Below are 72089 nucleotides of genomic sequence, written 5' to 3'. Positions count from 1 at the left end.
CGATTCAGGCTCCTGGGAGCCTCTTGTTTATTATGGAATATAATTTTCTTTCATTTTTTATGAAAATCCCTGGCTGTGTTCAGATATCTCAGGCCATTTTCAAGTTATAGATGGTCAATGTGCCACACCAAAAAAAAAGTTTTTAAATTTTTGATAATTGACTTTTTTTATTGGATTTCATATAAAAATTCCGCCTGGACTTTTTAATTTTGGATATATCTCTTAGTCTTATTAACTATAAGGGCTGCCCCCCTCCCCCCAAAGAAATCAACTTTTTAACTTTGTTCAGATTTTAATTTTTCTTTCATTTTCAATCAGATTTCAGATATCTCTTACATTGTTCAAATAAGGGCCAAAGGGGACCACGCCTCCAAAAAAAACAATCATTTACACATTTTTAAATTTCAAATTTAAAAGAAAATTTAATATTATTTTCCTCTTGAAAATTCATATATGGAGATATCACTTAAATTTCTATGAATTTTAAGGGGTCAAGAGACCATGCCCCATCAGATTTTTGCAAATATGTAAAACAATAGCTGTGTTAAGCTCAAGTCTGGCAGGGAGTAAAATATTTCTGCATGATGGGATGGACCTTTGCCGAATAAGTAGTGCACAAATGGTCTCCAAGGGAATTCCAATAACTTGACAGTGAACAGTTTCGCCATAGCGTATGAAAACAATGTCTTACAGGAATTCGAGTGATGTAAGCATTTCAAAAGAAGTACTTTTCATGCTTTTCGTTATTAAGAAAGATCTAAAAGTATTGGAACAAGTATATTTATGAGATTATTTGGAAGTGCAGTGTCTAAAGTTGAAAAATAAAAACTTTGAAAAATTGTTTACGACACACACGACGATGGACACCAAGTGATAGCAATAGTTATTAAGGTCTTTTAGGACATGTTAGCTAACTATGTCCACTTCTCAGTAAGGGGTCTAAGATTTTTTTTTTCAACTTTCTATACATGTTTTATTTCTAACATCTATTTGCATTCTGTGGTGAGACAGTTAACTTGGGTATAAGTGAATAGTTGTACAAAAGGATTCATACCATAAAAATGATGGCTATGGGTGAAGCTAGGGTTATGACTTGAACCATTTGAAAAAAGAAAACAAAAATGGGCATGCAGAGAGCATTTTCCTGGTGTTCCCAATGTCTTGCATAGAAATTAATAGATCTATATCAGACGTTTTGTATCCCGCTAGAACTCTAATAAATAGGCTTCTGGAACAGGGTTATGTTGCTACAAGATTGACGTCATCACTACAGAAGTTTTATGGTCGTGATCATGAACTTGTGGAACGTTATGGTGTATCCATCAGCACCATGAAAACTGATTTATTCAACGTGTCATAGTTTTCCTTTTCTCGTTTGTCTACCCCGGACTTTTTATGAGGAATTTGGTGCGTGTTTCTAGAAAAGCAGAGGACGCTTACACTACTGGCACACCTGGTCCATGCTTCTAGTTTTTTTGTGGAGTTCGAGTTACTAATTTGCCTTTGTTACTTTGTATGCATTGTTTTAGTTACTTCATGTTTTCTGTTGTGTATATCTGTTTTTTTCATGTCTTGTCTTTTTCCCTGGATTATATTATTTTGATTACCGCTATAACCTTGGTTCTCTTAATTATTCTGTGCATAAGACCATTAAACCGAAAGAGTATGTTCCATTATTTATGGCCACAGAAAAGACTCTTATCCAATGAAAATTTGAAGCACCAGACATGCATATATATTATCCTCAATTTGAAAACAAAACATTGAAAACTAAGTGTAAAAAAAACTTGATATGCCAACCTTTATTGCTGTATCCACTTGATATGAACTCTTTCGTTTTCAGTGCATTATTTTCTCAAATTCTGATAATAAATTTAGTTAAAACCATCTAAAAAAGTGAGACGAGACGACCCTATGTCTGGCTTTCTTAAGTAACCTTTATGTTCATTTTGTAAGATACTATTAAACCGGATCAGTTCAGCAAATTCATTTTTCCTTGAACTCTGGCAATACTTTTTTTCTATTGATGCTTGATAAAAAATAATGAAACCCCGTTTTAAACCACATTGCTAATGACAGACATCATGAGCTCTTGAAATGTTAAAATCTGGTGTGTTTTAACATATTGTGTTATCTATTACTATACTGTTTTACTTGTTTCATGCCTTACAGGTAGTAAAGTATGGACCATTATGGCATCTGCTATTGTATAATCCTAGTAAAAAAAATTATCCCCTTGATTTCTTGAAAACACAATCAAACAACTTAATCTCATATAGCCCAATTATTGCACCTAGCAAGGAACTGTATGCTTTCAGGCGCAGTAGATGACGTAGCATAAAGAATAATATACAGGACTTGAAAACGTAAACATGTCCCAGCTTTCGCTGAAATAGACGATGTAGAGGATGGTGTTGCTGATGGCCCTGCTACCTAAAGCCCAAACAATATAGATGACTTTGACAATCTAATGTCGTAAGTCTAAATGCCGCATGTACCTCTGGATTATCAAATGGCATATTTCTCAATATTAGTGAATGAATGGTATAAATTGTGTGACATTTTGGAAAACTACTTAACCTCAATATATTTTTTTATTATTTTAGGCTGTACTAGGTGGACTGATTATCCAAACCTCTAAAGGAGTTGATGATGAAAAAGATGAGAATGGATCAGAATGTAGTAATATGGAGGATCATGCGGATAATAAAATGAATGAAGACGAACTTGACAAACTTTTGTTTTTTTATTCTAGAGAAAAAAAAATAAAAAAATCAACAAAAAATCTTTTTTTTTAATTCAAATCTCACAAAAAAATGGTGTTTTTCAAAGTCTTTAAAAGTAAAAAAAAAAGTGTCAGGAGAGTGCTAGAATGCATGATTTGGCTTCATTTACCCCAGAGCTTCTGACTTAAGAGGCCCCCAGACCCCTGGCCGTCCAAATTTTTCGGTCCACTTGAAATTTTTAGGTCCAGTCATTTTTTTTAACTGGACCAATGTCCACTGCCTTACTATTTTTAATTTCTTTAACTGCACCTAACAATTTTATTCTATGGACATACGCCTTCATAAAATTTCATAAAAATTTCCCATAAAATTATAAAAAAAGAGGGGTTTAGGAGGAGTTGTGCTTACTTAATTTGGATTATATCCCTTTGGAGTCCTCCGACAGCAATTATATTCTTTCATGTACATCTACATATAATATGCAACGAATCCTATAAAATTTCATCAAAATGCCTTAAGCGTTTAGAAGGAGTTGTGCTTTAAAGACATGTGGAGCAGAATAAAAAATGTATCTAACCTACACTGTTGCTCAACCTGGTATAGACAAGTGAATCTGAAAATTGGAAGTCACCATACCCGATGAATATATGAATATGCTGATATGCAAATATGCATATGGCAAAAGCATAGCTTGTGATGAAGTTAAATATAATTAAATGAAATAGCAAAAATATTAATATAATCAAATTAATTAACCGGATATAAATAATGCCTCTAGAGAAATAAAGTACTTCTTAGGGGACAGCTTGATACGTACGTAGAGGTCAAACCCAAAACAGTTGGAGCAAGCATGGACACATTTGACCAGAACCAGTCGCTTTTTGGCCCTTACTGCAACATGGTTCTAGTTAAACCTGCAAAATCAATCCAAAAGTCCCTACATGGAAAAGACATGCTTTTAGTCCCCCTTTTTGGCCTCTAATTTCTGAAAGGTTCATGTTTTATCACCACAATAAGTCCAAGTCTTGACTATAATGATAGAAAATATAATGGAACAATATCATAGAAATTCCTATGCTTCCACTCGAACTATTCAGATTAATTCTTTGAAAGGGTAATCAAGGGAACCAATGTAATAGCGGTAATCAAAATAATGTAATCCAGGGACAAAGACCAGACATGGAAAACAGACATACACAACAAAGAACATCAAGTAACTAAAATCATACATACAAAGTAACAACTTGGACTCCGTTAAAAACTCGGAGCAAGAAACAGATGCACCGGTAGGGTAAGCGTCCTCTGCTTTTCTAGAAACACCCGCCGAGTTGCTCATAAAAAGTCAAGTCAAGTAGACAAACGAGGAAAGGAAAACTATGACCCGTTGAATACATCAGTTTTCATGGTGCTGATGGATACACCATAACGATCCACGAGTTCATGATGACGATCATAAAACATCTGTAGTGATGACTTAAAATAAGAAATTAATTTAGCTGGAAATATTATTAATGCCATCATGTTAATTCTGAAATAACTTGTATCTGAATCTATTTCGAAAGAATGACTAGTGGGATTAATCAAGTAATGAAATTGCTCGTTCTTGTTTTTTCTGACCTAGTTAATATATTTTGTTAAGTACACGAAACCTAATTTTGTATCACAAAACACCCCCTTTTTAGTTAGCAGCTGCCCTCAGTTGTTTAAAAACACAAGAATCCATAAAATCATCAACGTACATGTAATAAATCTATAATAACAACATAAATGACAGATTAATGTATATATACATATATAAGATAAATGTTAAGAACAATTATTATTTTTTTAGTGTGAAGAAGTACAAGTTAACAAGATATATACATAGAATAAACAATATTTGTAATAATGTCACATAGGCAAACACAAATATATAAATAATAACATAAATTGGATGTCGTCAATGAAATTACAACAATTGAACGAGTGTCGATGCAACTGCGTACAATACCACCTACTTGGAGCGTGTTCAGGAATGAACAGACTCCTTGTAGAAGACCACAAGTAAAATCAGCGATGACAAGTATGCGCAAGAACGATATTCGTTGCTTGTGCATGTACAATCAATTACAAGTATATTTTGTATTATGAATATGAGTATAGGAAAAGTATATCGTCTAAGAATTATGTGTAGTCAAAGGCTAGCCATCCATGATACGGTAAGGAAAGAACGTGTAGAAAGTAATTATCGTCCTGGGATAAAAATCAAATCTTTAAGTTTTGTTTGTTTTGGAAATTGTATATCATCTTCTTTAAAATATAATTCACGCTGATGTGATTTCAAACAAGATGGGTAATTGCAACTCGGAAACACTGTCAGTCTGTAATTTAATAAATCAACTTCGTCCCGATATATTTTTTTAAAATTTTATGTACGGAATATACTCATCAACAAAGAAGTAGGGCGGCATTTGCATATGTCGACCGAAATCTGGCGCTATGGAAGCATACCCATTTGTTAGTATGAAATGAATGAAAGATAAGTATTCCTTTCCATCTTTGTAGGATAAATATATTTCTTTAAATCACCCAAAACAAACTGTAAGTCCTCACTGGAAGTGCTTGAGAAACTACAAAATATGACAATGTATACACTGTTATTATTAAATTTAAAATCAAACGGAAAAAAACTAATTTTAAAGCTAATTTATGTCAGAATGTAAACAAAATGTAAAGATGGATAGATTGAGTACATTGGCGGACTTATCTTTAAGGACATAGAGTCACCATTATTTCCCGTTACAAAAAATATTATCACTGGAAATATCGGTCGAGTTTTTCTTTGGCTCGTTCCATTGAATCGGATATCTTATACCATTGTGAGTTGATACTATATAGGCGAAAAATGGATGGGATAGTATGGTTCTGATCTTTATAGAATTAAAATATGAAATGTGTTTTTATTGATGGAACACGTATCGAACGACTGGATGTTCTGTCAATAACTGTAAAATTTGCCCATTCTAGACTAAGTCTTGGGGGAAAAGATAAATTGTCGACTGAATCAGGTAGATTAAAATAATAAGAAGTAGTACAAACCGGAAATGTTAGGAATGACACTAAAGCACATTGTTTTCCATCTATAATTTCGAAACAAATCATGGTCTGGGAGGCAGTCATTTTGATATTATATTCACTTAAAATGCAGATTCCTAATAATATCAAAAAGGAACCTGCGAACAGTATGTGATCCCATTTAATATTATAGCGGATTGTTTGAGCCCATTGATTTATTCATGGTGCATCGGTGGTAGGGAAAGTGAAGATAAAAGAATCCTCTGCGCGTAACGGTTTATGAAATGTTAATGCCGCAGCAAATGAGGTAAACCGTAGCGAGTGTGTTTAGAAAGCCCAAGACAAAAGCTACAAGTGACAACAAATCATTAAGAGTCGGCCAACTTTTGTTATTATCAATTTGTAAGATATTGGGTTTAATTTCCTCTTGAATGAATCTAAAATCACAATTCTGTTTGATTGAGCCATGGTTATCGAAATAGATATCTAGGACACAATCATTAGTGGTATTATTAATTCGATGGAAAGTAGGTTTAGAAAGACAGTGTCTAGGGATGGTATCGGTGCATTTACCAATAGTATAACTCGAGAGGTTGGCATACAATTGTTTATCTTCTGTGATTACTAAATAGTCCGGAAGATGTTTAATAATAATTGACTGTGTAGTGGTATTATGGACTGGGACATGAAAGGACGTCTATCCGATGACGTCTAAAGGCAATCCTCTACAATAGTAAATACAGTTTTCATCATTTTTAGATTTCGATAACTGGTAAATCACATTTTTATCTAATACATTTCACTTAGTGAAGAGTTTTTTTTTTTTAAATTAGTCTTAAATTGTAATTGCATGTTATGTGGAAATATGTGTATATATTTAAAAAAAACATATATATAAATCATATATCTGTTTTATCGGTTTGCGCCAAGTATGCACCTAATACAAGAACATACTATATAATGACCAGACGGTGTGTCTAAACACCCTCAAATTAGTTTGTCCCACTTCAATATGATTCTATAATCTCATATGTTCTAGATATATATGACTTTCTATTACATTGTTCTAATGATTATTTTTGTCTTTCTGTTGCAGATTGTCTAATCATTTAATGCTCTGCCTTGTCCATAGAAAATTTTATTGTAGGTAACAACTCAAATGTGAACATGATAGACGACTCTTATGATCTAACTAACAACATAACTTGATGATAGTGGTAAATAAATACATTTTCTTTCGCTAAAACTGGAAACCAATATTTTTTGTTCGCATATATCGTGTCATTTGATAATTATGCATTTGAGAGCTATATGTACATTCAATTACTTCACTATTTCCTTTTACAATTACACTTACAGAAAGGTAAATAATAATGGTTCAAGGAGAATATGCATTGTCATTATTTTGAAATATGAAAGGGATAATGACATTCTTTATAGTAGTAGCTGTATCCAGGAGAGACAGGACAGTTAAAGCAACACATTTTTTAAGATGGTAAGTACTTTAATTAAGTTGTAAGATAAGAATTTCAGTTTGATATAAACATTCTGGATACTAAGGTGGATACAAAGTATACAATATTCAGTTTCGATGTTCATGATAACTAATATTCAAGACGTATTTTTCAGACACTTTTAAGTCAGCCTCATATCTTGACCTACTCGTAGAAATCGATCGTAAAGGAAAACTATTGACCAAACCTTACGACAAACGTGATGACTTTTCATTGAGAATTGTCAACTTTCCTTTCATCTGTGGCAACATCCCTTTGGCTCCTCCTTATCGAGTGTTCATATCACAACTCATACGTTATACCAGAACTTGCCTAAACCACGCAGACTTTTTGTATCGCGCTAGAACTCTAACAAATAGGCTTCTGGAAGAGGAGTATGTTGCTACAAGATTGAAGTCATCACTACAGAAGTTTTATTGTCGTCATCATGAACTCGTGGATTGCTATGATGTATCCATCAGCACCATGACAACTGTTTTATTCAATGGGTTATAGTTTACCTTTCCTCGTTTGTCTACCCCGAACTTGACTTTTTTATGAGCAACTCGGCGAGTGTTTCTAGAAAAGCAGAGGACGCTTACCCTACCTGGTTCATGCTCCCAGTTTTTAGTGGAGACCGAGTTGCTCATTTACTTTTGTTACTTTGTATGTATGACTTTAGTTACTGTATGTTCTTTGTTGTGTGTGTCTGTTTTCCGTGTCTGGTCTTTGTCCGTGGATTACATTTTTTTGATTACCGCTATAACCTTGGTTCCCTGAATGCGTACAGAGTTGAGTGTGTTCTATACACACGTAATTTATTTAAACTTCAAAGTTTTGTGTCATATTTAAAAGAACATTGTAGTTAATTGGTTATGGTGTATAGAATAAAGCATATTTTAATGAAGCACGGGATATTTTGTCCATTTCAATAACCTGATGCAAATTCTAATATGCCGCTTACAGTCCGTTTACTTGTTATGTCACTTTTTAAACGTCCAATGGTAAGACAATCGCCCCACATCATATCTTGAGATTTGAAATGTAGTATTGAATATAAAAGTGTGTCTTGAGTATTATTCATAATACATGCAAATTTCAACAATAAGACTGGAATTTAATTATGGTATTTTATCTGTTCCTGCATGTACAAAAAACACAAACTTATAATTTGAAGTACGACAAAAATAACGCGCAACTAGCTAGCTCTCCCTAAAATCAAATGAATCTTCAATGACGTGTTCAAAATAAAAACTATTATATATTTTGTTATTTGATTTGACAACGCTTTTTGTTACACTATTTTCTCTACAGAGTTTACTGTAGCCACTTTCCTATACGACATGTACACGTTTGTAAGTCTAAATTCCCAGCTGCATATTTTACCATGTTTGTCCTAAAATAATTCAAAATAAAATTATTGTTTTCAAACCGCGATATTTCTGGATGCTAAGGGTCTGCATACGAGTATCTAAATAAAAAAAAATACGCTTAATTTTAACACACTAATTTCCGTTTGAATACTAATACTTTATTGTAAAATAAAATTACGAATTTACATATCCATGCAGATTAAATTTCCTAAACATATAACGCGTTAAGTAATGTATTCAGGCGCGGATCAAAACACAACTGCTGGTAAAATATTCAATATAACATTCTCGTATACATGCATTTATAGATGTGCCAAGTAATTTGATTACATGATGAAAATAATAATGCAGCACCGAAAATAAATAATAGATCCAATGATCCAGCATTGAGGTATATACCCTTAGTTATACATGCGATAATGCTGTCCAACAGATATTATACGCCATCTCATAACTTCAAACGTGTCATAGTTTTCCTTTCCTCTTTCGTCTACCACGAAGTTGACTTTCTTATGAGCAACCCACCGAGTGTTTCTAGAAAAAAGCAGAGGACGTTTACCTTACCGGTGTTCCTGGTCCATGCTCCCAGTTTTTAGTGGAGTCCGAATTGCTCATTTGCGTTTGTAAATTTATTTGTATGAGTTAAGCTATTTTATGTTCTTTGTTGTGTATGTCTGTTTTCAAAATCTGGTCTTTGTTCCTGGATAACATTCCTTTGATTACCGCTGTAACATTGGTTCCCTTGATTACTCTTTTAAATTGAAAAGGCACTTGTTTGTACTTTAGTGTGCTATGTCAGTAATAATACAATACCCACCTATTTATTCATGATGTCACAAGTTTTGAATCAGGTTGTGTATAATGATCAAGAAACTACTGGATATATAGTGCATGCCATTTAATATAGAGCATTTCTTCAGTTTACAAGAATCCCCCGCTCGATTCCCTCGTCTTTTGCCCATTGACTTCTGCCGACGATATGTCATAGGTGCAGTTAGCATTGTCACCTTATGAAAAACAAAACAAATCCCCAAAGCCGATAAATCGTCCCTTTGCATAGTAAGGGTTAAATTATGCTTCATGAGCTGGTATATAGAAGATGTTTCAGGTGAAATTATTTTTTTTTAAATGATGGGAGCAGCATTTCTGACATATACGTTATTTTGGCGAGATCCTTAATATAATAACTTATGCTTGACAAACTAATATGTTTATTCAATTAAGCATTTGTCATGTGTCGCGGAACTGCATTATGGTTGCTTGATTAGTACCGGATTATTCTCACTAGTAACTTTGTGGTTGCTGCTGGCGGTGCAGGACATACACATCATTCTGGATACCCCTTTTTATGGGAGTTCTTATTGCTAGTGCTTCAGTTTTTTTTTTTGTTTTGTATTACGTCTTGTTTCCATTATTGTCAGTTGTTAGATGTAATCTTTTTTATTCGGTTGCTACATTGTGAATGTAGATCTTCTCTGTTTTATGTGTTCACGTTCAGGCTATATTTTTGGATTTTTACGTATCGCACTGCTGACGCTTCGACATTCCTTTCGTCGATATTTTTTTATGCTAATATTTTTCAATGATGCGTTATATTATCCGGAGGGCTATACCTTAAATATTCAAATCAATTTACTACATAAATATCCATATCCACACATAAATGCTAAGTTTAAAACGAATGCAGTACAAAATAAAAAAAAAGTATTGCACATGATAATTTTAATATCGCTTTAGTTCAATTTACGATTTAAATACCAGTCCACATACAATTTAAACACTCTTAATGGTAAAGTGACGCATGGTGTAAAAAAAAAAAAAACAAACAATAAAAAAAAAAAAAAAAAAAAAAAAACATACAAAAACAAACGATGTTTTTTTTCAGTCTACATATGCTATACTTTTACACAACGTAATCATTTCTGCATTCAGATATGCACGTTTTACAAAACATTATACATTTGGCTAACTCTATAATCAGTCATACGAAACCAAAGCAAGAACGATAACTTTTGTAGAATGCCAACTTCATGTACAAGGATGACATTCCTGGGTTATTACTGCTGATGGATTTTGAGACGGCCTTTGATACTGTTGAACGGTCCTTTATGGAAGAGACTTTGGACTTCTATGGTTTTGGTCCGACCTTCATTAAGTGGATCAACACATGCTATTTAGACATTTCTAGTACATTTCTGAATAATGGACACCTGTCAGCATTGTTTACTTTAAAAAGCGTGTGCGCCAGGGTGACCAGCTGTCACCTTACTTGTTTATTATTTAGAGTTGCTGAGTGCAGCGATTAAAATGACCAAAATGTGTCCCGTGTCATGGTAGAGGACTCTGAGTTCTTACTAAGTCAAAATGCGGAAGACTCTTCTTTAATTCTGGATGACAGTGAAATGTCATTAGAAAATTCCTTATATCTCTTTGACAAATTCTCAGAGTGTGCTGGTTTGGGAGTTAATATTGACAAGAGAGAAGCAATATGGATTGGTTCAAGAAAGGGATGTGGAGAAGAAATTCTTCCTCACAAAGATTTAAAATGGAATCACGCGGGAAGGTTGAAATTACTGGGCATATGGTTTGAATTAGCAAAGGTTGACAAAACCATTTGCAATTTTTATGATAAAATTCAGAGCATCAAGTATCTACCTAACACATGGACCTATAGAAAATTGACATATATCGGAAAGATAACTGTTATTAAGACCTTAGCTCTTCTTATATTAGTTCAGGTGTTAACAGTGCTTAAAAATCCCCCAGTACCAACCTAAGGGAGATTCAAAATATTTTCTTTAATTTTCTTATGAATGAAAACTGAGACAAGATGAAGTGATCTGTCATTATTAATGATTTTTAGGAAGGGAGTCTTAAAATTCCAGATATTGTAACATTTTGTTACAGCCTTCAGTTAAGTTGGCTTTGTAAACAATTAAATCCTAAAAAATTCCTCCCCTTGGAAAATTATCTTGATAGATTATAAACACAGATGGGGTGGTGATAAGATATTGTATGTCAGCTCTGAGGGTCTGTATCTTGTGGCACAAAAAAAAAAAAAAACAAATTCTTTTTGGAGAGATGTAATTATCAATTTTTTTTCTATTTTGAAAGGCACAAAAGATCAAAATGATATGGATGTTGATTCCATTCTAAAAAAAATCCTTTGGCTTAACCTATTTTTGTAAATGGGGGAAAAACTGTACATTAAACTTAAGTTCTCAGAGAATGGTATATTTTTCATAAATGATATGATATCTAATCTGAATAGTTTTATAGTTTTTATTCTTATGGTGAATTTAAAAGGGAATACAATATAAATGTTAACTTTTGAGAATATTATGGAATTATCGGTGCCATACCAGACAGATGGGTAACATCAATTGGTAATTTAATAAATTACCAAACATTGCAGATAAAGTGATAGATTTCATCAAGACAAATTTCCAAAATATGTAGATATATTTATAAGATATATTAAGAGAGATAAAATTGATTCCCAAAAAAAAATTGGAAAATGAATTGCATTCTGAATTAGACGATTGTCATAATTTTATTCTATGGCCTTTTTAGCCACAAAAAACTCCTTTTTACACCATTTCCAGTTCAAATCACTTCATGGCATTCTTCCATTTATATCATATCAAGGCAAATAGGTATTTTTACTATATTCTGTTTTGTAACCCACTTTCCATCAATGCATCACCCACCTTGCACTTACATAGGCCTATTTTAAATTAATACTACACGTGTAGTATACATCCCATAAATTAGTTTAGATAAACTACACGTGTAGTATACATCCCACAAATTAGTTTAGATAATCATAATTTTCGTCGAGGCGTTTCTAATCTGGCGTTTGTGGCCCTAGTGGCGACAAGCAAAATAAAAATTAGCCTCCCAAGAAGATATAAATATTCAGAATACATACAAATATACTCTAGTAGAAAATGAAAAATGCAAAGTTCAAGGAGTTCGTCATGGCTAAAATAGTTAAACATCTATCAAACCTTTATTTTGAACTCTTTTGAATTGCAGTGTAGATGCTGTTTCGAGTATGAAATTCAAAGCACAGGGAATGTTATCAAAGACCATTTGTATTTTGTTTGTTTTATTCGTTTGTTTAATGTTTGATTTTTCACTTGATACAAACTTTTTAAAATAATTTTTTTCTCGGAGTCTTCAATCATGAAAAACTAAACACAGCCATTTACAGTCACATACTGTTGCTAGCACTAATATGCCTCGAACTTTCGAGAATATCGCCATCGGTTCCTCTCGTTCATAAACTGATAGAGGTAGTGATAATTCATATATAAGTTTACATATTTTATAAATCTTAATTTCCAACAAAACCTTCTGTCTAATTAAATATCACTATAACAATAAAGTTTAAAACATAGCACTTCTCTTATATCCGTTGCACCATTTCGTTTATCATAATGCTAAGACAACGTAGCTTCGAAGATATAATTTGACTTTATTTATATTAACCACAAAAATCCTCAACAATCCTTCGAAATGCAGTGTTAACTAATCAAACGAACGATATAAGTGACGCTGAGGATTTCAACTCTGAAAAAAGAACAAGTACCCTCCATTTCTTCTACATGTATGTATAGCAGAAAAAAATAAACTCAATCATTCTAACCCTAATTTTAGTGGGGGTTTGGGATGATAGAGGTGTCCATCCTTCTGTTACGCAAAAGAGTTCTAATATCTTAATTTTACTCCTCCTACACCACTAAATGGAAATTAAGTAAACTTTCATATAATATTTCAGCTGTAAAATCACTGCATAACCCCTATAAAAGAAGAACCACAACATTTGGTTTTCTAGCCAATGCAGACACAACGAATTTGCTCTTCGGACAATACCAGTCTGCGTCCAGACATGGTTAAGTTTAAACAAGATTATCACTGGTAATATACACTCTTTCAATCTAGACATAAGAGAAAAAAGTCCAAGATAGCCAGGAAACATATCCTAACATATGTCATGTCTATAGCATGAGTGTACAGGGGAAATGTGTTACAATTTCTAGCCGCTGTCATGAACATATCTCGACAAAAATTTCAACTTTCAAAAAAGTTAGTTAAAAATATAAACAAAGTCCTTGGTAATTAGGACATTTTTGTCGAACTTTTCAGAAAACGGATCCCATCATATGGCATATCTACAGGAAGATATCGGATTAATCAAACTAATTTCTCGTGCAGGAAATAACGGACGACTCCCAGTCGAATCATGTTTTTGCTTGTACATATACATGTACATGTATTGTCATAAAGTATATCATATTTACCGTATAAGATATTTCTTATGTGCTCAGTGTATCATGTAAAACACAATATTCATACAATTTACTTCATTTGTCCGTTGAACAGGCAAATTAGATTCCACAAAAGTTTTATTTGAAGGTCAAACGTCACACATTTTATTTTTACTGAATGATAATTTGAATTAAATAATACGGTATTTTGCAGACCTATCATATGTTGATGGATATCATACAACTCTAGAACATTATCATAATTGCATATCTTGCTTACTTTATTTTTTTCCAAAACGCCAAAACGTCTTGCAGCTTTCAACGGTTTCTAATTTGCACAAGTCTTATAGTCGTCTTCATTAACTCATGGAACCCATCTGCACCAAGATAAATGATTTGTTCAACGTGTAATATATTTCCTTTCCTATTACGTCTACCCCGGACTTGTTTTTATACGCACTCTAACCTTTATGTGCAGCATTGTTCGGGCAACAGAAGAAAAAAAACAGATATATCGGTCAACTTTTTCAGTTGCTCAGTTACTTTTGTTACTTTGTATGTGTTATTTTAGTTACTTTATATTTTTTGTTGTGTTTGTCTGTCCTCCATGTCTGGTCTTTGTCCCTGGATTACATTAGTTTGATTTCCGCGAAAATCTTGGTTCCCTTGATTACTCTTCAACTTGACTGAGGAAAAATGTATAAGGTTAACTAAATCGATGCTCTCACACCTGCATTTTTTTTGTAGATGAAATATTTGCTAGTAGCTCAACGTTTTACAACTACATTGTAAATGGATATATTTAAGGACGTATAAAAAACAAAATTGAAAACAACATGTCTAGACATTTGCCATGGTGTTTTCTTCTTTTTCCTTTTGTTTAGCTTTGATGTAGGGAGGTGCTTCGATATGTTTAATATCATTGTCAGACTAATTACAGACTCGTGATATTGATTTAAACACGGTGTGTTTACATTAATGCATTTTCCTTGGTTCCCTTGATTACTCCCCCATAACATGTTAAAGCAAATGCTAAATCCTATCTATTGTTCAGATATAGATTTTATCAATATAGGCTTCAACCATCCTACGAAACAGTTGTCATCTTCCTATTTGTCTTTTGTCTTAATTGTTATTTTTTTTCTAATTATTCTATATTTCACCTGCACCTGCGTATGGAGTGTTCATATCACAACTCATACGTTATGCCAGAGCTTGCCTAAACTACGCAGACTTTTTGTATCGCGCTAGAACTTAAATAAGTAATCTTCGGGAACAGTGTTATGTTGCTACAAGATTGACGTCATCACTACAGACGTTTTATGGTCGTCATCACGAACTCGCGCATCGTGATGGTGTATCCATCTGCACCATGAAAACTGATTTTTTCAACGGATGATAGTTTTCATTTCCTCGTTTATCTAACCTGGACTTGACTTTGTATGAGCACCTCGGCGGGTGTTTTTAGAAAAGCAGAGGACGCTTACCCTACCGGTGCACTTGGTCCATGCTCCCAGTTTTTAGTGGAGTCCGAGTGGCTCATTTACTTTTGTTACTTTGTATGTATGATTTTAGTTACTACAATCTTGGTTCCCTTTATTACTCTTCTATGTGAGACAAAATAAATGATATATAGAGGGATTTACTGGGATAATGCGAAAAACATCTTTTATATAACATTATTCGAGTTTAATAAAGAGGCCATGATGTTTTACAATAAACTACATAAACACTGTCATATTTAACTGTAAATTCTCTCTGGGAATTCAGGAGTGTACTGAAATGTCTTTTGAAAAGGAGAGGTCACGAATAAGCCGAAATTGTCCAGGAACACTAAATTGGGTAACGGGGTTTAATAATTCTCTGTTTCAAAGATTATTTAGCTATTTTCCATAAACAATGTCTGAGTTAGTTATGGCTGAGTGATGTTTGTTTGCTATTCTTGATCACCCACAATTCCCAATTCCTAATCTTGCTTTCAATACAGCATATTCTTGCAAATCAATACTTGGGAAGGGGTTGTCAATCTTTGTCCTTGTTCTCTAATCCAGGAACTCTGCTGCCTTTTGATGCATGACGTAGTCCTCTATACAGCCTGCATGCATGGACGTAATTGCAGTTTCTTTGTTTGTTTGTTTGTTTTTTTTTACACAACTTCCATATGTGTTGTAGACAAAGCATTGCCATGTCTTGAGGTACCAAGGAAGGGCTGATTTTTCTTGGATATGGATGGGTTACCCTGTTTTGAAGGGTCTTTGGAAGACTTTGTATACAGAGCCTTCTTGTATATTTCATCTACCACTTTTTGTCATGGTTGTTGATTTGCCTTCCGCAAGACTCTGAAGGACTTATTATAATAATGAAAAACATCATTTCCCCGTAACCCAACTATTTTCCGAATGATACATGAGTTAATTTGAGGCTTCCATTGGAAATGTTTTTAAAATATATTGCCATAAAAAATAAATGTAAAAAGCCTCAGTTCAATCCTAGAAAGACAGTGATTCTTTTGGCTTGAATGAATTGCTTGAAAATTAACCTTGTGTCATTGTTACTGCCTAAGGGTCATTCTCAAGTGAAGATCAATAAAATCACCAAACCACATTCTATCTCTAATTGTAGGGAAAGAGAGGAGTACTGGATTCGCAGACTAGGTACTGCAATACCTTACAAATGCAATGACAACATCAAAAATATAGGAAACCTTTCAAGCCAATATAACAATAGCATGAATATGATGAATTTGTTAGACAAAAATCCAAGACGGGAAAGGAGTCATGGCCATCGCCACTATACGTCACCTAAGTTACATGATGTCTCCGTAGATGGTCTCCTTCCTTTCATACAAAAACCTCTTGGACTTTATCACATTAGAACCAAACTTTATTCTATACCTCTAACTCTACTACACTCAATTTACAAAACAAGTCTTGACACTCCTATTTCTGACCCCACCTCATCATTATAAAGACTTGTTGCCATCATTTTGGATATTGGTTTCCACAGACTCTTTAAACCATTTTGTGTGAAAAGTCAGGATGAAGAAAAACGATCATTTCTTTCACTACCGTTTGTCAACAAAGGTATAGATGCAATTATTTTGGCTAACATCCTCAATCACAAAAAAAAAAAACGTTACCAACAAAATTCCTCCATATTTCAAAGACAAATCCATACCAATTATTTCATATTCCTTTACTTTACCCATTGCATCCAAAATTTTCAATTATAAAAGGCTATTGCAGAACCTCGAGATTGAGGACTTCAAGGCTAAACCACCTGACTGTTCTTGCAAAAGCTCTCCATTCAAATATGGTCCTTCTGGTCACGTCGTTACGAGAGATTTAACTATTATCGAAAACGAATCTCTACGTAATACCCTTTCTAAAGGTCCAAAGTACCGTGAACCACGCTCCATAAATTGGAATTATAACTTTAAAGTTCTTATGGATGCCGGCGAGGTCTATGCAAGAAAATGGATAAAACGAGAACAAGAAGACATTGATTCTCTGTCAGAGTGGTAAAAGGCCATGAGGACTTCAATTTTGGAAACGAATGAAAGTTTTAAGTAGGTCAATGAGTGTCATTGGCGACATCAGTTTTCAAAGACCCCGATGTAGGAAAAACATTGTCTACTATACATGACAAATATGTTGTCGTACCAGCAGGCAAAGCCCAAAACAACATTGTTTTTGTCTGCAAAAAGTTTTATATCCAATGTTTATTATCAGAGGTTGACGTCGAAAATAATAGCAGTGATAAGACCTATACTGCTACCACTCTCTCCAAAGAAGAGATTTTGGAAAACCATAAATCTGCGCTATCTTCTTTTGGTCTCTCTACCACGGACGATGATTGTGATTTACCCTCTATGTACTGGATTCCTAAACTCCACAAGAATCCATACAAACAACGGTTCATAGCTGGATCTGCAAAATGTACCACCAAACCTCTTTCAAAAATTTTAACTTCTATACTCACAACTGTCAAAGATGGTCTGCATTCCTACCACAACACTTGTTACTCCCGTAATGGTATTAATTCAATGTGGATCCTGAAAAATTCGAAAGCACTTTTGGAGACAATCAGTTCAAGACTATTATCTGAATATAATAGCATTAAAACCTATAATTTTTCAACACTGTATATTTCTATTCCTCATACTCAGTTAAAATCCCGACTTAAAAACATTATACATCGTTGTTTTTCCAAAAAAGATGGTACACCTAGATACAAACATATAGTTCTTGGTAGAAGTTCCTCATACTTTGTAAGAAATAAGTCCAAATCATCTTCCAAATATACAGAGGAAGATGTTTACAAAATGCTGGAATTTTTAATCGACAACATATTTGTCCAGTGTGCTGGACCTGTTTTTCAACGAACCGTCGGCATTCCAATGGGAACAAATTGTATGAATATGTAGGTACATTAGAATGTAAAGTCATAGTTTTCTTTTCCTCGTTTGTCTACCCCGGACTTGACTTTTTATGTGCAACTCGGCGGGTGTTTCTAGAAAAGCAAAGGACGCTTACCCTATCGGTGCCCCTCGTCCATGCTCCCAGTTTTTAGTGGAGTCCGAGTGGCTCATTTACTTTTGTTACTTTGTATGTATGATTTTAGTGACTTTATGTTCTTTGTTGTGTATGTCTGTTTTCCATGTCTGGTATTTGTCCCTGGATTACATTCGTTTGATTACCGCTATAACCTTGTTCCCTTGCTTACTCTTAAAGAAAACATATTTCGTCTCATAACATAACATTTTGTAGGTTAAACCTGGTCTAGAACTGCTAGTAGTCCTTTGTTTATACATTTGTGTAACGTATAATCAGTTTCTTCTATTTCTGTTCTAACAAAGTACACCTTTAACTGTATTTATGTTGTGTTTTATTCTGTAACTTGTTTTTCCATAGTAGCTAGATTTAAATTGGAGAAGATTGTGGTTACTGTAAATTACCTTAACCCGGTCGCATTTATTGCGCCTGTCACAAGTCAGGAATTTCAGGCATCTCTATAAATTGTCTCTATTCACTTTCAGTTTACTTCAATGTTGCTGGAGTATATAAGGGCAGTTATTTCCTTATATCTGCGTATAATGTATGTTTTCGTGGACCAAGTTATAGCCTGTTCTGTGATATGAATAGTTTTTTCTGCGTTCATTGAAGAACAAAAGGGGCCCTTAGCGGACATTTTTCATACAGGTGAATGTTCATCATTTCCATTCTCGTTATATCAACATGTTGTTTGTAATCAAAACTTTCTGGAGTTTTATCCCTTGAAATATCATCAGCTTCTCGACAATTTGGCACTAGTTCAACTCGTGGATGAGGAAAAGTCTGTAAACAAAGTATTTTTGTTTATTGTTTATACATTCAATATTTTAGATAATATGGATGAGAGAAACGTCCAATATGTCGACATTTGTTGTATAATGGGTTGTTGCAATTTGCAATGCAGCTTTTTCAAATCAGCAATTATTCTGTAGATTCCAACATTAAAAAACGCCACTGCAAATTCTAAATTATATGTTTCCGTGAGTCTTTTCTCCTTTATGTCTAGTTTTTATTCTTGGATTATATCCAATTGGATTATCGTTTGAACCATGGTTTTGGGCGACCAAAATTTTAGCGAAAATCAAAACGAAATGAATGTTATTCAGGGAATGAGACCAAAAGTGAAAACAGTGAAAACAGACACACACAAAAAAGAACATACATTAACCGGAATAATGCGTACGAGGTAACAAAAGTGTATGCGGAACTTGGACTCCACAAAAAAGTGGAAGCATATGACCCAGGTGCACCGGTAGGGTAAGCGTCCTCTGCTTTTGTAGACAAATGTCCATTACATTTGCTATACTATTACAGAACTTAATCAGAATACCGTCGGATGAGAGCGTAAAAATTACACAGAGACACGTTTCATTTTTTTGGCACGCCTTTATTTATTACCATGATCAAATGTTTGCGTTTTCATATATATCGCTTATCATATTCTACGTTTTATTGTTTTTGTTTTCTTATCTTATTCTAATACACTCCCTATGTAAGCGTTTATGGTTGTATTACCAACTTGGTTTTGTATACTTATGGCAAGCAAAACATCAATATCCGGTTTGTACCTTCATTTTCAGGAGCTGAAAAACAGCATAATGGCAGCTCCATTTGCGTATACTTGTATATGTGCGATTGAGAATCAAACCAGTCTCGGAAAATATTCGCTAGTTTCAATGATTAAATTGATCATAGCTTTTCCAAGATAGTGTTAGTCATAATAATTTGAATATGGCGCCCAGATGTTTATGAAAATAAATTAATCAATATTACCCATAATTCCCGGGTAATACAAATTGCGAAACGAAAATGAAACAAAACAAAACGAAAATAAGTGATAAAAGAAAGAATCAAATTCGTTAAAAAATGAAATCATAATAAAACAAAATTAAAACGGTACCAAGCGAAACAGAATGAAGCGAAATTAAATTGAATAAACGAGTTTTTTTTTCAGACTTTTGTAAATCATAAGAAACCACTGCCGGACAATTCGAACCATAGACATATCAGACCATGACAATTAGTATAATGCTTCAGGACATATATCATTACAAAATTTACCGTATTTGAAGGTTACAGGTATAATATATCAAATCAGAGCTGACAATAATTATCAAAATTGTTTTTAATTACTGTTTCATCGGGACCGTTAAAAGGTTTCGCCTTCATCATATTATGTTTATTATGAAAATCTTCGACCATTCACACATCATTTACTTTAAATCATGATGTGTTGTTAAATTGTACCACTCGGTAACTCGTGTCGGGAGCTTCATTTTTGTTTTTTTGGATTATTTTCCAGATTATTATCACTTGCAATATGACGGTAGCCACCGATGGTTTAGAACAAACTTATTTGAATTGCTGCAAATCGGACGCTTCTTTACTTTTTTGGAATCATACACTATCTACGACGCCCAATTATGGTTCATTAATGAATATATGGACTTGATATCGGATACTAGATAACACCCACTTTCAATATGAAAAAATCCACTGGTATGCTTACACTTGCGAAGCACTTGAGCCGACTCCCGATTTTATTGCAGGAGTTCATTTGTTACTTCCTTATTTTGTGTAAGGCAGTTCTGTTATACAATAAGGTAAATCCTGAAGCCTTTGTCTCATTTTTTTTAGATAAAGCTGTTTTGAAGCAGTCTTTACAGCAATTTCCAGTGTTTTATTATAAAAAAGCACATAGGTGAAAAAGGGGTAAAAATAATAGCACCATTTGCATTTCATATTCTAACATTTTTTGTTCCAAAAGTTCGTACAAAAATGAATGATTTGAAAATCAGGAACCTGATATTTCAGAGAGAATCTAATACGGTAGGGGACTGAAACCTTCCGGATACCATTCTTCATTTATATTACACCGGTTTACCATTAATTCGAGTATGTATATATGCTTAACTACATTTAAACAGTATATCCACCAAATTTCATCTTTTAATTATAATTTTTAGACAATTTGACCCGATCAACTTAGTGTGCGAGATAGTGCGCCTAAATGTAAGTGTATAGTGCACACTTAAGAAGAAGTAGACTTTTTTTAAGTTGTCTATGTCTTGTGCTTGTTGGAAAGCGTCATTCGTATGGAATTTACTACTATCACTCTTATTAAAATTGGGCACAGGGTATGGATTCTGAAGCCGATCTAATAATTGGTCTGCTACCCCAAATTGGGGATAATTCTGCCTTGTGTTCAGCTCTGTACAGCATGTGAGGCTGAAATTAAAGAAAATCATGGATACTTCCCAAAACCTAAGAAAAACTTGAAGTCGGGTATAAGAAGATTTGTTTTGACTTTCTTAATTTTCTGCACAGCAATACTTATTTGCACAGAAAGAGTTGAGTTATCCATCTTATTTGTTATAAGCAAAACAAGTGGCAATTTGTACTTAATTTTAACACATTTGGTTGCTAAGATCTTATAAATTATTATAGGCAAATAAGTCTTCCAAATATACATCGACATTTTAATGGGAACAAATTGCGTTCCTTCACCTGCTGACCTATTTCTTCACTCTTATGAGGCTGACTTTATAGCTAATCTAATCCGAAAGAAGGAATATCGTATAGCTAGATCCTTTAATCTCAGTTTCCGCTATATAGATGACGTATTATCTTTAAACAATCCTAATTTTGGGGATTTGATACATCGCATCTACCCCAAAGAATTTGAGATGAAGGATAATACAGATACTATGAAGTCAGCCTCATATCTTGACCTACACGTAGAAATCGATGGTAAAGGAAAACTATTGACTATACGACAAACGTGATGATTTTGCAAGTCACAATTGTCAAGTTTACTTTCATCTGTGGCAACATCCCCTTAGCACCTGCGTATGGAGTGTTCATATCACAACTCATTCGTTATACCAGACCTTGCCAAGACTACGCAGACTTTTGTTTGTATCGCACTAGAATTCTAACAAATAGGCTTCTGGAACATGGTTATGTTGTACAAGATTGAAGTCATCACTACAAATGTTTATGCTCTTCAATATGAACTCGTGGATCATTACGGTGTATCCATCTGCGCCATGGAAACTGATTTGTTCAACGTGTCATAGCTTTCCTTTCCTCTTTCGTCTACCCCGGATTTGACTTTTTTATGACCAGCTCGCGGGTGTCTTTAGAAAAGCACAGGACACTTACCCTACCGATGCACCTGGTCCATGCTCTCAGTTTTTACTTTCTATGTCTGATTTTAGTTACTATATGTTCTTTGTTGTGTATGTCTGTGTCTGAAAAAACGCAATATGTCCATGTGAAATAAAACGAAATCATTGAGAGATGAAAAAGACTGCCAGTTTAAATTCATTTTCAATATGTTCAAATTCTTAAATAAAGCTTCGTCAATGACGATTTGATTTCGTCTGCCGAGTTCAGTAGAAAGTAGTGGTAAAAATAAGAAATTTCATCATTAATGCTGTAAGACTCTGTTGAACCAAAAACTATAGTACCTGAAGCTCAATAAGGTGTTTCAAAGAAAACACCAAATCAAAAAACAAATCAAAAACAAAACAAAACAAAAACAACAAACAGAACAAAACAAACAAAAGAACAAAACAAACAAAACAAAAACAAACAAACAAACAAACAAACTAACAAACAGAACAAAACAAAAACAAAACAAAAATAAAAACAAAGAAAACACATACAGTTCTAAAACGTTTATGTAGGGTTATCATTAGAATTCAAAACTATTTTTTTAGTTAATACTTGATGATGGAAAAATATAACAATCATTTAAATACTCTGATGATATAAATAATTACAGAGTCTACAGTAACTTTGTTGTGTCACTCAGAGTATTTTATTTAAACATTATTTGGTTTGTTTGGTAAAGGAAATCAATAGATTAAAAAGACAATTAACATCCGATAAAGCGAAAATTGATCAAACGATATACCAAAATAACTTAGCCTTTATTATGTGGAAAACGATATAATCTCTGAATGTTCCTGTCACAGAGTGTATCCGTTGTTTGATTATAAAATATCCCTATAACGTTACTTCAAATAGCATCTGTAGACCTGAACACTGAAGTTTTATCTGATTGTTCCACCCTTTATTATTTGAAATATGATAGTTCGTCTTTGTTGTTGTCACTGTGTGTTTCTTTCATCCGTTTGTCCAACGTCTGATTATATCATGTCTCTTTAACTTTATTATGATATGTTAAATATCTGATTTAGAATAGTACCTCACTGACTTCATATTGAGTTAAACATAAATGTATCTAATGAACTTTTATTGCTATTTTTTTTCTATATAGATGAATTTGAAACAAATACTTACTCTTGTATGCATCTCTGTAGAGTCAATGCAAATATTGATTTAACAGCAAGTAAAACAGATGTTACATAATGACGTATATTTTTGGCTTGGTGCTAATTTTGGCGTGTTTTGGCGGTTCTGTCTCTGAGCTGAAGCATTTTCGCACCACTAAGCATCCGCCATATTAAGTATCCACAAAATTTATATTATATTTTTTTTCGGCTTAATATCATTTTAATATTACATCCGCCAAATATTTTTTTTCAGAAATAAAAGGGAAATGACAATTCAACAAATAACCCAAGCTTCCAAATTTCAATTGTCGCTCACATAAACGTTAGTAAACATTATGGCACGCAGAATTAACCAAAACCCCGTTATCTATGTGACAATACTGTTATCTATGGGTTCACGATCCTTTACCTATGGGTTAACAGACCGTAACTCACAATATCACATGTGATCGATAATTAAACTCCGCTATCTATGGGTAAGCAACCGGTAACCCATAGATAACGTTAGGGAACCCATAGATAACGGGAAACTAATTATCATTACCGTTTATTATTCATGATTAATTCTAGTCAATGCATTAAAAACACCGTTATGTTTCCATTCATTAATGAAATCTTTCGTTATCTATGGGTTAGCATGGGCTAACTATAAAATACCACAGCCAATTCTTAGATAACGCAATTAATTAATTGATAACAGTTCGACCAATCAAATGACGTGTTACGTACATTTGGGTAAGACTAGAAGTGCTATTAGTTTTATGTTCGCTGTACGTGTCCGTTGGCGAGGGTGAATATAATTTGTTAACACAAATAACGATCTTTATATATAACTATTTTTTGAATGATTAAACCATTAAATTTACTGTTGGGAAAGAAGTTAAAAGAATAGCCAGCTTAAATGTATAAAGAACGACCTCGTGCTTTCCATGGCAAGAAGCTAAGAGCCAGCACCTTTCTCCATGTCTCTATTGTTAATATTTCCTAACTGAATTTATTTTTTAGAGACAAAAATGTCATTTTCCCAAGCCAATTACTAAATTGCCTTAATTTCCATTGCCCCTCGGCTAGCTCCATTATATAAAATGTTCATCATTTCAGACGTGATGCATTCATTTTGATCAAGCCAGTAGTTTACAAGTTGTTCAGAAGGGTTGTTCGACTTTTTTAACAATTCTTGTTCTTTAGTATAAATTTAGAGGGTGTACCCCCCCCTCGAGTCTAGCGTACGGCATAAATTGTGGAATGAGTCCAGCTTACAATTCACAACTCTACATCTGAGAAAGGTTTTTGCATTTGGTACTCACATGCAAAAGTATAGTAATATGTGAGCGCTAATAAACTGGCAGAATAATGAAAAGTTTGTTGTACCCTTATTTGGGTAATTATAAGAATAATAAATGGACTTGTTGGTTGCCCCCAAAATTCATTTAGACATGATAATTACTGAGACAAACCGGCTCATATCTGTTACATTTAACCTAATGTAGTTTGCTATTAATCAATTGTGTGGAAAAGACAGAGAAAACATATGAACTTCTTAAATCATGATGTCACGTTCTTTACTTGAAAGCAAGGCTGTCTATATAATTTCGTACTGGTCCCTATAATAATATGAGGACTGGCAGATATATCTAAGAAAGTAAACAAATTATTTCAAATATTATAAACAAAATATGGCTTCTTGTCCACTTCCTATTTATGACCTAATATTTTATAATTTCACAATTTTAGTGTAATGTTTTATTACCTTTGCGATTGCTGGTACTCAAGATAATGCAGTTTTGTTTTAAAATAAAAACTAACTTTTAATAGCAGTGATAAGACTTATACTGCTACCACACTCTCCAAAACCACAGAAGAGATTGTGGAAAACCATAAATTTGTGCTGTCTCCTTTTGCTCTCTCTACCAAGGACGATGATGGTGATTTACCGTCTATGTACTGGATTCATAAACTCCACAAGAATCCACACAAACAACGTTACATGGCTGGATCTGCATAATGTACCACCAAACCTCTTTCAAAACATTTAACTTCTATACTCACAACTGTCAAAGAGGGTCTGCAGTCCTACCACAACTCTTGTTACTCCCGATCTTGTGGTGACAATCAGTTCCAGACTATTATCTAAATATAATTAAAACCTATGATTTTTCAACACAGTATACTTCTATCCCACATACTCATTTAAAATTCCGATTTCAAAACATTATACATCGATGTTTTTTTTCCAAAACAAATTGTACGCCTATATACAAATATATAGTTCTTGGTAGAGGTTCTTCACACTTTATAATAAATAATTTTAAATCCTCTTCCAAATATACAGAGGAAAATATTTACAAAATGAAGGAATTTTTAATCGACAACATATTTGTCCAGTATGATGGACGTGTTTTTCAACAAACGATCGGCATTCCAATAGCAACTATTTGTGCTTCTTGATAAGCTGACATATTCCTTCATGCTTATGAGGCTGACATTATAGCTGATTTGATCCTAAAGGAATAAAATCGTTAGGCTAGATCCTTCAATCTCAGTTTCCGCTATATAGATGACGTTTTATCTTTAAACAATCCTAATTACATCGCAACTAAACCCAAAGAACTTAAGATAAAGGATAATACAGACACTGTGAAGTCGGCTTCAAATCTTGACCTACACTTAGAATTCGATGGTAAAGGAAAACTATTGACCAAACTTTACGACAAACGTGATGACTTTTCATTCAGAATTGTGAACTTTCTTTTCATCTGTGGCAACATGCCTTCAGTGCTTGCGTATGGAGGGTTCATATCACAACTCATCCGTTTTGCCAGAGCTTGCGGAAACTACGCAGACTTTTTGTATCGCGCTAGACCTCTAACAGATAGGCTTCTGGAACAGGATTATATTGCTACAAGATTAAAATCATCACTACAGAAGTGTTATAGTCGTCATCATGAACTCGTGGATCGTTATGGTGTATCCATCTGCGCTATAAAAACTGATTTATTTAACGGGTCATTGTTTTCCTTTCCTCGTTTGTCTACCCCGGACTTGACTTTTTATGAGCAACTCGGCGGCTGTTTCTAAAAAGCAGGGGACGCTTACGCTTACCAGTGCACCTGGTCCATGCTCACAGTTTTTAGTGGAATCCGAGTTGCTCATTTGCGTTTGTTACTTTGTATGTATGATTACAGTTACTTTATGTTCTTTGTTGTGTGTCTGTTTTCCATGTCTGGTCTTTGTCCATGAATTGCATTCTGTTGATTACCGCTACAACCTTTGTTCCCTTGATCATTTTTTCAAATGTATTTGTACAGTGGATTTGCTTCATATGTACATTTCTTTGCCTACTAATCCTTGTTGGTGGCCAACACCCACCAATGCTCCAACAGTTAGTTCGATTATAAAGAATCACTAGTTCAGCACCTCCTTAGCCCAATATATGACTACCCTTGTCTTTACATGTCTGTTTTTTTTCTGTGAACAGTATTTGACTGACCTATGTTATTTCTAAATCCACTTTTGCCCTCCTATTAACTATTACCGACAAATGCACATGAAAACAAAATTTATTTACCATCAGTAAAATACACGTTCAAACTCTTTTAAAACTGTAATATTTGATACATATACATCTTGTACATTTTATATGATTATTCATGAACTTAATGACATAGTTCCATTACACATATCTTCGTCATGTGGATTGTCATTCAGTACATACACTGGAACATACATGTATTTCCAAAATTCATGATGACCCTTACATACTACAGATATATACAACATGTTCAATATTTATGGGTATGATTACTTGCATCACACCATACAGTTATAAAATGTATAGACTGCGCCTTGTTTTTGCCTTTTCCTGTTTTTGTTTTTTTTTTACAAATGATTATCAATTTTCATCAAAAGTACAAGATAAATATCAAGCTATGACATAAGAACTTTTTTTTTTTTGGAAAACCTGTATTGTCATGCAAAAATAATGCTTCACAAAGGGGTGTATTTGCTGAACTCAAAATAAAAGTGAAAGAAGAAGAAGTCTATTTTTAGTTCGACCTGTTCTGGGTTCTGTTTTTATAGAATCGACCAAGAAACTATTGCTGACATTTCCTTAATGGAAAAACATGGTCAAAAGTTAGGTTGAAACTTCTTGTATATTTTTGTTAAACAATCATGCACATTTGAGGTTTACTATAGAAGCCTATGGGGCACATAATACAAGAGTGAGACCTGATAACCACAATTTCATTGGAAACTGAGCTTCAATTATCTTAAAATCTCTCTCTTAAAAAAAAAAAAAAAAAAAAAAAAAAAAAAAAAAAAAAAAATATATAATATTTTATACTAAATGGAACAACTTTAAAGATGACCAATGAATTGCAATTATTTGTATTAAAAGTTTTCTCAAAACAACTAAAGAAGAAATAAATTAAGTGACTCGAATTGCTGAATTATAAATTGTTTAGATTTTTTAAACTTTTCAATACTTGGAATAGAGACTTAAACATGGTAGAATAGCACTTGCTACACATAACATATAAAAACTGAGATATTTTGTTTTTGCATTGTCACTTTCAATCTACATTAACTGCACAAGAACTGCTGTACTACAGTCATTTGATTAATAACTGACCAATAAAGCATTTTTCTTGTCATAAACGACCATTTCTTTTGGCTCTTCCACTCAAAATCTAATGCGGCTTATACAAAAATGGTAGTATGACGTATAAAATGTGAATTTTTGTTAATACTCTCTGAAGTTTGTAGAAACTTTGATGTTTTCTGTGTATGTTATTTACAGGTATTGCAAACTATCTACCTGTGTCTGTGAGATAATATTTCTTCTTTTGTAACTACCGAGTACATTTATACATGCCCCGTCATTCAGCACCACAACTGGAAACACATTGGGAATATGGGTAATGTAAAGCCGATAGTTTTTAAGTGTCAATAACTCCCAAAAGGTCCTTATTCCAAACACAAATTTGTCCTTAGTCTGTGGATTTACAGTTCCCGCCCACAAACGTTTCATGGAGGCCCAAACATTCACATTTATGTCCGGCGATGAAAGAGGGCACTTCATTACATTGTCAACCATTTCCTTCTCTTCCACCTAAGAAATAGTTGACTTGTTCATTGTTGTATACAACAAAAGCTAGGCAAAACTTATAAACTGCTCAATATCATTGTATAAAGCTGATAATAGATTATGTCATGCTAAATAATTAGGATAATGTGAGAATCCTCCTTTTTCGTATAGTCCTTTTGATTAACAATATAAATAATAATACCATTATACATTGTATGCAAATCATAATGTGGGAATTTGAAAGACAGCAAACGAACTACAATAAACACTAAAAAATGGTGGATACATCACAAAGCGGAGACTCCATCTAAAACACATGAACTGGAAATTCATCAAAAAATATATATATATTGTGATCAGAATGATGATATGACAGCAATTTATTGTAAAAGTCTATTATTGTAATGATCAATCAAGTAACTTGAAGTACAACTATTACAACATACTTACATGATATAATCTATAACCATCAGGGAATTTGTTTCCTACAGATGGTAGAAAATTCATGTCCAATATCTGGGGTAGCTTACAGAGTCCATGATTCATCTGCATACACAGCTGTCGGTTCTGCCTCTGTAGGATATTCCACCCAAAAGTGTGTACTTAAAAATGCACATAAGTATTTGGAATTGTAAGAAAAAGTAACTACATGTAGCATTCTCAATGTGAAATGAAATTTTCTGTACAAGGGAATTAAATATTAACCACAATGTACCATTCTTCCCTAATAATCAAAATGCAGTTGTACAAGCACACATACAGGTATATTTATATCACCGTAATAATCAAACTGCAGATGTACAAACACACATACCGGTATATTTATATCAAACTGCGGTTGTACAAGCACACAAGTGTTTAAAGCAAAAAATGTCATGTAAACTACTTTGTTTTCAAATTTGGCCCCTTATTCTAATGTACACCAATGTATATTTATTATTTACTTTACATACAATATTTATGTAATGCTGTCATAACTAGTGGTGTAAGGAAGCTAACAAAACAACAACATTCCATCAGTTTGTTTACTTGTCATTATGTACATGCACCAATTCATATTAATTCGCATATACTATACGTGTATCTTTTATCTAAATTGGAACAACTAGTCTAAATGATAAAAAAACTTGGGACTTGTTCTATTGTACATGTACATGTAACTGACATGCATGAATCACCTCTTTTCTGATTTTTATTAAGACTAAAACTTGTACCTATTATAAATGTAAATACATGTAGCATTGAAGTATACTGACCAAGTTAACGCCTGATCTTGCTTAAAGAACATGTAGATACACTGACACCGACCATGAATTTTATCTTGTCTCTAAGGACTCTGGCAGTCATTTCACTATTTTTAGCCATCCAAAGGTTGATTATATCTCTAAAGAATTCGGACTTCCCATCTTTCCTTTTTTTTTTGCTGACCAATAACTAAACCTGTCTGTTGATACATATAAAAAGGTGATATAGAAAAGGATTTTTTTTAAATTATTCATAGCATACAATGCATGTAATTGGTGTGAATTTTAAAGTGTAATTGTTTGTAAGAATCGGGCAAGGTGGAAAAAATTATAGACATACATGTCAAAACTCCACCAATCTGACAATTAAATACACTCAAATATGCTTTCTCTATTTAAAAAGACCATTATGTGATCTCTGCATCATTGGATTTGCTCAGAAATTTTTCAATAGAATCTAAGAAAAAAATAGGTTTTTGACAGAATTAAAATGTATTTACTCTTGCAATACTCATTTTCAGAGCATTTCAATAAACTTTAAACTCAATGGTGCAGCATGATATGGAAAATCTTGTCTGTTTTTCTTGATTCTGATGGTGCAAATATTCAAATTACACTATCAAATGATAGGATTTTTCATAACATGTTTCACTTACTACCTGATTCTTACAGGGACTGACAGTTTAAAAGTCATAGCTTGCTATAAATGTAAATAAGAAACAAGTTTCAGCAGTTTTTTTCACAAAAAAAATCTTAAGTATAAAATGGTCTTTAGATATGGAGTCACAATACTTTTATCAACGATGACGTCATAACTTTAAATCATTGAAAATGATTGCAGTCAAGTAAACCAGGGTTTGATGACAACATCTAATCAACAAAATAAAATGTGAATTACCCTAACTGAAAACTAGGTTGTCATTAGAATACACCTTATGCATGTAGGGAAATACATGTACATAACATTTTCTTTTTCCACTTTGACCACAATCTTATTATCAAACCAGGCAAACTCGACAGTAGCTTTCTTTTTGTTCGGCTAGTGCATAGTGTTGAGTATTTTTATTTAGTGCAGTTTTCTGGCTTTTTCAAAGAAAATGAGAGAATGTGTACTGATGATATCTACTTTGTTCCACTACAATCATTGATCCCACTGTGAACACATAATCATATTATATTAGCCACAGTGTTTTAAAGTTAATTACAAAAAAAAAAAATGATGTGTCATTAAATTATATTTGAATGGTTGTTTACAAATGTATTCTTATTTATGTATACAGACACAAATTAGAGGTAATTGAAGGAGGAACCAGTGTTTTGAGCAGGGGTTTCACATTAGAGGTAATTCAAGGAGAAACCTGTGTTTAGAGGAAGAGGTGCACATTAGAGGTAATTGAAGGAGAAACCAGTGTTTGGAGCAAGAGGTAAACATTAGAGGTAATTGAAGGAGAAACCACTGTTTGGTGCAGGAGGTGCACATTAGAGATAATTGAAGGAGAAAATCAGTGTTTGGATCAGGAGGTGCACATTAAAGGTAATTGTAGAAGAAACCAGTGTTTGGAGCAAGAGGTGCATATTAGAGGTAATTGAAGGAGAAACCAGTGTTTGGAGCAGGAGGTGCATATTAGAGGTAATTGAAGGAGAAACCAGAGTTTGGAGCAGGAGGTGCACATTTAATCAAAACACATCTTCAATAATCATATATATAGCATTTAGCATGTATCAGCAGAGAAGTTGACACTGACCTCCAAACGAATTCATGTCATAATTAACGTACATGTATGAAATGAAGGATTTTATAATAAAGAAAATTGTAATAAGAAGAAAGGAAAAAAAATCCGCAAGCCATCCTGGCGCAAATTGTAAATAATACTTTAAGTGACTCCCAGAGAGGGAAGCGTGCTTTAAAAGCGGGATATAGTAACACTATACCGTGACTGAGGGAACCTAGATTCCATCTTTAATTAAAACTGAGTATATATACCTATAGAAAGATGTAAATTTGATCGTGAGCTTAAAAGTTCAAGTAATGTCAAATGATTATATGTTTGTAATTCTTTAATGGCTAAAATTTATTTTCACTTGCATCACAGACTAAGTGGTGGATCCAGGGTGTGCAGAGTGTTTGCAACCCCATTTTAATGGAAAATTATTTTCATTTGAAAAATTGGCAAGAAATGGCAAAAAAATGCCTCATCACCCCACATTTTCTGATGAATCCTGGCTGGCATCGCTCCGTATGAAAAGCGGACCATTATGGCAAGCCAAAGTGGACAACAATGAGTATTTGCAAATATTTAAAAATGATTTTTTTAAAATTACAAATTCATTTTCGAATATTACAAATTCATTTTCGAATATTACAAATTCATTTTCGAATATTACAAATTAAATTTCTAATATCCCAAAACACTTTTTGATATTAAAAATTCCCTTTTTAATATAAAAAAATCAATTGAATTTCTAATATTTAAAAACGATTTTTTAATACTAGAAATTGATTTTCTAATATTAGAAAATGGGTTTGTTGTATTCAATTACGATTAAAAAATTATATACATAAAAAAATGATTGAATTTCTAATATAAAAACGTAATCAAATGCACCAACGCCACAGCGGCAATTAAAAGAACGCAACCCTCGGTCAAAGACCAGATATGGAAAGCAGATATACACAAGAAAGAAACCAAAGCAACTAAAATCATACATACAAAGTAACAGAAGCAAATGAGCAACTCGGACTCCACTAAAAACTGGGAGCATGGACAAGGTGCACCGGTAGGGTAAGCGTCCCCTGCTTTTGTAGAAATAACCCTGTTCCAGAAGCCTATTTGTTAGAGTTCTAACACAATACAAACAATCTGCGTAGTTTCAGAAAGCTCTGGCATAACGGATGAGTTGTGATATGAACACTAAATACGTAAGCGCCGAAGGAATGTTGCCACAGATGAATGGAAAATAGACAATTCTGAATGAAAAGTCATTACGTTTGTCGTAAAGTTTGGTCAATAGTTTTCCTTTACCATCGATTTCTAAGTGTAGGTCAAGATATGAGTCTGACTTCACAGCGTCTGTAGTATCCTTTATCTCAAAGTCTTTTGGGTAGATGCGATGTATCAAATCCCCGAAATTAGGATTGTTTATAGATAATACGTCATAAACGGGAACTGAGATTGAAGGATCTAGAACTTAATGGTGCTTCGTTTATTGTACATTTATTTAGGCTTTAAGTTATATTTAGGCCGTTTAAGTGCGTTTTTAGGATAATGTTTTTTGTGGTTTTGAGATATTAAATGAACACGTGTTAAATCACATGATACAGAAATGGTAGATTTCATTTTGATTTGACAAGAAGCATCCATGAACTCCCCTGCAAGAACTCACGAAACTGTAAACAAAAGATGTATATGCTTAGCAAGTAAGTTTCCAGATTCATAATCTACGAATGTATTATTTTTTTTATTTGTTGAATGGTCCTTGGATGTGTTTTCGACGGGTAAGTGCAATCAGACACGTAAATAAGATGCGCCATGTGATGTGGAACCCCGTATTACCGAAAACCTGTCTATTTCCCGAAAACCAAGTGTATATATTTGACAACCTCAATAACATACGTTTTTGTGATATTGTTGATTCCTACGTTATTTAAATATACATGTAAATAAGTTTTTGGATACAAAATTGTTGTTTATGCATATTACAACACTTTCCAAGTACCCAGGAAAGTATACATGTAATAATCAACATCAGGACACATATTTTAAATCTCTACAAAGTTTTTTTTTCTCCACTGGCTACAATATGATTCAATAGCTCATAAATCCATAGAAATATCTATTTCGTAAACATTGTTTATCATGATTGTTTGGATTCTTGTTGGGACCTTAGTCTTTGTATCCTTATACCCTGCAACATACTTATTGTGCTTGTTCCAAGTCAGGAACCTGTAGTCCAGTGGTTGTTTTTTATGTTCATTGTTATTTCTTTTTTTTATAGATAAGATCGATTTTCTTCTTTTTTAAATAGTTTCACTTTATTTATTTCGGGGCATTTAAAACTTGTTTAATGGCATGAGTTTTACCTAACATTGTATCATTGACGACCGTGTGGTGATTTGTTGCATGTCTTCTGGAGGAGGACTGTCTCATTGGCAATCATACCACATCTCCTGTTTTTATATTTATTTAAGTATATTCAAGGATTCGAGATTCTAGTGACAATCAAAAGAATGTAATCCAAGGACAAATATCAGACATGGAAAACAGACAAACATAACAAAGAATATAAATAACCAAAATAATACATACAAAGTTACAAAAGTAAATGAGCAACTCACTCCTTAAAAAAACTGGAAGCATGGACCAGGTGCACCGGTCATCAGCCTCTGATTTTGTAGAAGACCTGCCGAGTTTCTCATAAAAAATCAACTCCGGGATAGACAAAATAGGCTGTTACTGTTCACTGAATTACCAAATTTGCCAAGTAAGTACTCATCTGCTACATTAAGTTGTGAGTTTATCATTAGTATACTGACATGTTATCATTGACTATAATTTGGTGGAATATTTATTATAAAAGAATTGTGTATAAAGGGATGAAATATTCATCTGATCTATTATTACGTCTCATTAAAGGTGATAATACTGATAAACTAAGCAAAATTATTTTTCTGTATATAGAAAAGTTTCCATGATTAATATCACGAAATTCTTCTCTTTTACAGATTTGAGGTCAATATGAAATATAAAGAATACATAATTTTTTATCAGTTATATAAAGCATTATTAGAAATAAAGGTGTTACTCAGTGCAATCGGGAGTAATTGGAAGTAAAACACAATGACCTCCTTAGTAGTTAAATGGATTCTTTATTAGAGGTCTCAGATATTAAGGAAAATCTAAAGTTGAGATGAGACCTTCACATGAGGGTGTAGGGGTCTGGTTGTACATAATACATGATGATAATAAATAATACAGGCGCACAGCAGCTCATTTAATACTGACTGGTTACATCATAATACCTTCATTCCAAAAATAAGATGCACATAATCATAATAAATTTGCAGAAAGTCTAGGTAATACCCATCTTGTTCAAAATGGCTTCTGTACTGCTTGACGTGTAATAGTGCAGTGACAAGAAATTGGAGGGAAAAGTACAGGTGATAAAGGAATTTCAATATACGGCAATTCAGGTAAATCTACCTGGTAAAGGTGGCCACTAGTTTCTTTTGGTATATTGCTAACATAGATTTGTGTCTACTTTTTATTATATTTGTTTTTAGTAAGTTTGTTTCACCCAAAATCATACTTTGTCTTCACTTTACCTTACTTTCTAACAATATCCTTTAATGTCTTCACATCAAAGGATCTCAGACTGCATATTGTAATTTTCAGTATAAAGAATTGCTGAAGTCAAACTGTAACCAAGGAAGGATGAGGAATTTTACAATGACAAGTAAAGGGAAAGGCAGAGACAAATCACGGAAGTTATTTGCATAATGTGGCATTAGAGGGCAGCGGTACATGTTATTACTGTAAGTGGTATGGAACATTGAAAGACTGGTAAAATTATTCAGAATCACCTAACAATAGAAAAGTTGTTTCAAGGTCAAATAACTTCCATAAAACTAATTAAGTTTTTGATGTTTGAAAGATGTTTCATTAGCTATGAACTGTAATGTGAATGACAGTTGATGATAACATCATAAACACGCTATATGGAATAAATGTAAATATATCTAAGTTGAAGAAAATACATAAAGTTATATTGGATAAGATGTCAACAGTTATAAATACTTGACTGTCAAAAGCAATGATAGAAAAGGCTTGTTCTTACAGTTTGATAAATAATTCTTTTTTGTCAACTTTGATCAAAGTTTTCTTGGTTGAACCATGATTTGGTTATAATATCTTTCTGTCTTTACACCATGAGTTTTTTGGTTCTGTTACGTAAATATCAGAACAACAGAAAATAATTATTTGATATAAGAAAATTTGATCTGAAGTCACAAGTATATGTCAAGGGAGGTAATACTGATAACATTAATGATATCATATTTCATTTGTATCTTTTATACTGGAGTATGTATTCTAAATATTATTTCATTTCTTTTTCAGACTTTATAATACATATTATGTGTAATAAAAACTTAGATTAGAACTGTGGTTCGTACAAGTTATGAATCCTGGGAGTAAACCTTAGTTTTTAGCACAAACTGTGGTTTAAAAGTCAAGGTATGTATTTGGAGGATAGGCTTTAGTTTTTAGTGATTGTAGTAAGAATTAGTTCCAAGGTTAAATGTTAAATTAAAAATGTAGTTAGTTAATTTAATGACATCATGATTTTCAAACAGATTTGAAATGACAGCAATATAGATTTTGGATGTAAACAACGTGTTAAGTAAGCTGTAAGGAATGCTTGTAAATACCTGTATACAAAATGTTGAAGACAAAATATCATAAAGCAGTGATATCATATAAATAACAAGACAGTGAAACCTTTGATGAATAGATTTGCTTTACATAAGGGTTATAAAAAGGTCTAAAATACTGTCACAAGAGATTACAGTTCATTAAGTAGTGATTTTCTCCATTGTTATTTTTGCAGTATTTTGTCAACTTTATCGGAAGTGTTTTGTAATCATGTAAACAATTGACCTTCTATGAGAACAGCATTCTGTTCATACTGTTAGCATGTTATTAAAACCACGGCAGTTGTAAATTATTGTAAATATGTTTGTGCCAATTAATATTATTGTTATTATGGATTTTGTTTATCTCCCATTCTAAGCCTACACTGTGAGTTTTCCGCTACCAATTAAAAAAGGTCACCATTTGTTAAATACAGACTTGATCCTTGGGAATTTGTACGGCGACTGACCGCGAGGGTCATCTGTTGCTTTAACCGAATAACCCTAGGATCATGTACCAATTTACCAATCAGATGAATGCATGTACATGATCACGCATGTATCATGCATGCACATCAGAGATAAATCGATCTTACACTCATGACCCATAGAAATCCAATACAGTTATTTATAGATTGACCAATCTATTATGACATGTAATTTTACGGACAAAAAATTCTTTTATTTTCCTATAAATGTTCTTTCCGTGAGAGACCATATTTATATTGCTGGTTGTTCCAATTTTAAACATGAACATCATTCATGTAGTCAGTTCGTACATACATGTAGTCAGTTCATATATATATATATATATATATATATATATATATATAATGAAGCATGAACGATGCTGTCCTAAACAACTGTGCAACATTTCAAAAGAATTCATTAAGATACTCACTCAATTTTTCACCCAGATACAAGCGACAAAAAGGGGGGATATCATAACGTTACAACTGGCATTGAAAAATCAGAATTCCGATATAAAGGTAATTCAGGTCTGTCTATAAGTAGATTGGTGCATAGGATAACAATAACATGTTTCCCAGAGCACAGCAAGCATTATAATTTGGAAATGTTTACATGGTGCATTCCTAGTTTGCAGGAAAGCATCAGTTACAGTATGGGATAAAGGTTAACTCAGTTACGGGTTAAAGGCAAATTAAGGCAGATCATTGACGACTGTCACATTCATACTCATAGTATTATTGTGAGTAAATGAACACTAGTCACTTTTTTTTCACAATTCTTGAAGGAGTGAGACATTGTTTGTTTGTTGGGGTTTAACGTCCGAGCAGCAATATTTCAGCTTTATTCAGACGATGAACATGAAATTGATGATAAAATGAACATGAACTGATGATGATGAAATGAAAAAAGGATGGGACACAAGGACAATGGGGTCGACAAATTTTGATTGCCACTGAAAATAGGGAGAGGTGGGTAGGGTCGGGCAGTTAAGCCTCCTGTGGTGGAGCCCTATGGTTTCTACCCGGGGAGAATACCACAGTAGGGTTCTTTAACGTGCGAGGAACGTGGCATTTTTCCCAACACGGTGCACCACTATGGTTTGCGGTCAGGTTATCCGTATTATAGCCTGACAACCCCAGCATGTAACACGCCAGGGGTACCCCATTACACCACCTGGGGCACACATCCCAGTTGCTCTGTGAACAGGGGCTAGGGTTCTGAGCACTATTTAGTCGACTTTTACGACGAGCTTAGCGCTGCTGCAGGCCTATTCTTTTAACACCCGGACCTGCACGGGGAAGGAGTGAGACAGGGGGTGCTTTTTGTCAGTCTTGTTGTATTTGTCTTTATTAACGATTTATTGTATGATACTGAATGTTCTAATTCTTATACCGGTGTCATATGATATTTTGACCCCCGCGAAATATTGACCCCGGGGTTAATATATCATATGATATCTTAACTGCGGGATCAATATATCGTATGAATTATTGATCCCCAGGATAATTTTGACCCCCCTGTAGGGGGTAAATTTATCACAGACCAGCAGTTAGTATAGCACAACAGGAGGTTAAAATATGACAGGGGGGTTAATTTATTGCAACAGGGGGGAGAGGTAAAGTATCGCAGGAGGGGGTAAATTTTACGCAGGAGGGGGTTTAAATGTCATAAAAAGTAAGGGTAATTTATCGAAGCAAGGAGGTTAAATATCGCAGCATGGGGCTGAATTGTCAGAACAGGGGGGTTAATTTATCGCAGTAGCGGATTAAAATGTCATTACAAAGGGGAGGGGATGATCATTTATCGCAGGAGAGGTTAAAATACAACAATAGAGGGTTAAAATATCATAACAGGGGGTTAATTTAACGCAGCAGGGGGTTTAATTCATCGTAGCATGGGGGTTTAAATAACGCAGTGGGGGCGCTAAAATATCATAGCAGGGGATTAATTTATCGCAGCAGGGGGTTAATTTATCGCGACAGGGAGGTTAAAATATATGACTGTTTTGTTTTGTTTTTTTTTTTAAAGACCTGCATTTTCTGATGATATAACTGACTCAATATTATGATACACCAATATTACAATGCATTTTCTGTTTTTCTTAGATGTTACAGATTATTTCAAATGCAAATACATAGCTTTGCTAAGTGCAGCATGATAGAACTGCAACATGTTGCACTTAGGACTAGTGTGGGCACAAAATTTGTTTTTAACAAGCTTCAACATGTAGGAACTGATTCAAAAAAAGATTAAGACAACATATTTGAAGTTTTTACACACTGTTCCTAAATAGATGGTAGAGGGCAAGATATTTGTGGTAGGTCCTTGCCCCACCAATTTTGGAAATAAAGGGCTAAAAAGGGAGAAAATTGGTGTTATCATTAGAATTGATAGGAAAGTTTATTGTTGATTGATTTTTGATTCAGATGTCAGTCAGTTACTTTTGAAATTCTGTTAATTTTTTTTTACAGGATAGGCTTATCATTAACCGATTTGGAATCAAAGGGGTACAAAATAGGGCCACACACCCCCCAAAAAATTAACTTTTTTAGATTACCTCGCCAAAGGCCAAGTAAGCTATTGCCATCACTTGGGGTCCGTTGTCGTCGTTCATCGTCGACGTTAACAATTATACAAAACTATTCTCCTCTGAAAACTACTTGTCTAATTAAAACCAAACCTGGTATGAATGTTCCTTGGGGATATCTTGCATAGAACTAATGAGTGGATTTATTATTTTTTGAAAAAAAAAAACATGACAGCCGTTACAAAAATAAAACATAAGAGTCAGACAGTAGTTTTTAGCATGTATCTCCAAAACCATTAGGTTTAGCTAAATTCTGACTTAGGTAAGAGTGTTCAGCATGATGAGATCTATCTATGGTCAATTTTTTGTTGTAATCCTTTAGGCCTTGTTAGATTTATTGCCTTTGTGCAACGAATTTTGCATTTTTAAATGTTATTTCTTTCAAAAATCTTTTCCTTTGACACTACTTGACAATTGAAACCAAACCTTGTATGAATGTTCCTTGGGGATATCTTGCATAGAACTAATGAGTGGATTTTTTATTTGTTGAAAAAAAAAACATGACAGCCGTTACAAAAATAAAACATAAGAGTCAGACAGTAGTTTTTAGCATGTATCTCCAAAACCATTAGGTTTAGCTAAATTCTGACTTAGGTAAGAGTGTTCAGCATGATGAGATCTATCTATGGTCAAATTTTTGTTGTAATCCTTTAGGCCTTGTTAGATTTATTGCCCTTGTGCAACGAATTTTGCATTTTTAAATGTTACTTCTTTCAAAAATCTTTTCCTTTGACACTACTTGACAATTGAAACCAAACCTTGTATGAATGTTCCTTGGGGTATCTTGCATAGAACTGATGTTGGGATTTTTGATTCGTCGAGAAACATGGCGCCGTTACTAAAAATAGAATATAGGAGGCAGACAGTAGTTCTTCGTATATATCTCCAAAACCGTCAGGTTTAGTCAAATTCTTTCAAAAGCTGAAATGAACCTTATTATTAGGACTACAAGTCTTCAAGGATAAAGTTGTAAGACGATTCCTTGTAAGAGTTATTGCCCTTAAAAGGAGAAAATGACTTTTTAAAACTGTTTTCGGTCAATATCGTGAAAACTGTGAGAGATTAAAAAGAAATTCTATTGTTGAAATGATCCTGATGATAAGTCCTACCAAGGACTTCTTGAGTCAAAATGGTTGGACAATTTCCTGTTAAATTTATTGCCTTTGAAAGTCAAAACTCAACAAGGTGAGCGATTAAGGCTCCTGGGAGCCTCATGTATATTTTGAAATATATTTTTCTTTCATTCTTTATGAAAATCCCTGGCTGTGTTCAGATATCTCAGGCCATTTTCAAGTTATAGAGGGTCAATGTGCCACACCGAAAAAAAAGTTTTTAAATTTTTAATAATTGACTTTTTTATTGGATTCCAGATGAAAAGTTCCGCCTGGGTTTTTTTAATTTTGGATATATCTCTTAGTTTTTTGAACTATAAGGGCTGCCCCTCCGCAAAGAAATCAACTGTTTTACTTTGTTCAAATTTTGATTGTTCTTTCATTTTCAATCAGATTTCAGATATCTCTTACATTGTTCAAATAAGGGCCAAAGGGGACCACGCCTCCAACAAAAAACAATCATTTACACATTTTTAAATTTCAAATTTAAAAGAAAATTTAATATTATTTTCCTCTTGAAAATTCAGATATGGAGATATCACTTAAATTTCTATGAATTTTAAGGGGTCAAGGGACCATGCCCCATAAGATTTTTGCAAATATGTAAAACAATAGCTGGGTTAAGCTCAAGTCTGGCAGGGAGTAAAATATTTCTGCATGATGGGATGGACTTTTGCCGAATAAGTAGTGCACAAATGGTCCCCAAGATAATTCCAATAACTTGACAGTAAACAGTTTCGCCATAGCGTATGAAAACAATGTCTTACAGGAATGCGAGTGCTGTAAGCATTTCAAAAGAAGTACTTTTCATGCATTTCGTTAATAAACAAGATCTAAAAGTATTGGAACAAATACATTTATGAGATTATTTGGAAGTGCAGTGTCTAAAGTTGAAAAATAAAAACTTTGAAAAATTGTTTACGACACACACGACGATGGACACCAAGTGATAGCAATAGCTATTAAGGTCTTTTAGGACAGGTTAGCTAAATATGTCCACTTCTCAGTAACAGGTCTAAGATTTTTTTTTCAACTTTCTTTACATGTTTTATTTCTAACATCTATTTGCATTCTGTGGTGAGACAGTTAACTTGGGTATAAGTGAATAGTTGTACAAAAAGATTTATACCATAAAATGATGGCTATGGGTGAAGCTAGGGTCATGACTTGAACCATTTGAAAAAATAAAACAAAAATGGGCATGCAGAGAGCATTTTCCTGGTGTTTCAAATGTCTTGCACAAAAATTAATAGATCTATATCAGACTTTTTGTATCGCGCTGGAACTCTAACAAATAGGCTTTTGGAACAGGGTTATGTTGCTACAAGATTGACGTCATCACTACAGAAGTTTTATGGTCGTCATCATGAACTTGTGGAACGTTATGGTGTATCCATCAGCACCATGAAAACTGATTTATTCAACGTGTCATAGTTTTCCTTTCCTAGTTTGTCTACCCCGGACTTTTTATGAGGAACTTGGTGGGTGTTTCTAGAAAAGCAGAGGACGCTTACACTACTGGCACACCTGGTCCATGCTTCTAGTTCGAGTTACTCATTTGCCTTTGTTACTTTGTATGCATGATTTTAGTTACTTCATGTTTTCTGTTGTGTATGTCTGTTTTTCATGTCTTGTCGTTGCCCCTGGATTACATTATTTTGATTACCGCTATAACCTTGGTTCCCTTAATTATTCTGTGCATAAGACCTTTAAACCGAAAGAGTATGTTCCATTATTTATGGCCACAGAAAAGAGTCTTATCCAATAAAGATTTGAAGCACCAGGCATGTATATATATCATTGTCCGTTTGAAAACAAAACAATATAAAACTAAGTGTAAACAAAATTGACATGCCAAACTTTATTTCTGTATCCACCTGATATGAACTCTTTCGTTTTCAGTGCATTATTTTCTCAAAATCTGATAATAAATTTAGTTAAAACCATCTAAAAAAGTGAGACGAGACGACCCTATGTCTGGCTTTCTTAAGTAACCATTATGTTCATTTTGTAAGATACCATTAAACCGGATCAGTTTAGCAAATTCATTTTTCCTTGAACTCTGGCAATACTTCTTTTTCTTTTGATGCTTAATAAAAATAATGAAACCCCGTTTTAAACCAAATTGCTAACTATGACAGACATCATGAGCTCTTGAAATGTTAAAATCTGGTGTGTCTCATTATATTGTGTTATTTATTACTACACTGTTTTACTTGTTTCATGCCTAACAGGTAGTAAACTATGGACCATTATGGCATTTGCTATTGTATAATCCTAGTAAAAAGTTTGATCCCCTTGATTTCTTGAAAACACAATCAAACAACTTAATCTCATATAGCCCAATTATTGCACCTAGCAAGGAACTGTATGCTTTCAGGTGCAGTAGGTGACGTAGCATAAAGAATAATATATAGGACTTGAAAACGTACACATGTCCCAGCTTTCGCTGAAATAGACGATGAAGAGGATGGTGTTGCTGATGACCCTGCTACCTAAAGCCCAAACAATATAAATGACTTTGCCACCTCCAATACCACAGACAGTGCAGAGGCAGACCCTGTAAAGGAGGTTGTATTTATTTTAAGAAAGCAAATGAACTTAAACTTGCCATGTATCTTAATATTCAATAGCTACAAATCAGTACATTTTGTGAATATTCAGAAAAAAAAATGAATGGACAAAGGAAATATGTGAAAACAACAAATTTATATCTTATGATCTATAGGTCTTCTATCAATATTGATACTAAAAGTTTAGAAATATCAGCCAATATTATCTTAAAAACCTCTAAGTATCTCTTCTAATCTCCCAAGTCTAAATGCCACATGTACCTCTGGATTATCAAATGACATATTTCTCAATATTAGTGAATGAATGGTATAAATTGTGTATGAACAAGTATGAACTTTATCATTGTATTAAAATGCATTTGATAGAAATTTTACCCAGAACATAATTTAAATCTATCCTTTCTTGATGAACTTTGCATTTTTCATTTTCTACTAGAGTATATTTGTATGTATTCTGAATAATTTGGAAAACTACTTAACCTCAATATATTTTTTATTATTTTAGGCTGTAGTAGGTGGACTGATTATCCAACCCTCTAAAGGAGTTGATGATGAAAAAGATGAGAATGAATCAGAATGTAGTGATGTGGAGGATGATGCGGATACTAAAATGAATGAAGACGAACTTGACAAACTTTTGTTTTTTATTCTAGAGAATAAAGAAAATAAAAAAATCAACAAAAAATCTTTTTCTTAATTCTCACAAAAAAATGGTGTTTTTCAAAGTCTTTAAAAGTGAAACAAAAAAAGTGTCAGGAGAGTGCTAGAATGCATGATTTGGCTTCATTTACCCCAGAGCTTCTGACTTAAGAGGCCCCCAGACCCCTGGCCGTCCACATTTGTCGGTCCACTTGAAAGTTTTCGGTCCAGTCATTTTTTTTTAACTGGACCAATGTCCACTGCCTTACTATTTCTAATTTCTTTAACTGCACCTAACAATTTTATTCCATGGACATACGCCTTCCTGAACCTAGACCTTAATTTGAATTATCTCCCTTTAGATTCAAATTTCGTCATGCACTTGGTTTCAGAGGTGTTGTGTTTACAAGGTTTTAAAATGCCAGACCCTTAGTTTGGACTATCTCCTTTTGGCGTCCTCTGACTTATTATATTCCTTCATGCACATCTACACATGATGCCGCACCTTCCCATAAAATTTCATAAAAATTTCCCATAAAATCCCAAGAGGGGTTTAGGAGGAGCTGTGCTTACTTAATTTGGATAATATCCCTTTGGAGTCCTCCGACGGCAATTCTACTCCTTCATGTACATCTACATATAATATGCAACGAATCCTATAAAATTTCATCAAAAGCTTAAGCGTTTAGAAGGACTTGTGCTTTAAAGACATGTGGAGCTGAAAAAAAAATGTATCTAACTTATTAAACTTTTGCTCAACCTGGTATAGACAAGTGAATCTGCAAATTGGAAGTCAACATACCTGATGAATATATGAGTATGCTGATATGCAAATATGCATATGGCAAAAGCATAGCTTGTGATGAAGTTAAATTTAATTAAATGAAATAGCAAAAATATTAATCTAATCAAATTAATTACTCGGATATAAATAATGCCTCTAGAGAAATAAAGTACTTCTCAGGGAACAGCTTGATACGTACGTAGAGGTCAAACCCTGAACAGTTGGAGCAAGCATGGACACATTTGACCAGAACCAGTCGCTTTTTGGCCCTTACTGCAACATGGTTCTAGTTAAACCTGCAAAATCAATCCACAAGTCCCTACATGAAAAATGCATGCTTTTAGTCCCCCTTTTTAGCCTCTAATTTCTGGAACGTTCATGTTTTATCACCACAATCAGTCCAAGTCTTGACTATAATGGTAGAAAATATAATGGAACAATATCATAGAAATTCCTATGCTTCCACTCGAATTATTCAGAATAATTCTTTGAAAGAGTAATCAATTGCTTGTTTGTTGGGGTTTAACGTCCGAGCAGCAAGTTCACTGTTATTATTAAATTTAAAATCAAACGAAAAAACTAATTTTAAAGCTAATTTATGTCAGAATGTAAACAGAATGAAAAGACGGATAGATTGAGTACATTGGCGGACTTATCTTTAAGGACATAGTGTCACCATCATTTCCTTTAACATTAATATTATCACTGGAAATATCGGTCGAGTTTTTCTTTGGCTTGTTCCATTGAATCGTATACCTTATACTATTTGTGAGTTGCTACTATATAGGCGAAAAATGGATGGGATAGTATGGTTCCGACCTTTATAGAATTAAAACATGAAATGTTTTTTTATTGATGGAACACGTATCAAACGACTGGATGTTCTGTCAATAACTATAACATTTGGCCATTCTATACTAAGTCTCGGGCGAAATGATCCTATTAACTGAAAATTGTCGATTGAATCAGGTAGATTAAAATGATAAGAAGTAGTACAAAGCGGGCATTATAGGAATGACACTAAAACACACTGTTTTCCATCTATAATTTCGAAGCAAATCATGGTCTCGGAGGCAGTCATTTTGATATTATATGCACTTAAAATGCCGATTCCTAATAGTATTAAAAAGGAACTTGCGAACAGTACGTGATCCCATTCAATGCTATCACGAATTATTTGAGCCCATTGATTTATTCGTGGTGCCTCGGTGGTAGGGGAAGTGAAGATAAAAAAATCCTCTGCGCGTAACGGTTTATAAAATGTTAATGCCGCAGCGATAATACGGAATGTGTAAATGAGGTAAACGTAGCAAGTGTGTTTAGAGAGCCCAAGACAAAAGCTACAAATGACAACAAATCATTAAGAGTCGAACAACTTTTGTTAATATCAATTTCACCTGCTAAGACGGAATCTGTTAGGTTGGAATACACAGTATTCTTGTTTTTCACTGTTGCGATTATTTTCTTGAGGATCAAATCGTCTCTCTTATCATTAGCTATTAAATCGACAAATTTATGTTTATAAACTTGGAAGTCAGGGACGTCTACAGAAATAGGGTCATCAAAGGTAGTGTTTACAAGAATGTCTTTCAACTGAGAGGAAAAAAAATAACTCCTGTAAAACTGCTAGATTTACTGGATGGGCCTTCTTAATGGTTGTGTCGTTATGGCATGCAGAAACAAAACAGGGAAAATGTGCAACTTCAGTGTACACTTCGCAAATACATGGCAATGTTATAACACAACATTCGCATCCAGGAATAGTATCGTTCACGCCAATGCAAAGGAAAGTAATATTTGGTATGTGGTAAATCACAAGTTCATTGCCTGACAATTGTAAGATATTGGGTTTAATGTCCTCTTTAATAAACCTAAAATCACAATTCAGTTTGATTGGGTCACGGTTATCGAAATCGAAATCCAGGACACAATCATTTGTGGTATTATTAATCCGTTGGAAAGTAGGTTTAGAAAGACAGTGTCTAAGGATGGTATCGGTGCATTTATCAATAGCATAACTCAAGAGATTGGCATATATCTTCTGTGATTACTAAATAGTCCGGAAGATCTTTAGGAATAGTTGACTGTGTAGTGGTATTATGGACTGGGACATGAAATGACGAAATGTGGAAAACATTGAATTTCATCTTAATAGTTTTAACAGGGTATTGTTACGATAGGTGAAGTGTTATTGCATTTCTGAAAGCTACCAATTTACCATATTTGTAGTAGTAAACCGGGTCCGTTAAGAGTGTGTAGCCTGTAAAATTGGCTGATCTTTTGATAAATCCTTAATTGCCATACCCATCACTGATATAGCTCTCTACAACCCGAGCTAGTTCTGCATGTTCCGTAAGTACTCGAATATAATTGGAGAAGAAGGATGAAAGCTGTGCTGTGACATTACCAAGCTCTTTACGAAGTATAAATATCTGGAGGCTATTCATTGGTAAACCTTGAAATAAACGGGTAACACGCGTGTCGAGTAAGGAATAAAGTCACCTCCATACCGAGCAATTGCTTTATACATTTCACTTGTTCTGTTAATAATTGATGTGATTGGCTAGTATATTGACAAATAAAGCGAGCTGTAAATCTAAAGCCCCAAACTTAATGAAGTAAAACTACTCATAAAAGACGAAAACCGACCTAATTTTTGGAAAAAAACAAAAAACAAAACAAAACAAAACAAAATGCATGAAAATAAAGATAAACAAATTATGTCTTTATAACACGAATTACACCCACTTTTAAATCTATTCATTTTCTCTTGTAAATATCTGTAGTTTTTATATGAGCATTCCAAATGGTGAAATTGGTTGTCAACCAAATATTAAACCCCAGAATTGTAATTTTAGGTAGAAATTAAGACCATGTACTAACTTTCTCCTCAAACTGGCAAACGAACGGACATGATTAAACTAATATGATCCCATGTCATATTTATCATTTATAAGGCATATACACATCCAAATTATATGTCCTGCTGTTATGATTCACTACATGAGGAGAGTTGCATTTACCTGTTTTCAGTTTAATTCCAAGATTTAGTGTCCTTCTTACAATTTTATGAACTACTATTTTATTTTATTATTGTTCAACAACCGCAAGAAGACTTACTTCTTTATTCGGGTTTGAAGGCCAATTCTTTTATGTTTTTATCAATTCAGACGATGGCCGCGATGCAAAAATATTGCCCTATTATTTGGTATTTTGTTTGTTTTTATTTTGTAGTTTTCCTTTTTAAACGTGCCTATTTTTTATCATCCCCATTTATCTGTGAATTACATACATCGTCATGGTGTATCCATCAGCACCATGAAAACTGATTTATTAAACGGGTCTTAGTTTTCCTTTCCTCGTTTGTCTACCCCGGACTTGACTTTTTATGAGCCGCTCGGCGGATGCTTCTAGAAAAGCAGAGGACGCTTACCCTACCGGTGCACCTGGTCCATGCTCCCAGTTTTTAGTGGAGTCCGAGATGCTCATTTACTTTTGATACTTTGTACGTATGATTTTAGTTACTTTATGTTCTTTGTTGTGTATGTCTGTTTTCCATGTCTGGTCTTTGTCCCTGGATTACATTCTTTTGATTACCGCTATAACCTTGGATCCCTTGATTACTCTTTTAAAGATAATACTTCATCTTTGTAGCGGAAACTGAGATTAAAGGATCTAGCCAAACGATATTCTTTCTTTCAGATCAAATCAGCTATAAAGTCAGCCTCATAAAAGTAAAGGAATAGGTCAGCAAGTAAAGGAGCACAATTTGTTCCCATTGGAATGCCGACCGTTTGTTGAAAAGCATGTCAACCACATTGTCGATTAACACTTCCAACACATGGAAACATCTTCCTCTTTATATTTGGAAGATGATTTTGAATTATTTCTTACAAAGTATGACGAATCTCTACCAAGAACTATATATTTGTATCTACGTGTACCATTTTTTTCGAAAAAAAACAACAGTGTATAATGTTTTAAGTCGAGATTTTAACTGAGTATTGGAAATAGAAGTATACAGTGTTGAAAAATCATAGGTTTTAATGCTATTTTATTCAGATAATAGTCTTAAACTGATTGTCTCCAAAAGATCTTTTGAATTTTTCAGGATCCACATTGAATTAATACCACTACGGGAGTAACAAGTGTTGTGGTAGGACTGTAGACCCTCTTAGACAGTTGTGAGTATAGAAGTTAAAAGTTTTGAAAGAGCTTTGGTGGTACATTTTGCAGATCCAGCTATGAAACGTTGTGTGTATGGATTCTTGTGAAGTTTAGGAATCAAGTAAATAGACGGTAAATCACAATCATCGTCCTTGGTAGAGACACCAAAAGAGGATAGCACATATTTATGGTTTTCCACAATCTCTTCTTTGGAGAGAGTGGTAGCAGTATAGGTCTTATCACTGCTATTATTTTCTACGTCTACCTCTGATAATAAACATTGGCTATAAAACGTTTTTTATAACGTATCTCTTTATCATTACTTCTGAGTCTATCTGATGGTGGATGTGTTCTAAACTGTCGTTTAGCGTCTGCTTATACATTATCTCTCTAGCGTGTCTTAAGCTTGTTTCTGTATTATTTAATCTAACAGTCTGAAATATATCTAATGCACACAACATATACCGCGATTGTAACGTGGGTGGCACAAATTTCATCATTTCATTTAAAACGTACTCAACATATTTATGTCTATTTGGTATAAAATATGTTATTAGTAATGTTCTGGTTATATTATTTCAAATGAGTGTCACAAACTATAACTTGTTTACATATATATTAACTATCAATAATGTAATTAACAACTACAGTATGTAATGTAATTCTTCTTAAAACGAATTACGTGACACAACAAAGTTCAACTTTAAGAATACTGCCTTCAATATGGTAAGTTTTTACATTGTTTTTGAAAGGTTTTAGACTGCACTGCACCTTGGCTTTGAGTCATGGTTTAAAAACAACCAATATCTTGCGATATGTTTAAATTTCTTACCTTGTATGTAATAATTAGTTATCAAGAGATGATTAGTGGTTATTTCCAATGAAAAACACTTTTTATTGAAAAGAATAGTAATTTATTTATCAAATATAATCTATAAGTATATTTATTATCATGAACGTTTTACACAACTATTGTGATATAAAGTCTAGCTATAAATCGAAAAAAACATGTATAAACAAAATCATGTTCACAGTATTGCAATTTAGTCTGTATTATTAACATTTCAAACCACACGTTATTTAGATTAACTGTTGAATAATCAATAGATGAACAATGGAATTCCATGCAAACAGAAAATAAAACGCAGACGTAAAGTAGCACTTTGTAAGCTTTGTCTGAGGAAACAATTATTAACTTTTTACGGGAAACTTTATAATATCAGTGTGATTTGTATTACATGCATGGCTGATAATACACATTACAAACATATTTAAATGTGTAGTATAGTTAGGTCCTGTGTTTGAAACAAAATACAGGACCATTTAACGACAAAATGCTCATTTCATTTTTTTTTACTTTTAGATCAAAGAAATGAACTTTAATCGGTCGTTACTTGGTAGAGGTTATGTAGGCGTGGCAACAGTATGATTGGTCAAGGAAAAATCCAATACACCTAACTAACAGAGGTTCAATCTTAAAAGGACCATATTCAATTATGCGGATAACTAGAAAATATTACTAGACATACACTTACCATCATAACTTCCACACTGATGTAGTAAGTATACTATTTGATTAACATATTTTATTACACGACTGGATGTTGAAATTATCTGTTTTATTATATAGGTTGCAGTGATTTGCAGAATGTTCCCAGTGAAAAACAAAATCTAAAATTCACACTGTGTAATTAATTCGTTAATTTTACACTCGCACTTTCTCACGTCAACATGTCACAAATATCAATCCGCCGCTCACACAATTTTAAATTCCTGTTGAAAATAGCAACGATTAATATGATAACAATTGGTTATCGTTAATGACCAGAATATGATCATTCGTGCCAACAACGAATTAAGATTTAACTAGTGCACAGAAAAATTTCCACACATCCGTTACATCTAGGCGTTCTTCGGCATTCCTGATCATATTGTGGTTATTAAAGAATCAAAAATATTTTAAACAAAACTGTTGCAATACTTTTTGAAAAGTGTAGAGCTGTTAATAATTAAATTCTTGCAAGGAGATCAAAGATAATCCTATCAAAAACATTAAAGAATTAGTCATTTGAAGTATATTTAATGTACCAATACTGTAAACTGTAAACGGTATCGATTGTAAACAGTATGTTTCAAAAGAAAATGAAGATATTGCATATTGTTAAGAAAATAGAAGTATTTAAAATAACTATTAATCTTTTTCGTCCTGTGTTTTTTTTTGTTTTGTTTTTTTTTTATAATTATTATTAAAGAATGCAGTATATTTGATAGTTAATTTAGAAATGTAAATGTGAATGCTGAAGTATAGACTTCCAAATATTTTGTTTTACATGTTTCATATTGAAAACATATGAAGCAAATCGTGTGAACACTGTTCAATTAGGTGCCTTTTAAAGGAAAAATATATAAATGATCGGTTATCTATCGACGTAGTTAATGTACTTAATCAATACCGATGTGGAGTGAAATATTTTTGGATTGTTTGCAATGTAAATTTAATAACAAGAAATAAAAAAAACGTATTTACACTATGAATAACTTTTATTTTTAGATTGGTTGGTTGAGGAACAGGAAATTTGGAACTTATTAAAGCTAAGTTATTGCTTATTAAACAGTTTTATTACAGTTGTTAATGCACTCATACCCAATCGTCATATATAGTACCAAGACCGATCTATGCAACTAAGTTTACGATCATTTATTAATAAGTTAATAGTTTCAGATCATTTGTTCAACTGTCAAACAGTTTCTGTAAATAAATAGCGGCGGCATTCTGCAAACGAAATCTGGCACTAGTTTTTGATCTATCACAGATCAGTCAATATCATCCATTAACAAGAGAAATTGTTTCGCTGATAAGTTCAGAGTCATATATAAACATATTATTAATAATTATAAGCTTATTCGGCTGTTAAAGGTAAACCGTGATTGACAAATATACAGTAGCGATCCCTTCTACCTACTCTTGAAATCCGTCAGAATCTGTCAGACAAAAAAAGAGGTCCATGACAGAAAATAGAACAAAATTCCTTACAGAGTCTGACTTATCCTGACAGAAACTGTCCTGGCTCACGACAAAGAAAAACAAAAAGCTGTTCTAAACTGTCATACCACTGGACAGGTATTGATACTAGTTCAGTCTATGTTAGAACAGGAAGTCTGGTTAAAAAATAGTGGACACAGTACTAAATGGTTGAATTTTTCTGTCTGATGTAATTTGGACTATTTTAATACTTAAAAGCAATAAATCATTAAAATTGATATTGAATTAATTCGACCTGTTGTCTGATGGTTTGATATAGCTATCATGTGGGTGACTATGACATATATATTCTAGTCAAAATACTTTAGATATGACATTTTCTTGCAAAATGTATGGGTGTGAGCACTTTTCAATTTCCAAAAGGTTATCATCTCATTGTAAAAGTGTCCAATGTAAGTATCATGCTGGTAATTGGGACATATTTGTGACAGTCAAAATTCTAAAAATACATATGTTTGCAAAATGTATGTGTATGAGCACTTTTAATTTTCATAAGGGTCTACAATTATTTAATAAAGTGTTACTTTGTTTTAAGTTTAACTAATATGTGGGTGACTACAACACACATATTTCAGTCACAACTCTATAAGAATGATATTTCTTGTAAAATGCATGAATGCAAGCACTTATAATTTCCATTACGTCTAAAAGAATTGAATATAATGGTTTATTTTTTTTTATTTCACTATCATGTGGGTGCTCATGACTGCGACACATACATTTCAGTCATAATTCTTTACAAATTACAGTTTGTTTCTTGCAAATTGTACGAGTATGAACACTTTTATTCCCGATAAAGCTCTTACATATATAAAATATATGAGGCTAACCACTTTAAATTTTAATAAGAGTATACAATTATTGTATGAAATGTCAATCTAATTTTCATTAGGTTGCGTGTGACACATTTACTTCAGTCCAAATTGCTATACATTCGACATTTTCATGCAAAGCATTTGTAATTTCGATAAGTCGAAGCTCATTGGATATGTGTTTGCAGAATCTTTGAGTGCGAGCACTTATGATTTCAATAAGGATCTTAAATTATTGTATACAATGTATTTGTTTTAAATCTTACTATCATTTGGATGACTGTGACAAATATATTTCAGTCAGAATTATTTTAATTTGACATGTTTTTGCAAATATATGAGTGCGAACACTTTCAAGTGACGTAGCGCCTGGTACGGTAGATATGGCAAGGGTCGTACCAATATTGTCTGTTGGTACTGGATGTTGTACATTAATTGAAAAATAGGGTATCAGCTTGATAGAATAAGTTAAAATATAACAAAGCTTCCTTCTCACCATACCCTTTGAAAATATGTCAGAAACTATTCTAATCAACACAATTTAGAAGTTGAATATTTCTGGCTAGGTGATGTTATACAGATTGACAGATTGATGTCAAACATAACAGTTTCTAATAAGAGAGTTTCAAGACCCATGATAGATTACGACATAGTTTATTTAAACCCCCGACAGATTCTGGCAAGGTGTGTCGCGATTTAGAACAGTTTCTGACTGTTTAGAACTCTTCAATGAGAGCAAACTCTCACAGAATCGAAGAGTGGTGAGAAATGTGCCAACTGTATATAGTATGTACGAAATTAGTCTATGTTATGGAGTTCTTTGCTCTTATTCGATTTCGAATATGTCATAAATATATCTTTATTGCAGATTTGTCATTTATTAGGGAAAACAAAGATGACAAGAAGACACGCGACCAAAAATAACGACAGCGCTGTTAATAGTAAAAGTGTAGATTAAAACAAAATCCACAAAAATGAAAAAAAAAATGTTATTGTGTTCAAATCGGGTTTAGTAATTCCTTCTACATCGTGATCGGCCTAAATGAATACGCATTCATGAAATTCCTTACGGAGGTGAAGGCAGAAATCGCAATAATGAATGTCTGGACAAGAAATTTAATTTAGTAATTCATCAATTGGGAAAGATTTAATGTGCGTGCCTCGAAGCTGTCCAGCAGAAACTATCGTATATTGCATTTTTGTTTTGCATGTGTCAAGTGTTGTTACTCGATCAATATCACAATGAAGATGATAGAGAAATATAAATGTTTACCATCTTAACAATGCTAAGGTAAGCCTTACAAAAAATAATCATATTTGTTCTTTATTTTTGTACTAACATCATGCGGCTATTATTGCAACATATATTTCTGAATATTTATTTAATTCTTGGCAACAATTTAAGACAAGGTTGGAGACAAATTTCTATTTAAACTAAGAGCTTACAGTTAAAAGTTCGCAATTTCATAAGCCTTTTCTTTAACTTATCCTTTGTCGATATCAACTTGTTTTGTTTCGGGAGATATTTATTTGATTTGATGTAATATTAAGCAATTTGCTTTATATTGGATTGTAAGATTGTAAAAAAAGCACATAAAACCCTATCACTATCTAATTTACGTTTAAAACTTTGTATGGCGTAAAATTTAGGACCTGGATGTAATTACATGGTAACTTTCTGTATAACAACTCGGTTTAAGTTTGACCTTTTACCTTTTCAACTTTTTGCGGATATATCAACCACATGGGCTTTGTCTAATTTGCACTTTTTTTTTTGAATTTCATATCTTAAAATATAATTTTCGATCTGGATGACACCATGATCATCATTTTGTAAATATGTTGACATTTAATAAGTGCATCCATCTACACCACGAACAATGAATTATTCAACTTGTTACAGTTTTCCTTCTTCTTTTGTCTACTGTAGACTTGACTTTTTATGAGCAATTCGGTGGGTGTTACTAAAAAGCAGAGGACGCTTACAATACCGGTGGACCTGGTGCATACTTCCAGTTTTTATGTATGAAGTCCGAGTTGCCCATTTATTTTTGTTACTTTGTATGTATTATTTTCGTTATATAATGTTTTCGTTGTGTCTGTCTGTTTTCCATGTCTGGTCTTTGTCCCTAGATTACATTCATTTTATTTACGCCAGACTCTTGATTAATATCTCATGGACATTTTTACATTTAAGAAGAGACTTAATTCTTTTTAAATAATAAGATAATTATATTTTATCATTCGTAGTATTTTAAGACCAAGACAACACGAACATCATGTTTGATGTCTGTTTAGATGGTATACATACATTACATCGCCATATTTCCTTTGAATTTTTTTGTTTGTTCATTGTCGTTGTTCGTTTTTTGTAAACTTTGCGTTATTCTTTCCAGTAAATCGTCTAAATATTTCTTTAAGATATAATAAACGTTGAAACGAAATTTTGTTGTATATTTTTTATCGAGTTTATATGTATCATACCAAAAAAAAATCTAAATATTCCCACAACCGTCTTGAAAGTTGTCTCAAATATATTACGATATGAGTACATTGCGTAGAAGATACAAGTGTTAAGAAGTTGGTATTGTAACTTTGATTATTTTCCACCTTATTTGTTTAAATAAAAGTACTGATAATACAAGCAATTTTTAAATGCATGCATATTTTTACTAATTGCAATTACCTGTATATGTTTGAACCAATTATTAAATGGATTTCATATCTTAAGTGTTTTTTTTTTTTTATTTGCAGATATAAAGACGACATTTCTAGATGTTTAGCAGTCATCGGAATAATGCATCTTTTTATGAATAAAGTCAAACAATGTTTTTTTTTTCTAAGCAGAAATCGGGGAAACCACGATTACTAACTTCATTGTTCCCATGGTTTTACTATTGGTTCTTCCTCTCAGTTAGGCTTATTTTAGTTAATACTTATTTTTTTCTGGATATTTATTTTTCCAGTTGCAAAGAGCTAAATGTAATTGTAGAATATCACGTTAAAGTCATTAATGCGTGAAATAGGGAGGATTGTGATCATGCTAAAGTACTTTAAGCCCGCCGCATTTATTGACCCTGCCCCAAGTCAGGAATTTCAGGGCCACTGTACATATTGCTTCGTTTTCACTGTCAGTTTACTTTTATGTTGCTGGAGTCGATAGGGGCAACCGTTTGCTCTACCCATGTATATTGTTGTTTTGGGCTAGCTGCAATATAACCCATGTTTGAAAGTTTGCTCCTCATTCACTAAAGACGAATAGGTGGCTTTGAACTGATATGTATCCCTCCCCATAGAGTTGTTCTCTCTGTTATGCATTCACTGCATCCTGCGTTTTCAGACTAAAAACTGAAAATAATATACACAGTATATCTTAAGTTAAACAAACTCAACAAAACCATTACAGAACAAAAAATAAACCTTAAACTAACAAATAAAAAACCACAGAAATAACAAACAAATTATCAATAACAAAAAATAAAACCGGCAAAACCAAACAACATAAAACAACCTAGACCGTATAAAAAGTGGGGGCAATCCTCAGATTTGGTCAGTTATACGGAGGTATGGAACAGTCTTTAAAACCGACACAATAGTTCCATAATAATTTTATATAAAGAGTTTGATCACAATGAAAAATGATTTTATAAGTTTTGTGTGTCCTTCAATGTATTTATTGTATCAAGTTTCACAAACAAATACTGAAATTGAAGGAGTATCGCCATAGGTTATTGTGTATATGTAGAAAGACGGTTGATACAATCGATTTGCCATTCTCTAATGATTACATCCAGTTTTTCCTTTTGCCAGGAATTTTCATCTGTCTGATGGTACACGAATGTGATGGGCTACACTAAACATCTAAAAATCAGGCTTACCGAATCTCGTGAATATCACTTCTTTACAACATTTATAGCCGACCCAATAATTTTACGACATTTGAAGTGTGGCTTTTTCCACTACAGGAACAAATTAAAGTAATGTGTCAAGGTCGCCCTGAACATGAACTACTCTTTAAAAACGCTCCCATTGTGTTCCAATATTATTGTAAACGGGACAGAAAATCCTCATTCAATTTAGAGTGATGTCTGCACGTTGCAGTATATTACTTCCTATATTTATTTTTCATTATTTGTCTCTTGACTTTTAAATCATTTGTTCTGCTTTGGACTGTTAAGATAGACCTTTTATGCTTACCAATCGTTTACCTACATTTATGGCGATAAACTGACGATTTAAAAATCTTTGAGGCTCTGATCTAAAGCGTTTAGTGCGAGAGTTATTGTACATGTAATGTACCGTTTTTGTGTTGGTTAAAATGTCATATAGATGAACGTCCGGGTGTATCAATGTGATTAGTACTTAAATGACTTATATTACACATAAAAAAAAAGATGAATAAATGAACATTCAATCAATGTTAAGGGCATTATGAACCATTAACAAATACAATGTGCAGACCGAACGTTTTCATATATAAGTTGAACTGAAACAATTGAATTGAATTGAAAAGACGTGGATAATCTATAAAGTGTTATTTGCACTTTGACCAACGAAATATTATCTTTTCAATAAATTTAAATATTTGCATTGATGAAGAATTATTCCTTCTGAATTGTTATTATATTAAGATAAAAAAAAAAGAAAAAAAACACTGTCTCTTTAAACACGCTTGGTTAGAGACTCACGTATTTCCAAATCTTCAGTTGAAATACAATGAAGAATATCCGAAATGTAAGCAATGAAATGCTACGGATAAAGGATCAAATGTAACTTTAATCAAAACGGGATCAATTTGAAAGTCAAGATACTAAAATGAAATAAAAAACATGGCGAAATACATAACTAACAACAAACTGGAAAGTAAAATGAATGAGTAACCTCTATTCCATTAATGAATATGCATTTGGGCCTAAAGCTTTGTAGGATATAAACCTTATTTATCTTTAGGAGTTATTAATGTCAAAGAAGGCCATGACAAATCACATGCATTTGTTCAAATGTCATTGTTTGTAAAGAATTTGTAAAGTATTGATATTCTCACAATTAAGTTAAATGCAGCACAAACATTAGTGTGATATTAACAAAATGGAAACTCCATGCTCGGGATCAGATTGAAAATAACTATCGGTGAATGGGGAATCAATGCTTTTGATTGCATTTTCTTTCACGGAAAACCACAACCAATGTTTTTATTTGTAGTTGTCTACTAGACATATTGGTCAAACTCGGTATCAAAGAATAATATAGGGAACCAAGGTTATAGCGGTAATCCGGTAATCAAAAGAATGCAACCCAGGGACAAAGACCAGACATGGGAAACAGACATACACAAAGTAACTAAAATCATATATACAAAGTAACAAAAGCAAATGAGCAACTCGGACTCAAACCTGAGAGCATGGATCAGGTGCAACGGTGTGGGTAAGCGTCTTCTGATTTTCTAGAAACACCTACCCAGTTGCTCATAAAAAGTCAAGTCCTGGGTAGTCGAAAGAGAAAAGGGAAACCATGACACGTTGAACAAATCAGTTTTCAAGGCGCAGATGAATACACCTAACGGTCAACGAGTTCACGATGACGACCATAAAACGTCCGTTGTAATGAGTTCAATCTTGTAGCAATAAAGCCCTGTCATGAAGCCTATGTATTAGAATTTTAACGCGATTAAAAAAATCTGCATGGTTATGGCAAGCTCTGAGATAACCTAAAAGTTTTGATACGCTCCATACGCAGGTGCTGACGGGATGTTGCCACATATGAAAGGAAAGTTGACAATTCTGAATTGAAAGTCACGATTGTCGTAAAGTGTACGTCAAGATATAAGGCTGTAGTATCTTATATATCAAGCTCTTTGGGGTAGATGCAATATATTAAATCCCCGAATTTAGGATTGTTTAACGATAATACTTCACCTATATAACGCAAACTCATGTTCAAGGATCTAGTTAAACTATATTGTTTCTTCAAATCAGATCAGCTATAAAGTCAGCTCCATTAGACTGAAGGAATAGGTCAAATCATCATAGAAGTTACGTGTATTTTTCGTATCGATTTTGATAAAGGGTCCCTTACTCTATAACGGTCTGCAAATGAATAAACAAAAAAAACAGACAAGATATATGTCAATCACCTGTCAGATATAAAGTTGATGGTTTGAACGAATTAAAAAGAATGTGCTAAGAGTAAATCGCATTCAGAAAAATATTTTAACGCACGAAGAACAAGTACAAAGGTGTTTGCAGGCCGAACCAAAACGTTATGTATACGAACCGCTAACGATCTAGCCGTATTGACAACTGATAGGAAACAAATTGAACGATTTCATAGCGAATACACAACGAATCTTACTAAATAATATATGAATTTATTACATTTTTATGAATAAGTGAACAAATTAAAGAAAATTGCAGGTCTTACTGTTTTGCTGTTGTTCAATGTTGATATTTCTTCTTTAATTAGAGCTAATCCGAAAACAAAAAAATGTACTACAAGAAGATAGTTTAACGGGACTGTATTATTGATATTACTTAATTAACAACCTATATTGCTACATGTGTGGTTAATTCTTCAATACTTAGTGTAATGAATTAATTACGGGAGTTTTCTAAATGATATTTGGGGTAAAAATTTCAAACTTTTCAAAAAAAAAAAAACTCTTAAAAATATCTACATCAATGTTAAAAACAAATCAGTATATATCATATCTACAGTTGATAAGATCATAGTGTGTCAGCAAAACCCACCCGTGCACTGAATACGTAGAAAAAATATATCAAAACTACCCAACTGAGATGAAAAATGTCAGTTCAAGGCCACTTATGGGTCTTCAATGAACGAAGAGGTCTATTTACCAAAAAAACAAAAAAAAAAAAAAAAAAAGAAAAAAACGTAATTGTTAAATAATTGACTATTGAATATCAATTATGTATAAAATATAAGTTTTCGTACATGTAATGTACTGTTTTATGATTAAAAAGTCATATTGCTGAACACCCGGTAGTATCAATGTGATTAGTACTTGAATGATGCTCTTCAATGATGTACTTTTTTTTAAATTGTTATACAATCACAATAAATAACCAGATAACGATATATTAGTATGAACATATTTGCTATAAATTTAATATTATTAAACCGAAAACGTCCTGCTGTTTTTCAACTATTAGTTAAATCTTACCAAAATATTATACTCCAGTGCATATTGACCTTTTTCACAATAGTTAGGTTTCGTCCAATCACCAAAACTATCGATACCATTCGTTACAACTATAAAAATAACTAGTTGCCCTTTAAAGAATGCATATCGGGTTTATTCATAGAATCGAATGTATGTTAAATTTGTCTATATCAGAAAATTTCATTTAAAGATAAAATATAAAGAAAAGAATGTTAAACCTATATTTTTCGATTCTGAACTCGTCATCTCAAACATACATGATCTATGCCAATCTAGAACTTATAAGCGTGTGTCAAAACACTTCCATTGATCAGCCGGTTTAGGAAAGAGTAATCAAGGGAACCAAGGTTATAGCGGTAATCAAAAGAATGTAATACAGGGACAAAGACCCGACATGGAAAACAGACATACACAACAAAGAACATAAAGTAAGTAATTAAAATCATACATACAATGTAACAAAAGTAAATAAGCAACTCGGATTCCACTAAAACTGGAAGCATGGACCAGGTGCACCAGTAGGGTAAGCGTCCTACCGTAAAAAATCCAATAAATACTGTTTTAAGTCCCCAGAGTGTGAGAAAAACTGTCTCTGAATGTGTTTTCTCATTTTTTTTTCCATTTATACATCATTTTTTCATTATATGAATGTATGGAGCTGAACACAAGGCAGAATTATCCCCAATCTGGGGAAGTAGACCAATTATTAGATCGGCTACAGCATCCATATAGGAAAAAGATGAATCGGCTATGAGACAAGTCGGCCAAACATTGCTAACCCATAGATAGCAGAATATAATTATCCATCACAGTTAACACATAGAAAACGGCCCGTGGACCCATAGATAACAGTGTTATCACATAGATAGAGACGATTGATTTGTATATCAAAGTGCTTATTTTCAGCAGTGTGAAGTTGGTTACTTATTCGACATTCGTTTGATATTCAATTTGCATTCGTTTGATATTCATTTGATTTTTATTTCACATTCGATTGACATTAATTTCATTTTCATCAATTTCCAATTTAGATATAATTTGTATTTTTATATTCAAAATAAAAAAAAATCTAAAAGATTACAGATCAATACTCGGATATCGATCCACAGAGCTCCAAAATTATCGGTTTTCACATCAGACCTGTATATTTAGCGACTTTTTCCCCCGTTAACCGGAAGGTTTCAAGCAGCCACTATATAATATACAACATTAAATGTTGATAATGTAAACAAAAAATACCACTACGTGCAAAAGTATAAAGAAGGTCTTTCAACATAAAATTGGGGTCTTACTTCATATTGGTTACGCCACGCTAGACAGTAGTAGAATTTTTACCTCTGAAAATACAAGTGAGGGCCACAGGTGTTTCTGTCTACCTTGGAGCTGGTGGCGCACAGTGGTCTAATGACAACAACTGGAACAATTAAAACAAAAAAGATCAATTTGAAGACAGAAGCTTTCGGTTAACATGTAACTGCCCAACTTGTTAGAATTTTATATCCCTTTTTAGGTATGTCCTGTAATCTGTAAACATTACTGTATCGAAGTTGAGGGCCTCCTAACGGTGATTGCTTAAGAAATCTTTGCATTTGCACGGAAGTCTATATTTTCCTTAATAATTACTTCCGACAATAAAGAAAAATGTTGAGTACGAGTAAATAAATCTGTAAATTTGAGAAATGCTTTGGACTAATCATTACAAGTTAAAAACAATGAAAACAAAATGTGTCTTAACCGTTATAAAGACATTCCAAAAAACATCCCTTATACAATAATACAAATACAATCATTTAAATATATATAAATTGTCCATATTGCGTATGATTTCAAACAGACGGACGAACAACAACAACAACAACAAAAACGCTGAGTGGCAAACGAGAAATCACTTCATTACAAACCTACTGACATAACTCCTAATTAGTAATTAGTAAATATCATTATGGCCGAAGTTTTACAGTCGCCATGAGATTTTGATAACCGATTTAAAGTTTCTGAATAGGACATTCCAGATAGACATTGTGTGATGTTAGTATATGTAATAAACAAATATTTTCTTTCATAATGGGGCAGATTTTAGTGGTTAAGTGTGGTTACCATTCTTTTGCCCAGAAAGAAAAATCAAAGAAAAAGAAATAAAAGAACTAGGTTTCAAAAATTTCTCAAGTCCTACTGGCATTTTGCTTCATCATTTGTTTTTTTTCGTATCCATCTGCGCCATGAAACTGATTTACTCAACGTGTCATAGTTTTCCTCTCCTCTTTCGAGCAACTCCGCGGGTGTTTCTAGAAAAGTAGAGGACGCTTACCCTTTTGGTGGACCTGGTCCATGCTGCTAATTTTTATTGGCGTCTGAGTTGCTCATTTGCTTTTGTTACTTTGTATGTATAATTTTAGTCACTTCATGTTCTTTGTTGTGTATGTCTGTTTTCCATGTCTCTGGATTACATTCTTTTGATTACCGCTATAACATTGGTTTCCTTGAGTATTCTTTCAAAGTAAGAACTTTTTTTAATTCATTGTACACACAAGTATATTACAGAAACATGATCAATCAAAAAAAAAAAAAAAAAAAAAAAAAAAATGCTATGAAATCGATCGGTAATAGGTTGTGTACAGAACACAGTTTTTGTGATCACCACAAATTCAGATGAGATTTGTTAAGATTCGTAAAACCAACATCTTAGCCTGTTGACACCTGGATATGGGAAAATTCGTTCCTGGTTCAACTTTAAAAAGTGAGATTCTGTATCATTATTCTATCTTTATTTATCTATGGGATGTCGTAAAAGGAGTCAACAGGAATAAGGTAAACGGTTACTCCCTTCACTCATCATTATTCAAAAAAATAATCTAACAGAAAAACTCACTTAATTAAATGTTTCTTTATATATGGATAGACAGCCAGTTAATCACTCCAAATATTTTCTGCTGACAAAATGTTTTGTCAGACATCATTCTAATTCGTATTTTTTTTTGTCATAGAAACATTTTTGTGATTGTAAAGAAAACCTGAAATAGGGAAGATGCACTTCCTTTGCTCCTGGTCCATACTTATATGTTTTGAATTTGAGCCGGGTCGATCCTTTACTTGTAGTGTGCTTGCGTCACCTTTCAGTTTATTCTTTGATCTTACTGTCTCAATTTTTGGCTCAATATTTTCCCTTTACTTTCAAACCTTAATTTTGTCTTGGCTTGAATTTGATCTTACATCCATTCCATTCTAACGCCTATGAGATTTTTTTTGGAGCATTGGCAAAATCTGTGCAGTTCTGGCATCAAATAACTGTACAATCATTTGATAGGTATTTTGATTTTTTCTTCATTAAGAATGTTCTATCCGTCGGTATGCCAACCAATCTCAATACTTCGCTCACGTCTAACCAGTCGCCTAAGAAACCACTCGCTTACTTTAATATATTTGTTTTTTTTATCTTTTAGCAGGACAGGATGATCCATATGTTGTTGCAAAGGGTTTCATTTAGTCCTCTCCATTGAATAAATTTTTATTCATGCCTATTTTCTATGCAGAATATAAATTATTGAACATTCAATCACTAGTCCTATTAAAACCATGTATTAATCCAAACTGAAAAAAAAGGTACATCACAAGTTACACGTGTTTACTAGAAGAGTAGTCAGGGGAACCAAGATTCTAGAGGAAATCAAAAGAATAAAATATAGGGGCAAAGACCGGACATTGAAAACATTGAGAACCGTTCGGAGTCCACTAAAAATATTAATTTTGCTTTTATCAATGCTTATTACTATATCATGCTATTCAGAATATTGCCCTAAGTATAGTTACGATCTCATTTGCTTATTTAAGACAGTTCATTAAAGGCCCCCCACAAATGAATGTACGTTTACTAACAATATACTGAAACTTATTACAAAGATATCGGTATTATACAAAATTATACCGTACGAAATGATTTCATAACGTAAAACGATAAAGTGTAAAGGCATACACATATTTTCAATTCATGTGTAATCTTTCTAACATTTGTAGAATATGTATATTTGTGTCTAAAAAGATGAAGTAATCGTCCTCTTATATTATGATAGCCTATATGAAAGGCTTTTATGTCAATCACATGTTTTTTTTTCGTGTTTTTGACTCAATTGCTCGACGGTCTAAGTTTTCCTGGTACAGCATATATGAAGAACCATAATTAACATAAATAACATTATGCAACTCGAAGTCTCATCTTTACAATTGTATCCAGAAAGATGCAGTAACCCTTACGATTTGAAAAAAAAAGAATGCTTTATTTATTTTTTGGCAACAAAAAGTTTCGTAAATGGGTGACATAAGGACAGCAAAAAATCATATTTTAGTCGATGAGTGAGGGTTGGGGATAGGTCGAGGTCGCAAGGTGGGTTATTAAAGCCAACGTACTACATGAAAGACTGAACCGCCTAAATTAGACTGAACAAAGCTTAAATGGTCACGCACAGCAGGTATCTTACATGTAGATACTGAACGACTGAATTAATATAAAACATAAAACAAATTTTGCCCAGACCGAAATGGCCTTTTAAGACTTTAACCAAAGTACTTGTGGAGGTAATGCCTAAATGTCCTTCGGAACACCAAAATAATGCTTGAAACTGGCACTTGTTTTGCACCTAAAATAATTATTTTGGGTAAATGAGAATGTTTTATTCTATTCATCTTTATGTCAACCATTTCAAGGATTTTGAAGTCTCTAATGCACTTCACTCTGAGAAATTAATTTAACAGATATATTTGCACGAATTTAGTGTGTGGCCAGTATTACTTTTTTGTATGTTGTCTGACACAAATCAAAGTTCATTATATTCAATAGACTATTTTCTCTAGCTCACCTTAAGTACATGCATACTTCATGATACGTATTCGCATTATTTTCTTTATTTTCCTAAAAATGCTGAAGTAACGTCATTTGTAAGGCTAATCCTTATACTTGTCGTTCGAGGTCTATTTAATCAAATGTTTCAAAGTATTTCGAGATCGATGTGCTTAAAATGCTATACTACTTTTCCCAGACAGACAGGAATAAACAAAAGAAAGCAAAATAAATAAATATAATTGAACTAACGGGTGAAATTGTTTGATAGCATAAGGATTTCATAATTACTGCCTTAAGACTCAAACCAAATGAACCAAAACTATAATAATTGAAGTTCATCAAGGTGTTTGAAAAAAAAATGTTCAAAACGGTTTTAGTAGGATTATCATAGGATTTCAATATTTTTCTTTCATTATTTGAAGATGGTATAATATGATGACTATTTACATAGTCAAATAACACAGATAATTACAGAGGCTATAGGAAATGTCTTCTGTCACCAAGAGTATTTTAATTCTTTGTATTAATAATTTGGAACTCAGGTAATTGAAGATCCTTAAACATCTTAAAAAAGCTGTAATAAGTTTCAGATTGCTTTGATAACCTCCAGGAGAGAGACATAATTTGATTGCTTGGTTAAAGAAATCAAAAGATAAAAAAGACAATACTGATCCGTAAAAGTGAACATTGATTAAAAGATATACCAAGTTTATATCATGTGGAAAACGATATAATCTCTAAAATCTCCTGTCACAGAGTGTATCCGTTGTTTGATTATAAAATACCCCTATAACGTTACCTCAGGAGATATCTGTAGTTCTGAACACTGACACTGAATTTTATCTGATATGTTCCACCCTTTAAAATATGATAGTTCTTCTTTGTTGTTGTCATCGTGTGTTTCTTTTATTCGTTTGTCCAAAGTCTGATTATATCATGTTCCTTTAACTTTATTACGATCTGTTAAATATCTGGTTTAGAATTGTGGATTTTATTTGAAGTATTCTTTATAAGTTGATGGGGTGAATTGAAATGTATCCAATGCACTTAAGTACCACCTCGTTTGTCATGTTGGTGGCATATGCATATAAATATTATATGAAACATATTTAAAAGAACAAATTTACATCCAATTTTCTGTATACAATATACGTCACTAATGAATCCATTGTTATTTTATTTCTTAATGGCTGAATTTACAACAAAAGTGTTTATATATCTTTCTACAGTCAATGAAAATATTGATATAACCGCAAGTATGTATTTCCTTGTTACCATAAACGGGTAGTTTTCGATGGGTTCTTAATTTGGCGCTTTTTAGCAGACTGTTTAAACTATATTTACTCAGAGCCTAAACACTTAGTGCACCACTTTACATCTGCAAAATTAAATATCCGCAAAATTTGTTGCATACTTTTTTCGGTTTAATATCGTTGAAATTTACACCACGCCAAAATATGATATATTTTTTGCAATAAGAACTTAGCCCCAAATATAAAGAAATAAATTTTAATAATTAATTTAATAATCGCTCTTATAATCGTAAGTCACCATTTGGTATTCGAAACGTTTCCGATTGAGTTATGCACTGATATTAGCCTAGTGGTATGAATTTTAGGAACAAAGTTATCGATTCACATTATTGTATTACCGTATACCTTATTCTTTATTTGTCAATAAGATATGAATAATTTGTACATCAAAGTGTTTGTCTTCAAGAGAATGGGGACAAAAAAAAAAAAACATTTTAACCTTTTAAGTGAGTGGATACAGGCCTTGAGAGCTTTAGTTTTGAAATGTAGGTCAATGACTGTCAATGTCAGTTTTCAATATGCTCGATGTAGAAAAAAACTTTGTCCACTAAACAGGACAAACATATTATCGTACCAGCATACAAAGTCCAATACAACATTGTCTTTGTTTGGAAAACGTATTTCATCCAATGTTTATTATTAGAGATAGACGTGGAAATCAATAGCGGCTATAAGACATATACTGCTGCTACCACATTCTCCGTATTCCTTAACTCCACAGGAATCCACACAAACAACGCTACATGGCTGGATCTGCAAAATGTACCACCAAACCTCTTTCAAAAGTTCTAACTTTATATTCACATCTGTAAAAGAAGGTATACATTCCTATCCAGCCACGTGTTGCTCCCGTAGTGGTATTAATTCAATGTGGGAACCCCCAATACAAGATTGTTATCGGTATGCAGTACACCTAGGTACATGTTCTTGTCAGAGATTCCTCATAGTTTGTAGAAAAAAAATCAAATCATCTTCCGTATAAACCGAAGATGTTTTCATAATGGTGGAATTTCAATGGGATAATATTACGCTCCTCCACAGTTGCGATCAGTTCTAACTTCCCTGCGATCCTGTCAGGATTCGCTGCCATAAAACAGTTCTAAACTGCCTGAAACTGTTCTGAACCGCGACACACCTTCTCTGTCAGGGCTTTGGACAAGCTTGTCATAATCTTAATGGGTCCTAACACCCTCCTGTCAGGAACTGGTCTAGGTTGAACAGATACACTACTAAGTTATATAAGTTTGAACAGGGTACATTTTTGTTCTAAATTGTTCTAACTCCATCTTAATTTTTCTAAATATGTCTGAAAAATACTTGGATTTTCTCGACTGAATCTCACCATATCCAATCAAATCTCAAAAAGTCTTGACTTTGTCTCGACTTGTTTTGACTCAGTCTCGACTTGTCTTATCTTGTCTTGGCCAGTCTCGACCAAGTTTTCACAAATCTCAACCTGTCTAGAAGAGTCTTGAACAGTCTTACAAGACTTGAATAGTCTGAAAGAAATCTTGAACTGTCTTAAATGAATCTCAAACTGTGTCGATAACATACATTTAACAATTTAGGACTGAAAACAGTCCTAATATAAAAATTCAAAGATAAAATCACTGTATCTCTTTTATGCAAAATTTGTGCAGATTATAATTGGAAAACCCGTTCGTGGTAACCTCTGAAGCACGTCTTTTTTTAAATACTCCTGTTCAGCTCCGAAGTTATTTTTAAAAAGAATATGAATCACTTTTGTGTGTATATTAACACCGCTCAGGTGTCCTGGGTACACACAGTACCAGATAGAAATTCTAAATACCTGTATGTGACGTTCATCATTATACTAGAGAAAATTGTATACTAGTATTTATGCTATTCAGCAAATATACAATATACCATGCAACCGGTCCTGGCGAGTGGCATTTATTACGATCCTCGAAATCACAATACACATATTACTTTCATAAATTTTGAATAAAATGTGCAGATTATAGCTTGAAAACATGTTCGTAGTGACCTCTGAAGCCAGCCTATCTTAAACACTCCTGTTCAGCCCGAAGATATTTTTAAAAAGAATCTCAATCACTATTCGGTGCATCTTAACACCGCTCAGGAGTCCTTGGTACACACAGGACCAGATGAAAACACTAGATACATATATGGGACGTTCATCATTATACCAGAGAAAATTGTATACGAGTATTTACGCTATTCAGATAATATACAATATACCGTACAATCGGCCGGCACGTGGCATTCATTACGATCCTCGAAATCACAATACCTACATGAACTACTTGAATTACATAAACGATAAACATGGTACCGTATAAAATGATAATCTTGTATCATTATTTTACGGACTTATGTTGTTATATAATATTCGTGTGATAGATTAATTAAAAAAAAATAAAAAAAAAAAAAAAAAAAATAGAAAAAAAAATAATAAAAGAACTTTTCTTTTCTTTTCTTTTTTTTTTTGTTTTTTGTATGTTGTGTGTGCGGTTTTTTTTATGAAATAAAAATTATAGTTTATAAAAAGAGTTTATGTATATAGAGAAGAAAATGAATTTAAATCATGCCAGTCAATAATAGTATTATCTTTTTAGATTAATTTGCAATCTATATCTTAAGTATATCTATATATAGTCGGAAGAGAAACACAGATATGTTTTTAGCATTTTAAAAATAATTGAATATATGAGAGATGCGAGATGCATCCCGTATATAGCATAAGAAAGGAAGTTTGTGTGGACTGACGGAAGTAAGGACACCCTACACCTTTACATATCCTCATTTTGCAAGTTTAGGTATAACGATATCCAGATGCCTGACCATTTAATTATATGGTTTTTCGTCTTTTTGCAGAAAGGACGGGAACGACTTTACCAGTCGTATAGACCCTCCTTTAAACTAGTCGTACTGCCAAATAAAAGAAATTCCACTCTCTTTTTCACCGAAAACAATGTGTCTGGCTATCTGTTGTTAAGATGTAACTTGTATAAGTATTGAGAGATATGTATTCAAAGTCTGTAGCGGATGTTCTGCGTTAATGTTGTAGATGAATGATTTTGCATGATAACGCAAAATTCTTTCCTATACATACCACATATACATACCACATGCACACGTTTATTAGTCTAAATTCCCAGCTGCCTATATCACATGTTTGTTCGTAAATAATACAAGATAAAATATTTGTTTTCACACCTCTATATTTCTTGATGCTAAGGGTCTGCATACAAGTAACTAAATAAAAAAAATGCGCGTAATTTTAGCACGCTAATTTCCGTTAGAATACTAGTATTTAAGTCTAAAATAAAATTATGAATATATATATCCATGCAGATTAAAGTTTCTAAACATATAACGCACAACCGCTGGTAAAATATTCAATATAACATTCTCGTATACATGTATTTATAGACGTGCCAAGAAACTGATTACATGATGAAAACAATAATGCAGCACCGAAAACAAATAACAGATCCAATGATCCAGCATTGAGGTATAAACCCTTAGTTATACATGCGATTATGCTGTTCATTATATTATAGGATATTATACCGATATGACCTTGGTTCACTTGATTACTCTTTCAATTGAAGAGGCACTTAATTGTACACTAGTGTGCTATGTCAGTAATAATACAAAACCCACCTATTAAGGCATGATGTAACAAGTACGAATCAAGTTGTGGATAATGATCAAACAACTACTGGATATATAGTGGATATATAGTGCATGCTAATTAATATAGAGCGTTTCTTCATTTTACAAGAATCCCCCGCTCGATTCCCTCGTCTTTGGCTCATCGCGCAGTTAGCATTGTCACCTTATGAAAAACAAAACAAATCCCCAAAGCTGATAAGTCGTCCCTTTGCATAGTAAGGGTAAAATAATGCTTAATGTGCTGGTATATCAAAAGATGTTTCAGGTGAAATTATGTGTTTTTTAAATGATGGGAGCAGCATTTATGACATATACTTTATTTCGACGTGATTCTTATTATAATAACTTATGCTCGACAAACTAATATGTTTATTCCTTTAAGCATTTGCCATGTGTCGCGGAACTGCATTATTGTTGCTTGATTAGTACCGGATTATACTCACTAGCAATTAGTGGTTGCCGCTGGCGGTGCAGGACATGCAAATCATTCTGGATGCCCCCTTTTATGGGAGTTCTTATTGCTAGTGCTTCAGTTTGTCGGTTTTTATATGTCATCTTTTTATTCGGTTGCTACATCGTGAATGTAGATCTATGTAGGTGTTCACGTTCAGGCTATGTTTTTGAATTTTTACGTAATTGAATCATCACACTGTTGACATTCTTTTTGTCTATATTTTTTTATGCTAATATTTTTCAATGATGCGTTATATTACCTGGAGGGTTATACCTTAAATATTGAAATTAGGTTACCAAATAAAATATCCATATCCACACATAAATACTAAGTTTAAAACGAATGCAGTACAAAATAAAAACAAAATATTGCACATGATGATTTTAATACGCTCCAGAAGGGAGCGTAAATGACTGTATTATCAACTGGGTCATGTATACTTATGGGCAGAAAATGCATCAATATCCGGTTTGTGCATGTAAATTCAGGAACTTAAAAACTGTATAATGAATAGCAGCTTCATTTTCGTACACTTCGAAAAATGTGACTGAGAACAGAACCAGTCTCAGTAGCGTTTTTGATTAAGTTCAAAACATATCATATTATTTCAAAGATATGGATTGTCAAAACAGTCAACAGAAGGCGCTCCAACGTTTACGGAAATACCATTACCCATAATTTCGTACTATTGCCAAAACGACATTAAGACATTTCGAACGAATAACCGTGACTTACGCAATAAAGTATATTCGTTTTTGAGTTCGTTTAATGACATGGTGTTTGTGCTTAAGGAATAACTGCGAGGTTACCTACAAAAATAATACAAACAAATAAAATCATTAAAGAAATAAAATTAAAACACCTGCTTATGGTTTAAACATCGGGGAATGTGTACGAGCTCTACAAAAGCCAATGCGCATTTTCAATTGTTTAAGTCGTCTGCCCTCGCTAAAACTGTTTGAAATATGTGGCTGTATATTTTGGTAAGAGCAATTTGTTAAGTTTGAAATTAGCTTTTGTGTGTCATCAGAAGTTCCGTCGAGCTTTAATTCACCCTCTAAAAACATGGAGATCCCGTTAAAGCCAAAATCTGATGCTGATATAGTAAGAAATTTGGCTGATCATACTTATTTTTTCAAGAAATCCTAAAGAAAATGGTCGAAATTTAAATATTACTGCCAATACATTTCTAGTTGACCATGATTACATTCATTGTGATATAGAATTCCCCAGTGTCAATCTCCCAGGTTGTAAATGAAAGTACATTGTCAAAATTTGACTATGGTCAATATACTTCAGAACCTATAATATCTCCTTATACTTTTCACCAAGATTGAAATATAGAGAATCCTCCTTCCTCTTTGCACATCACTGACCCAAACAAGAAATCAACCAGGAATATGAGCTCTGAAAATGTAAACAAACTAGTATTAGAAAGGCCAGAAAGGTTCTTTGAAGTAATGTTTCTTAAGGGGGGGGGGTTAAAAGATTTCACCTTCCTCATATGATCTCTTCAATTCAATTTACGATTTAAGTACCAGTCCATATACAACTTTGACTCTGTAAATGGTAAAGTGATGCATGGTGTAAAAAAAAACCAAAAGAAACAAACGATGTTTTTTTTCAGTCTACATATCCTATAGTTTTACACAACGGTAATCATTTCTGCATTCAGATATGCACGTTTTAGAAAATTATATTTTTGTTCCACTCTATAATCAGCCATATGAAACTAAAGCAAGAACGATAACTTTTGCAGAATGCCAACTTCATGTACAAGGATGACATTCCTGGGTTATTACTGCTGGTGGATTTTGAGTAGGTTTTTGATACTGTTGAACGGTCTTTTACTGAAAAGACTTTGGAATGCTATGGTTTTGGTCAGACTTTCAATAAGTGTATCAAAACATGTTATTTAGACATTTATAGTACATTTCTGA

General features: G+C 33.2%; 1 protein-coding gene and 5 long non-coding RNA genes across 10 annotated transcripts in view; 4 read left to right on the top strand and 2 right to left on the bottom strand.

The window, feature by feature from the left end:
* Positions 1-2846, top strand: part of LOC148626740 (uncharacterized) — a 4237-nt gene extending 1391 nt beyond the window's left edge. The window contains exons 2-3 of the long non-coding RNA XR_015921937.1: positions 1-2475; positions 2607-2846. The exon at positions 1-2475 is cut by the window's left edge and continues 558 nt beyond it. This is a non-coding gene — a long non-coding RNA (uncharacterized LOC148626740). The remainder of the gene's footprint in view (positions 2476-2606) is intronic.
* Positions 2847-6134: 3288 nt separating this feature from the next.
* Positions 6135-13000, top strand: LOC148626739 (uncharacterized). The gene is made up of 3 exons (XR_015921928.1): positions 6135-6997; positions 7221-7275; positions 10665-13000. It is a non-coding gene; the product is annotated as an uncharacterized LOC148626739 (long non-coding RNA).
* Positions 13001-19943: 6943 nt separating this feature from the next.
* LOC148626738 (uncharacterized) lies at positions 19944-30261 on the bottom strand. Of its 2 annotated transcripts, XR_015921902.1 has the most exons (4): positions 29315-30261; positions 28595-28888; positions 25825-25905; positions 19944-21700 (listed from the first exon to the last, which is right to left on the bottom strand). XR_015921902.1 is itself a non-coding variant. In XM_088581506.1 (3 exons), exons 1-3 carry the CDS (start codon positions 29414-29416, stop codon positions 25888-25890), a joined length of 414 nt encoding a protein of 137 aa, XP_088437632.1. In that variant the 5' UTR covers positions 29417-30261; the 3' UTR covers positions 23212-25887. The 2 variants fall into 2 exon arrangements, 1 of the variants encoding a protein (XP_088437632.1); XM_088581506.1 differs by lacking the exon at positions 19944-21700 and having other exon boundaries at positions 23212-25905.
* Positions 30262-33351: 3090 nt separating this feature from the next.
* Positions 33352-43906, top strand: LOC148626737 (uncharacterized). The gene is made up of 5 exons (XR_015921829.1): positions 33352-33526; positions 35502-35641; positions 36225-36341; positions 43068-43258; positions 43766-43906. It is a non-coding gene; the product is annotated as an uncharacterized LOC148626737 (long non-coding RNA).
* Positions 43907-49433: 5527 nt separating this feature from the next.
* LOC148626736 (uncharacterized) lies at positions 49434-59870 on the top strand. Of its 4 annotated transcripts, none has more exons than XR_015921797.1 (4): positions 49434-49576; positions 50214-50409; positions 51402-53996; positions 54636-55536. It is a non-coding gene; the product is annotated as an uncharacterized LOC148626736 (long non-coding RNA). The 4 variants fall into 4 exon arrangements; XR_015921803.1 differs by lacking the exon at positions 49434-49576 and adding an exon at positions 50001-50015; XR_015921794.1 differs by lacking the exon at positions 49434-49576 and having other exon boundaries at positions 50131-50409; positions 54636-54766; positions 55460-59870.
* Positions 59871-62063: 2193 nt separating this feature from the next.
* On the bottom strand, positions 62064-69247 carry LOC148626735 (uncharacterized). Its single transcript, XR_015921813.1, has 3 exons — positions 69143-69247; positions 65519-66838; positions 62064-63473 (listed from the first exon to the last, which is right to left on the bottom strand). It is a non-coding gene; the product is annotated as an uncharacterized LOC148626735 (long non-coding RNA).
* Between the last annotated feature and the right edge of the window lie 2842 nt (positions 69248-72089).

This window comes from Perna viridis, chromosome 1 (assembly GCF_037379345.1).
Source record: "Perna viridis isolate PV_CMFRI_1.1 ecotype Kerala chromosome 1, ASM3737934v1, whole genome shotgun sequence".
NCBI classification, from domain to species: Eukaryota; Metazoa; Mollusca; class Bivalvia; order Mytilida; family Mytilidae; genus Perna; species Perna viridis.
Note: the sequence above shows the minus strand (reverse complement) of the source record. Positions and strands in the feature narration are given on the sequence as shown.

Coding starts and splice junctions, on each gene's coding strand:
- LOC148626738 (XM_088581506.1), bottom strand. CDS start 29,416: ATGCAGATGAATCATGGACTCTGTAAGCTACCCCAGATATTGGACATG. Junction 28,889..29,314: donor ATGGTTATAGATTATATCAT/GTAAGTATGTTG, acceptor ACTATTTCTTAG/GTGGAAGAGAAGGAAATGGT.